The 59927-nt window shown below is 39.9% G+C and overlaps 1 protein-coding gene across 1 annotated transcript; it reads left to right on the top strand.

Moving 5' to 3' along the window:
* Positions 1-11375: 11375 nt before the first annotated feature.
* On the top strand, positions 11376-46119 carry CMPK1 (cytidine/uridine monophosphate kinase 1). Its single transcript, XM_047085040.1, has 6 exons — positions 11376-11610; positions 39049-39195; positions 43373-43525; positions 44769-44845; positions 45090-45186; positions 45922-46119. The coding sequence occupies exons 1-6, from the start codon at positions 11440-11442 to the stop codon at positions 45961-45963; spliced, it is 687 nt and encodes a 228-aa protein (XP_046940996.1). The 5' UTR covers positions 11376-11439; the 3' UTR covers positions 45964-46119.
* The last annotated feature ends 13808 nt before the right edge of the window (positions 46120-59927 follow it).

Raw genomic sequence — 59927 nt, 5'->3', positions numbered from 1 at the left:
AGCTAATTAGTGCAGAGTCAGGATTCCAAATGCCACTTAACTTTCTTCCACATTCCATTTCTGTTAGTTTCCTGAGCAATATGGGAGCGTCAAAGTCGAGATGTGTTTGTAAGCTGTATTGTTCTGAAGGAGCTCACCCTTTTGAGGGAGTGAAGACACTCTCCTGAAAAATGTATCAAACTAGCCAAGAAATATATGCTATATAGAATGTCATTCTCTGCTTTCCCGGAAAAATTCCTAGAATCTAAGGCATACATTTTAAGAGAAACGATGGTGAGTTCCTCAGTGTGAGAGTAGGAAGAGCCAGTGATGCATGTCTGACAAAGTGTTGGCAAACCCAATAGGGAACTTTGGAGCAAAGATTGTCCATTAGAGGAGCCCCACATTAGGCATAAATGGCTAGAATCCTTGCTGCGTTCAGTCATTGCCTGGGCCTTCCCAGAGAAAGCAAGCACCAAGGCAGATTCAGAAGGGCACAGCAAGAGGCTGATAGCTAAGTGTATACTCTGCATGTGATTGGCATGCTCTTTCTGGAGAGAAATTCAAGTGACACGCCTTGATGGCTGTCATGAGTTATGTTAAGTGCAAAGTCCCTGGGGTGGGATCTTCCTGGCATCTTTCAAGGAAGGCCAAGTAGGCTAGTATGTCCTTAGCAAAGTGACTGAGGAGAAGAATATTAAGGGTTGAAGGGGGAGACGGTGTTGGTAAACCACACAGGGCCTTAGAGGCCATGATAAGGATTTGGCTGCACTTTTGAGTTAGATAGGAAGCCTCTGGAGTATTTTGTTTTATTTTTTAAAGTTTATTTATTTTGAGAAAGAAAAGGGGGAGGGGCAGAGAGAGGGCAAGAGAGAATCCCAAGCAGGCTCAGCAGTGTCAGCGCAGAACCTGATGCAGGGCTCGATCCCATGAACCATGAGATCATGACCTGAGCCTAGATCAAGAGTTGGGCACTTAACTGACTGAACCACCCAGGCACCCCTACTGGAATATTTTAGAAAGGGGGCTGACATGATCTGATTTTAGGTTTTGGAAGGACTAGTGTGGTTGCTACTTTGAGAATAAACTGTAGGGAGCAAGGGGAAGCAAGGAGACCAGTTAGAAAGCTGTTGGAACGACCAAGGGGAGACAATGATGGTGGCTTGAACCAGAATGGTAGCATTGGCGGTGGTGAGAGGTTGTTGGATTCTGGATATGGTTTGAAGGTAAAATCAACAGGATTTGATTACAGATTGAATTTAGGATGTAAAAGAAAGGGACTTTGTGTGGGGCCCTCATGATCTATGGTTTTCTTTAGAACTACTTTAAGATATCTGAAAGAGAAATGTAAGATGAGCTGCTATGAATCAGACAAAAAGGAAAGGATGAGTGTAACACATAATTCCCTACTCCTTAGGTGTGTGCTTGGCATAGTGAAATCCTTCCAAAGTGTACAGTATAGAAAGGATGGAAGGAAAGAGTAACTTTACAGTGGAAAAACAACGAAAGCTACTTCAGCCAGGTGATTAACGCCAACATTAACCGTCATACGTCATGTTGATAGTATGTCCACGGGATACGCTGTGTTGAAAACAGCTCTTTACCTTTGTGGTCCTCCTTTCAGTAACCTATAGACCCAGTCGTATTCTGAGAAAAACACTGGACAAATTCTAATAGTGGGGAATCCTATAAAATACCTGACCTGTACTTTTCAAAACCATCAAGGTTGTCAAAAATAGGGAAAGTCTGAGAAACCAGCCAAGAGGAGCCTAAAGAGATATGACAACTAAATGTAATGTAGTCTCATGGATGGAATCGTGGAACAGAAAAATGACACGAAGTTAAAAACTATGAAAATCTGGATGAAATGTGGACTTTAATTCATAATAATGTACCAATATTGATTCATTAATTGTAACAAATGTACCATACTAAATATAAGATGTTAATAATAAGGGGAAACTGTGTGTGGCGTATATGAGAACTCTGTACTATATTCTTAATTTTTCTGTAAATCTAAAACTGTTCTAGGAAATAAAGTCTACTAAAAAGAAAAAAGGAAGGGACACCTGGGTGGCTCAGTTGGTTAAGCATCTGACTCTTGATCTTGGCTCAGGTCATGATCTTGCAGTTTGTGAGTTTGAGCCCCACATCGGGCTCTGCGCTGACAGTGCAGGACCTGCTTGGGATTCTCTCTCTCCCCCTCTCTCTGCCCCTCCCCTGCTCTCTCTCTCTCAAAATAAAGAAATAAACTTTAAAAAAAATTAAGAGAAAAATATAAAAGGAAGGGCAATAGGAGAGTTGAAGCATATGCTAATTTTTTGAGCAACAACAATAAAATAAAAAGTATTTTTTGCTTAATAACTCAAATGCTAATAAAACTTCAATTAAACATTTTATTACCACTGGATTTTTAAGCAGGATATACATTTAATGATATACATAAAATAGATATTTTTCAAATTAAATGATGAGAAAAGTAATTATTTATTTTAGGATTGGAATGACTCAGCCTTATATTTAGGACAGCTTAGAGGTGCCTGCCTAAAGGACCTACTGCCCCAGATATTAAAAAAAATTTGAATTTTGTTATACTGTAACAAGCACTGGCTTTGGGGATCTGGCCTCAATTCTGCCATTTAATCTCTCTAAGATTGACTTTCCTCATTTGCACATTGTACATCATCATAAAAAAGAGTTAATGAGTGTGAAAGTTAATTAAAGTTAATTAAAAGAATACCCATATATTATTATTTGTCCAGTTATATTCACCACGGACAGTGTTAATAAATGAGCAACACATTCATAGAGATTAAGGGAATTGATTTGTATTTGTAAATTAGAGAATTACAAGTTTGTAATTGTAAATTAGAGAATAAGCTTAGGGAAATAAAATCTACAAATGCCATTCCAAGGATCTACTATGCAATGGCATAGGGAATTGGAAGGATATGACAAACATAGAACAAGGAAGGCACAATTCTATTTTTGTTAATGTTTATTTATTTTTGAGAGAGAATGAGAGAGAGAGAGCAAGCAGGGGATGGGCAGAGAGAGAGGGAAACAGAGGATCCAAAGCTGGCTCTATCCTGACAATGGAGAGCCCGACATGGGGCTTGAACTCATGAATCATGAGATGATGACCCGAGCCAAAGTTGGACGCTTAACCAACTGAGCCACCAAGGCCCCCCAAGGAAGGCACAATTTTAAAGGTGGGGTAATAAGAGGTAATTATCCAAAGCAAATATAAATCATTATTAGATTTCAGGCCAGTTTGAACAGACTGAATATATACTATGCTATTCTTTAATCCCCATTTTTATATATTTATGCCATTTCAAGACTGTATGGAATTGCTCTGGTTATAGGTCCCCACAGAGAAAAGCTACAGGCCATAATTTTCAAATTTGCAAGTGCTTTAATTTGCTTCACAGAGAATCATTTCTAGTATTTCATACTTTTTAAAAAAAAAGTATGAGTTTGTTGACAATGCTAAAACAGGGAAAAAAATTGTAAAGGGCAAAGTTCATCCAAAATTCTACATCCTAACACATCAGTTGTTTTTACTTTACCTTATTCCCTTTCAGTCACTGTCCACATGACATAGTCTTTATGATTACATAAAGTGTAATCAACTGGGTACATATTCAGTGTCATAAACCCTGGCGTGCCTGCTAGAAGTCTGAGAGAATTAAAGAGCAATTGTTATCACCAGGAACAGGGAAGTTGGAATCAGTTATCAGTTCTGTTACTCAATTTCTCCAAACACCAATTTTCCCTTTCTCTTTTTACACTTCTGAGCTAAGCTAGACTACTGCTCTTTAAAAATAACTATAGCTTTGCTTTTTTTTTTTTTTTTTTAATGTGCAGCGTGGGGCCCAATGCCAGGCTTGTCTCATGATCTTAAGATCAAGACCCAAGTTGACTTATTTTACTTATTTTTTAAAAAATAGGGGCACCTGGGTGGCTCAGTCGGTTGAGTGTCTGACTTCAGCTCAGGTCATGATCACGTGGTCTGTGAGTTCAAGCCCCTCGTCAGGGCTCTGTGCTGACAGCTCAGAGCCTGGAGCCTGCTCTGGATTCTGTCTCCCCCTCTCGCTGCCCCTCCCCCGCTCATGCTCTGTTCTGTCTCTCAAAATGAATAAACGTTCATTTTTTTTTAATTTAAAAAATAAATAAAAATAATAAATAATCTTTGTGTGGGGCATCTGGGTGGCTCAGTTGATTGAGCGTCCACCTTTGGCTCAGGTTATGATCACACGGCTCATGAGTTCGAGTCCCGCGTCATGCTCTGTGCTGACAGCTGGGAGCCTGGAGTCTGCTTTGGATTCTGTGTATCCCTCTTTCTCTGCCCCTACCCAATTCATGCACTGTCTTTCTCACTCAAATATAAATAAAACATTTAAAAATTTATAAAAAATAATAATCTCTACACTCAACTTGGGGCTCAAACTAATGACCCCGAGATCAACAGTCACATGTTCTGCTGACTGAGCCAGCCAAGTGCACCTTATTTTACTTTTTTTTTTTTAACTTGGATTGCTTGGAATTAAGACAGAAATGATCAAACAACACACACAGTTAACTTCTCTAAAATTATTTGCTTAACTGAGTCAATGTAAAATCATCCTGATTTTGCAGGCAAGGAAACTATAGGTGTAATCACCCTACCTATAGTTTCAGAGTTAATCAGCAAAGACACTGTAGGACCTGCCAAGACAATCTCCCTTCACTGCTCAGCCTGCCATTTTACAGTATAGACCTGACTGAGCTCAGCTGACACACTCCTGAGAGGTTAGGCATATTGTTTGTTGTTAGGTTTGACACATCAGCTTAACTAATGTTCTCAGAATCTTTGATAAAAAGGTCCTTTGAGAAAGCATTATAGCAAGAACCATATCTGCAAAAAATGCAAATCTAAGTAACAGGAATCTTCATTTTAGAAACTCCATGAAGCATCGGGTTATGTAACACACTAAGCGTCTGCCAGGAAATAGATTACAATATAATAGGTGGCAATGAAGGCCTGAATGCAAAACATATGGCCTGTCATTCACCCTTCTATGCCTCCACACACCAGGTCTTTGTTTCATCACCCAGCCTGATCCTACAAACCAGTTCCTACATATAGGCAAGAAAGGTGTTTTTGGAATTACAGGGAAGTAGCTGCCAAAGACCATCACAAGTAGAACTTGAGTGGCAGCAACGAAATTAGTCAAAATCTTCCAAGGACCTTGGAGTAGTACCCTTAAGAGAGAGAATCATATTGTAAAAAGAGCAGGTTGTCATGCTGCACAAAGAGTAATCAGACATGGTCTCTTCCTTTCAGGAGTTTTTTTTTTTTTAATGTTTATTTTTTTTGAGAGAGAGAGAGAGAGAGAGAGCATGAGTGGGGGAGAGACAGAGAGAGGGAACACAGAATCTGAAGCAGGCTCCAAGCTGCCAGCACAGAGCCTGATGTAGGGCTCGAACTCACAGACTGTGAGATCATGACCTGAGCCAAGGTCAGACGCTTAACTGACTGAGCCACCCAGGTGCCCCTCCTTCCAGGAGTTTTAAATCTAGTGTGGAGATACACAATATACTACAACAGAAGTAAAGGAGGGAAGGAATAGGTGTGTATGGGTGCTGCTGGTGGTGGTGTGTGTAGAAGCACAAAAGGGGGGCACCCAACCCAGTCTTGGGAATTTGGAGAGCTTCCTGGAGGAAATAAAATCTGAGGGGAATCCTGAAAAATGAATGGTACGTACCAGCAAAGAGGCATGGTGAAGAATGGGAAAACAAAAGTGTGGGAATAGATGATTTCTCTCTAAAGGGCAATTATGATAAATAGGACAGATACATGGTGACAAGACTCTATTTCTTAAGATCCTATAGAATTCCCTAGAACATAGCCATACCCTGGAAATAGTAGGCATGCACTGAATATATGCCCCAAAGACCTAATGTACTTGATAAATAAACACATATGGGTTGGAGTTAGTTTTGAGGACACCTCTTATTATACATTTTTCTGAGATCAGTCTTCTCATCTGTAATGAGAACTAAGTTGGAAGGGATTTTATGAGTATGGAACTTTTTATCTTATAAAGGGGTTTCTACTGTATAGAAAGAATGCATATTTAAAGCCATCCACATGGAGTTTGTATTTAACTTTGCTATCTACTTCTTACGTGGTCTTGAACAAACTACTTCCACTTCCTGGCTGTTTCTCCAGCTGCAAAATGACAGTGCTAATGTCATAGCATTATGATGATTCTACAAGGCAAGACTGATATGTAACCAACACACAACTGGTAAGACCGTATTGGTGGTTAAAATAGTGCATTATTTTCATATGAGTTGGTATATAACTACTCCCTTGAGCACTTTGAGAGCCCTCCATCCTTCTCCTGGAACACCAAGGACCTCCCCATGATCCAGCAATTAGAGGGCTGATGCCTAGTAGAGCAATCTTGGCACAAAAATACCTACAGATATCCTGATTGTACTGATTATTAAAAGTTTGAATATCATCCAAAAAATAGGCAATGTAAGTCAAATGCCTGGTACTTAGTGGATATTCAATAGATATTCATCAAATTTATTTAATCTATGAGTTCAATCTATGTGTTTAGCTAGGAAATGACCCTCTACTGGGTGACATCCTTTTATTCAGTATATAATTACTAAGGCATATTTTCATTGAATATCTGGTTGTTTGCATGTAGGTGGAATTCATTCTTTTCTCTGCCACCTCCAAGGAGTGGGAACACTGATCTAAGGCTAAAAAAAAAAAAAAAGAAAGATTTCTTTGGGGACAAATTAGGACCAAGGTGCTAAGAGTTAGACCTTTCACAGTGAACAAGTAGAAGGGTTAAATGTTAAATTGTTAGAGTAGCAAGGTGTCTTTTATGAATCCTTGGCTTGGCTCCATGGGACTGCCTGGTGTGGTAACATCCATGTTTGGAAAAACTCCTCCATGTTTGTCCTCTTTCTACTCATAGCACTACTCACACTGAACACTCCAGGTCAACGATGTGGGGGAAAGGGGGAAAGGGAGAAGAGAGGGCGGGGTTCCCACACTAAGCATTTTACGTTGTGAGCCATTAAGTTTTGGGGTAGGTTTGTTATGTAGCAATAGATAACCAGAACAGGCCTAAAGTGCCAACAAATAAGAAATTGTTCTTCGGCCTAGGCTTGTTTTCTCTGAAAATAATTCCCTGGAAAACCCTTGGCAGAGATAGGTATATGGGTTTCACTTTTTTATTTATTTCCACACCAGTATTTTCCTTAGTTGCCTTGCATGGTTGACACAAAGAACTGGGCAAGGTACAAGACAATAAGTACTCAATCTATGGTGGTTATAGTTCTCCAGGGCGACTTAGAGAGAAAAGTCACCACATCTTGCTATATATAGGTATTCAATGACATTTTGGACCCAAACTCCTGTGTGGATTCCTTATTCTGGTGGACTCTCTCTTGGAATCAAGAAAGGCTACTTTTTTGTCTATGGCGTAATGCCTTCACTAAAAGCTTGTGAATAGCTTCCTAATCCCTTTCCCACAGACCCCATATCTTGAACATCTTTCAACTTTACTTGCCAGGAGAGATACAGAAAAGACACTTAAGAGAACACGCACCAAGGAAAAGAAGGCACATTTGCTTACAGTATGGCCCTTTTTGTACTCCTACTCTCAGTATTATGACCAAGTGTAGTTATTTTCAGCGGACTTATCTCCTAGCTCCTCTTCCCCAGGGGGTGGAGGGGCTCAAACAAACAAAAAAAGGAATATTGTGAAGGCATAGGAGTAAGCTATTAATCATAACGTTTCTTTAGCTGCGATAATCTGAGATATCCCATTCCCTCTTCCATGGTGGGAAGGAAAAGGTAGAAATGATGGCAAGGTGGGAATGCAAGCTGGTGCAGCCACTCTGGAAAACAGTATGGAGGTTCCTCAAAAAACTAAAAATAGAACTACCCTATGACCCAGCAACTGCACTACCAGGTATTTATCCAAGGGATACAGGTGTGCTGTTTCGAAGGACACATGCACCCAACGTTTATAGCAGCACTATCAACAATCGCCAAAGTATGGAAAGAGCCCAAACGTCCATCGATGGATGAATGGGTAAAGAAGATGTGGTATATATATATATATATATATATATATATATATATATACACACACACACACACACACACAATGGAGTATTACTCGGCAATCAAAAAGAATGAAATCTTGCCATTTGCAACTACGTGGATGGAACTGGAGGGTATTATGCTAAGTGAAATTAGTCAGTCAGAAAAAGGTAGTATGAGATGGGGAAGAGGCTGGAAATACTGGGTGAGGGAAGAGGAAAGGAGCAGTAGAGAGGAAAGAGGCTGGGGGGCAGCCAAACAGAGGCTATACCACCTTCTTTCCCTCCTGTTTGCTATCATTTTCCAACCCTCTGGTCATTCTGTCTTCAACAACTTAGTTCCTCTTTCATAGTTTCTCTGTTTACTCTAATGCTAATTCATGCAGACTGCTTGGATGACAAATCTAACACTTTGGCCACCCAGTTCTAACCACAGGGCATGCTTTCTGTTTCAGCCTTCCATTCTCATGGTCTCACCTTGTTTGGGCTCATCCTGGATTTCAACATCATCAAAAACTTACAATTTCCAATCCAAATATCAACTTGGCCAATTCCAAATATCCCACTCAGACCACCAGCATCTGTACTGCCAGTTCACTTGCTCAAGTACCCTGCTGCAGCCATTCTTCAACCTCAGTGCTTCTAATGCCTTGGCCCCCTCCTCACTCCCCTCCACGTCCCCACTAGCAGCCCTAATATGCCATAATTGGCTTTCTGTATGTTTTTGATTCCATATACATCATTATAAACATTCTTTTGAAAATACCATCTTGGTCCTCTCTCCCTCTGTTGACTTGGTTGGCAAAAATCCAACCCTGGATGACCTCAGGAATCCGTCTTCTCTCTGCCTGTACCTGAACAAACACCTTCAATAATTTAAAATCCATGATCTCGGGGCGCCTGGGTGGCTCAGTCAGTTGAGTGCCTGACTCTCAGTTTCTGCTCAGGTCGGGATCTCACGGTTTGTGGGTTTTGAGCCCCGTGTCAGGCTCCGCACCAACAGTGCGGAGCCTGCTTGGGATGCTCTCTCTTTCTCTCTGTCTCTTTTTCAAAATAAATAAATAAACCAGGGCCTCTGGGTGGCTCAGTCTGTTAAGCATCTGACTTCAGCTCAGGTCATGATCTCACGGCTCGTGGGTTTGAGCCCTACATCAGGCTCTGTGCTGACAGCTCAGAGCCTGGAGCCTGCTTCAGATTCTGCGTCTCCCTCTCACGCTGCCCCTCCCCACTCATGCTCTGTGTGTGTGTCTCTCTCTCAAAGATAAATAAACTTAAAAAAATAATAAAATCCATGATCTCAAATACCAAGTGAGCTTTTAATATCACTCAGAAGTCATACTGATTGGTTTTCTTTAGAAAACCATTCCATTCTCAAAAAAGTGTCTATTTCATATCTTCTCTCCTCAAACATCCTACTTCAAAATCTTTACCTTCATCTAATGTTGCCTTTTCTTTACTGAGAAAATAAAATTTTCAGACAGGAACTCTTCCTACCTTCAAACTTTCCTGAAACTGTGCCCTTCTTGCAATTCCTATTGCCAATTTATGTGTTTGTTTCTTAAGATCTTCTAAGTCATCTAAGGCCCTCCATGTGCCCCTTGGAACCCATCTGATTTTTCTTCTCAAGGGGTTACCTCTCTCCCTTTCTATCAAACCATTCCCAGGAACTTAAATACAAGGTCTAGTATAGCACTGCCCAATAGAACCTTTTTTTCTTTTAAAGTTTATTTATTTTAATTTTTTTAACATGTTTATTTATTTTTGAGAGAGCCAGAGCACGAGCAGGGGAGGGGCAGAGGAAGAGGCAGACACAGAATCTGAAGCAGGTTCCAGATTCTGAGCTGTCAACACAGAGCCCGATATGGGGCTTGAACTCATGAACCATGAGATCATGACCTGAGCCAAAGTCGGATGCTTAACCAACTGAGCCCCCAGGCGTCCCTATTATATATTTAAATGTTTTATTTAATTTTTTGAGGGGGTGGCAAAGAGAGAGAGAGGTGACAGCAGTGAGTCCGGTGTGGAGCTCGAACTCACAAAATGTAAGATCATGAACTGAGCGGAAGTCCGAAGTCGGACACTCAACCAACAGAGGCACCGACGTGCCCCTTATTTACTTTGGAGAGACAGAGGAGAGAGAGAGAGAGAGTGAGAGAGAGAGAGAACAAAGGAGGGCAGAGACAGCGAGGGAGAGAATCCCAAGCAGGCTCCACATTGTTGGCGCAGAGCCGGATGAAGCGCTCCAACTCACCAACTGTGAGATCGTGACCTGAACTGAAGTCAAGAGTCAGGCATTTGACAGACTGAGCCACCCAGGCACCCCTAGAACCTTTTGTAGTGGCTACATTCTGTATGTTCACTGTCCAATTCAATTGCCACTACCCCATGTGACCTTTGAGCACTTGAAATTTAGTGTGAACGAAAAACTGAATTTTGTTTTTAATATAATTAATTTAAATCGTCACATGTGGTTCATTCCTTGGACGCCTTTTCTTCTCCCTTAAGGTTTTTCTCTCACGCAGGCAGGCGAGAACTGGAGTTACAATTAAAGGGCTTCCCACTGCAGTTAGAATGTAACCCCAACTCCTTTCCATAACCAAAGGGCCTGAACGACCTGCCTGGGCCTGACCCCCCCCACTTTCCATCCTGTGCCTCATTCCTACAACTCAGGTCTCTCTGGCTTTTTCCAACACAAGCCATTTTAGGGTTTTTTTGCACAAGTTCTTCTTGTGGGAACTACCCCAGTCTTTACCTGCTTTCGCTCTTTCCTATGCCCTATGTCTTGGCTTAAATGTTACCTGACTACCGCCTCCAAATTGTATCCATCCTTTGTTATTCTTCCGCTTTTTTCCTTCAAAGCCTGTATCGCTATTTCTTTCTCCCTTCTTTTCTGTCATCTATCTATTCTTCCCTTGGCTTGTTCAGGTCGGCTGCCTCCCCACTGCAACTTAAACTCCTCGCAAACAGACAATAGGTTTTCTCTGTCGTGTGTCGCGTCGCACACTCCACACAGGCCTGTCAGACAAGGCGCGCGATGGGGACCTGCGCACTGGACGAACTGCCTGCGGAGGGATGAATGAGCCGGCTGAGGGGCGGGGACTAGTAGGGGCGCGGACCCGCACGGGCGGCGCCGGAGCGCAGCCGCCTAGAACGCAGCAGAGGCACCGCCCCTTCCGGCCGCGGCGCGGACGCCTCGGCAGCCACGGCGGCGGGGCCGCGGCGGGCGCCGACTCGGCCCGCCCCCTTCCCCCCGCCCCGCCCCGCGCCGCCGCCGCCGGCCCGGCCGCTGTCAGCTCCCTCAGCGACCAAGACGGCCAAGACGCGGCTGAGACGCGGTGTATGCTGAGTGGCTGCGGCCGGAGGCTGCTGCACGTCCTGGGCCTTAGCTTCCCGCTGCTGACCTGCCGGCCGCTTTTCCTCTGGCCTCACCGCCTCATGAAACCGCTGGTCGTGTTCGTCCTCGGCGGTCCCGGGGCCGGCAAGGGGACCCAGTGCGCCCGCATCGTCGAGGTGAGGCCCGGGTAGCTGGCGCGCTCCCTGGGCTTGACCGGACGCCGGGTCGGCTTGTCCCGCAGCGTCGGGCGGTCCGCGCGCCTCCCCCCCCCCCCCCCCGGCAGCCGCGGACTCAGCGGACTACTAGTCCCGGCGACCATCGCGTCGTCCGCGTGGCGGTTATCGAGGGTTCTGCGGTGCGCTGCCTGTCGGGACTCGTAGTCCACGTCCCCTCGCCGCGGGGGGTGCCCAGAAGGGAGGGGGACCGCTTGGGGTCGCTTTGTTCCTGCACCCCTCTCTCCTTAACGTTTTGGGGACCAATTTCATCCGGAGAGTGGGCTGGGAGGGGATCCGGGAGGATCAGCCTTCGGGGACCTCCGGCGCGCCGAGTTCAGTGTGTCACCGGTTATGGGGTGGGTGAAGGCGGCGGGAGCGTGGATTTAGGTTAGAGGCGGTGTGCGCTCGCAGCTGTGTGGAAGGGAGACCGGTTTGTCTACTTGGCCCCTGCCCGCAAGCCCTCTAGAAACGCCAACATCTCAACTAACCTTATCGTGGTCTTAACCCTGGAAAGGAACCTCAGGGGACAGGGTGTTGCTTGAGGTAATAATCTGTGATCTGCCCGGAGCACTTTCCCGCTCTGTCAATGGCAGTACCGGCTCTGAGGCTCAGCTCAGATTCGTGTGGTCGGAAAAGCCGAGGAGCCGAGTCTGAGTTCAAGCTTCAACGTCTGGTCTCGCTGCCAACTCAGGCTTTGTCCTTGGCCAAGTCACTTCCTCTCTCCGAGTCTCAGTTGCGCCCTAGACCATAGGAGGCTGTGCACCCAGATTTAAACTCAATGTAAAATACCTCCCAACTCTAAAATTCTGTTACTTTTTTTGTTGTTGCTTCACGGCGTGTTAAGGTTACCGGTTCAGTTCTGTTAATTTTCGAATAGATAACGTGGTTAGTGACACTGTGAGGAGTAAGGCTTATTGAAGAATCTGGGGAATGATGTTGGGAGTGAAGAAAAACAGAGGGTATCTAGAAACAAGAGACGACTGGCAGAGCTGTAAAACACCCAAACAATCCCTGTGAAACTCGGTGACCACAAAAGTTTTGACCCAGAACTTCTAAAATATTTCCCTCCTCTTTTCCAGAATATGGCTTATATTAGCTTTGGGCGTTCACTTCTCTCCTCTGTGTTCATAAAATCCACTCCTGTCCTATATTTTATTCTCTAAAGAACATCTCTAAAGAAGATCGAATGGTAACATCTACTTCATTATGTTTTACAGCTGTCTTTATAATTATTGATCATTTTTAGAAACAAAGGTGGAACTATTTCAACCAAAAACATATTTTCTCCTTTTTTTTTTAAGATTTTTTTTTTTGAGAGGGAGAGAAAACACGTGAGTGGGGGAGGGGCAGAGAGAGACTTCCAAGCAGTTTTGGTGCTGTGAGCACAGAGCCTCAGGCAGGGCCTGATCCCACAAATCATGAAATCATGACCTGAGCTGAAATCCTGTCCCATGCTTAACGGACTGAGCCACCTAAGTGCTCCCTCCCTATTTTTGTTGGTTCTTTTAACTTTTTAAGACTAGTGGCGATTGGATGATTTCAGGTTTGGGTTTTTTGTTTTTTAAATATATGAAATGATTCTTACATGTATATAGCATGATAGGGGAAGGAGAAAAGACTTCAGAACCAGACACATATGGTTTCAAACCCTTTGTCATTTACTATTTCTTCTCTTCTCTTTCAAGATTTGTAAGTAATGTCTACATCCCACGCGGAACTCGAACTCTCACAACTCAGAGATCAGGAGTTGCCTGCTCTGTCTGCTTTACCAACTGAGCCAGCAGCCAGGTGTTCCCCCCCCCCCCCCCCCGGAAGTTGTTACTTTTGGCTGGCCCTCCTCTGTGAATAGAGAGGAATAATACATATCTGGTATGGTATTTCCAGATATTAAATGAGGTAAAATATCTGGCACACATAGATGTAAATAATTTTTTTCTACATTTTGACTTCCCGTTTGTAATTTATGAGATTGGTTATTTTTACTTTGAAATAGTATTACTTTAAAAATTGGCTTACGGCTGCTATATTTGAATGCGTTTAAATATTTTGTTTCTGAATCATAACGTGGCTTTAAACATCCACATCCAAGCTAATAATAGTCAAATTACTCCACTGCTTTAAAAATAATCTACACATTCTGTAACTGGTATTTATTCTTTACTCTGTTCAGTAGTGGCTAATAATATTTTAAACCTATTAATTATCAACTATAAATTTCCATAATTAAATGTTTCATAATATATTATTTTTTAATATTTTGGCAATTATATGAGCTCAAATTGTTTTAAACTGTCATCTTCTTTCATGAAAATAGTTGCCATTGATTCCAGTTGCCGTAAACAATTAAGCTGATTTCTGCAAATTCCAAATAGTTTATAATTTAGCAATTGCTGTCTCCTAGCTGACTAAATTAAACAATGGAATGTCTAATGAGCAATTAAGGCAGAGGGCTTTTCTTTTCCTCTTTGTCTTTTGTATTTTGACCCAATATTTTATTTCATAGGCAAACATAAGCTGAATCCCTAAACAATTGTAATTTTGGGGACTAAGTTTTTTCTGTAAGGAAAGATTATACGAGTCAAGGTTAAATTCTCTATCTGTGATGCCAGTGCTAATTTAGCTCACAGGGTACCTGAAATGTGGCTGAAATACAATTTGAGGGGGTGAGTAATTATGTTGATTTCCAACTCAGGCTGCCAGAAGTACCTTTTTAGGTCTGGCTGCAGAATCAGAATATCTGGCCCTCCAGTGTCCTGGGGCATCACAATTAGTGATCAAGGCTGTAACTGGAGGGAAGCTGGTATATATGTATGTATGTATGTATAATTTATTTATTACCTATCTGTCTCTTTATTTTCTACCTCCTTTCCTCCCCCTCTTCCTTTCTTCTCTTCTTTCCTTCCTTTTTTCCAAACTTCCTTCCTTGCTTCCTTGAGGTGAATTCTATCTCTACTACTTATGCTCCCAGACCTTGAGGGAAGAAAAGGCAAATCTGATACAGTATCATCTGAAAGTGTTCTGAACTGAGAAGGAATGATCTGAGGGAGATTTAGGGGTTGACTTTGCCCATTTATTTGTACTGGTCTTCGTCAGTTTTATTTATTTGTTTGTTTTTTATTTAAGTTTATTTATTTATTTTTGAGAGAGAGAGAGAGAGAGAGAGAGAGAGCGCGCATGTGTGAGCAGGGGAGGGGCAGGGAGAGAGAGAGAATCCCAAGCAGGTTTTGTGTTGTGCTGACACTTAACTGACTGAGCCATCCAGGCACCCCTGTTTCATTTTCTAATTGTTTCTAACTCTGTGTCCTCTTGTACTCTATTTGTTTTTGAAAATTGTTTTCTAAATCATGCAATCCTTTCAGGGATACTTCTCCTTTTTTAATTTTTATTTTTTTTTAAATTTTTTTTTTTTTCAACGTTTATTTATTTTTGGGACAGAGAGAGACAGAGCATGAACGGGCGAGGGGCAGAGAGAGAGGGAGACACAGAATTGGAAACAGGCTCCAGGCTCCGAGCCACCAGCCCAGAGCCCGACGCGGGGCTCGAACTCACAGACCGCAAGATCGTGACCTGGCTGAAGTCGGACGCCCAACCGACTGCGCCACCCAGGCGCCCCAACCTTTTTTAATTTTTAAAATTAAGCTTTACTTATATTGCTTTGACCCAAGAAAAATTATGATGCCATAACCTAAATTTGTCTTTCAAAATAACCCCAATTTTGCATGTGTTAGCTGGAAAGGATATTTTAACCTCTCTTTTAAAGGTGGTGGACATTTTGCTTACATAAACAAATTATGCTAAAGCTTATCTCCATGCCAAATTGCTTTCTCTAGTACCCTAAAAGGATTCTTATCATTTTCTGTTTTATAACTTTCTCCTGACCTGTATGGGGGAACTTATACTTTGTGTGGTCCTCCTACCTACTATACTTAGAAATTTGGGGACGGTATTAAATTTAAACATGTAGAAATCAGAAAGTCGATTTTATGTATCTTTGTGTTTCCAGTGTGGAACATTGTGCTTGGCACTTAGTAAGGGCTTAATAAGTATTTGGTGGGGGGCGGGGGGAATGTTTTTTGAATCCGTTTTAGAGGACACTAATTTGTCCTAAGATGTAAAAAGTTTTAAGAATTTGGTCTTTAGGGGGCGCCCAAGTAGCAGTTAGCTCTCCCAATTTCAGGTCAGAAGTGCTTGAGTGAGACCTAACCCTGTCATATAAATATTTCTTATGTAACACTTCTGCTTACTCTCAGTGAATAAATGGTATGGTTGTGAAAATCTTCTGAGTATTCTAAAATATCCAAACTCCTAATTCCAAATCCCCAAAGATTACCTCTCATAGAAGAATGATGATAGGATGATCCACTGGACATTAAGCTTGTTTAAGAATAGGCCTTTCTCTCCTTTTGGTGGGATAGGGTAGAGTAAGAGATAGGTTTTTTTGTTTTTCTGGTTTTTTTTTAAAGAAAGTTTAAATTATCTATAAAAGACATAGTCCACAGTATTCTTGACTCTTCTGAAGTACCACCTTTTTATTAAAGGTGGTTGTAACTTAGAATTTTTTTTTTTTTTTAATAAGAACTTGGAGGAGGGGAGAATATATTGAGATATTACTGTCATTACTTTTCGAAACTTCCTTTTTTCCTCCTGCTTTGGTTTTCAGTTATAAAAACAATACTTACTTGGATGGGAAGAGTTAAGTCTCCTCTAATTCTGATGTCACTCATATTAGCTGTCTAGTATTAACTGCTTCCCCATCTCTCTCAATATTCTTAGAAATAAAAATACCAATATATGTTTTTTACCTCTAGATGGGATTTTTCTATTTTCTGCTGAATGTATCATGGATACATTTCAGGTCTTTACATACCTTTCAGGTCTTTACATATAGATTTAACCCATTCTTATTAGTAGCTGTAGAATATTCCGTAAAATACATGTTCTATAGCATAATTGTACCATTCCCCTACTGATGGACATTCAGGATAGTCTGCAGGAATTGTTTTACTATTGCAAACAGTACTTCAGAAAACTTCCTTGTAAAAACAACAGCAAAAACAAACTTCCTTGTAAATATAACATTGCATATGGATACTATTATTTTTGTAAGTTAGGTCCCTAAAAGGATTGCTGAGTCAGAGGATATATGCATTTTTAATTTTAATTGATAATTCATTATCAGAATTCTTTTCAAAAACATAGTTATTACAATTCCATTAGCAGTGTATGATTCTTTATTAGCACTGGATAGTTATCAATGTAATTTTTGCACATTTGTAAATCTCCTTTCTAAAGTTTTTCTGAGTAAATTCCTTATTTTTTTCAAGATGTCCATAAAGAAGAAAAGGCATAATTTGAAAAATTTCCCTTGTCATTCATTCCAAAAACAGTTTTGTTTTTTTGTTTTTTTTTTTTGTTTTTTTTTTTTGAGAGGTAGGTACTCTGATTGTTGCTGAAATGAATAAGGCTTAGATCCTGCTGTTGAGGGAAGTTTACAGTTTAGAGTGGAGTCAAGGAAGTTAATTGGTGACTACTACAGAATAGAGTGGTAAGTCCTATGGTAGAAATAAACTAAATATACCATTAAATAAGGGACATTTCAATTTCAGTCCAGTGACTTCCCAGTGGGTCAGGGAAGTCTTCCCAGGAGAGGTGATAGCTCTGAACTCAATTCTTTTTTTTTTTTTTTTGAAATTTATTGTCAAATTGGTTTCCATTCTGAACTCAATTCTGAAGGGCCATAGGAAAGAAGCAGCTAGGAGATGTGGGGGAGTAGAGAGTACTTAAAGCCCTTGAATAAGGTAATTTGAGGTTTCATTTTTGAGAAAAGCCTAAGGAGAGTAAACCTATATGAGACTGACCCAGAATGCATTTCCTGAATGTAGACTGTGTGTTCTGTCTATGGGGATATAGGCTTCTAGGGACTTTCAATTTAGTGGAGATAGACACACACTAACAGAATTTTATGAGAAAAGATATGAAAAACTTTTGCAGATATTAAAGTTTAACATTAAATTGTTTTAAAATTGTTTATCTTTTAGTTTTACCTTAACTGTATTGTAATGTTTTAAACAGGGGCGCCTGGGTGGCGCAGTCGGTTAAGCATCCGACTTCAGCCAGGTCACGATTTCGCGGTCTGTGAGTTCGAGCCCCGCGTCAGGCTCTGGGCTGATGGCTCAGAGCCTGGAGCCTGTTTCCGATTCTGTGTCTCCCTCTCTCTCTGACCCTCCCCCGTTCATGCTCTGTCTCTCTCTGTCCCAAAAATAAATAAACGTTGAAAAAAAAAAAAATTTAAACAGTGGGGACCTGGTCTTTTACTCCTCCTGCAAGGCGTTTGAAATGCCTGCTTATCCTTCAGATCTTAGCTTATACAGAGATTCCCAGATGTCCTCAGTTCATGGTGCCCTTAGTGTCTCAGTAATTTTTTCAAACCTAACCTGGTCCAAAAGAAATATCTAATAGTTGTATTTGTTAAGTAATTAGATCTGAACAATACTCAGGTATTTTCTAACAATTTGTGGTCCGTAGTTCCTGACTCACGGCTCCCACAAACCCTTGGAATTTCCCAAGTGTTGAGCATTACAGAAATGTTTCTTGTTGTGTTAATGAAGTGACTTTTGGACCCCACCTAAGGGCTGGAGCTGGTTGCCAGGAAAACCAACCAAGTCATCAGAGGGTTGGAACGTTCAGTCTCGCCCCTCCCTCTTCCCTCCAGGGAGAGGAGTGAGCCTGGATGTTTAATCACTTGCCAGTCACCAGTGATTTAATCAAACATGGCTATGCAAGAGGCTTCCAAAAAAACCCCAAGGTCTGGTTTTAGAGAGCTTCTGGGTTGGTGAACACGTGGAGATCCAGGGGGAGACATTCACCTGGAGAGGGCAGGGAAGCTCTATGCCCTTGTGCTGCATCTCTCTGGCTGTTCCTGAGTTGCTCCCTCTACAGTGAACTGATGATCTAGTAAGTAAAGCGTTTCTCTGAGTTTTGTGAGTTATTCTAGCAAATTAATCAAGCCCAAAGAGGGGACCGTGGGCCCTCTAATTTATAGTCAGTTGGTCAGAAGTACAGGCAATACCTTTGACTGCAGCTGGTGTCTGAAGTGGTGGTTGGGGGGCAACCCCCTCGGACTGACCCTTTAACCTGTGGAAGATGACAATATCTCTGGGTAGATAGTGCCATACTTGAGAATTGAGAACACTCTGCTGTGTTGTTTGTTGTGTAAGGGAACCTACTCCTTAAGTTAGAATTGGGTCCAGGAACCCCACAGACTCCCCCATTAGACCATCAAACTCCATAAGGGTGAGAACCCTGACTTTCTGATTTACTCTCATATCTTTAGTGCCCAGCACAACATCTGGCACAAATTGAACATGTAAGTAAATCTTGAAGCCATTCAGACCTGGGTTCCTGCCCCTTGGTGAGTTACTTAAATTTTTGGCTTTTTAAAAAGTTTCTTCCACTGAAAAATGGGATGTTAATCTACTTTTCAGGGTGATTGTGGAGATTAATCAAAAGAACCTGTGTAATGTCTGGCAGACTGCCTAATACGTATTATTACTTCATATATGTTAGCACCCCTCCCTCTTTGCCTATTCTGTATCCATAAATAGTCAATGAAGCAAATGTCTTGAGCAGTGTAAGTAGCAACATTTTGGGAGGCATTCTGAGTCATTTAGACTGAAGAAAAATTTAATTGAAAGGATATGAATAAGTGTCAAAGTGATGATCTCAAGGTTCCTGAGATCCAGCCCTGCATCGGGCTCTGTGCTGACAGCTCAGAGCCTGAAACCTGCTTCGGATTCTGTGTCTCCCTCTCTTTCTGCCTCTCCCCTGCTAGTGCTGGCACTGTCTCCGTGTGTGTGTGTGTGTGTGTGTGTGTCTGTGTCTCTGTTTCTGTCTTTCTCAAAAATAGATAAACATTAAAAATATATATATATCAAAGTGTCATACCTATGAAGTATGTAGAGCTTAGGTTCTAGAGTCAGACTGCCCGGGTTTGATTTTCACCTAACACCTACTGTGTGTGTGACCTCAGCCAAGTCATTTAATCTCTCTATGCTTAAATTTCCTCATCTGTAAAATGGGAATAATGATACATAGTGTCTACCTCATAGGGGTGTTGTGGAGGTAATGAGCTAATATATGTAAAGTTCTTAGAGCAGTGCCTGGCACATGGTAAATCATATATAAATGTTAGCTGTTTGTACTATCATCTTTTTATGTGTTAATTTTACCTGTCCGCCTCCCCCCATCTACTTTCTTGAACTTGATTGGGATCCTGCCTCCTGCCCCATTTATTCCCTCCTACTTTTGTAGCTATACAGTCTGTTTTTAGTGTTTGCCCTAGAAACTTTAAGCATACATGTTATTTAACTTAAGTCTAATATTGATTAATATTTTTACTCTCCTCCCTCTAAACAATAGAAACACCTTAGAATACATAACTCTATTTTCCATCCTCTTCTGTTTTCCAGGATTCAAATTGTATATTGATTTTTTTAATCCCTACAAATGACTTGTTAACATTTTATAGCAATGATGTAATGTTTGTGTAGAATAACTCACATGTATACCAGCTTCTCTATTCACCAATTATTTTTGTACCTCAGAACTTCCTTCAGAGATAATTTTCCTTTTTAAAGTATATCCTTTAAAAGTTTCTTTATATGAGCTTATGGTTAGGAATTTTTGCTGTTTTCTCTGCATAGTGGGTTCTCTTTTCTAGTTCAGCCACTGAGGGTGTCATCCTTTAGGACATTCTTTACATGGAGCTCTTTGATCTGATCTCCAGTCCTATTTAGGCCTCAGTCTCTGTCTCTGTTCACCAGTTTGTGGGCCTTTAAATCCCATTGTGTCTGGCAGACACAACTCCAGCACTCACTCACTCACTCACTCTGGATTTGTGCTTTCTTGATTTTTCTAAATCTGAATTACTCCTTTAATTTTCTGCCAGCTCAGTTATGCATTAAAAAAGAATTTGTGGGGCATCTGGGTGGCTTAGTCTTGGTTAAGTGTCTGACTTTGGCTCAGGTCATGGTCTTGAGGCTCATGAGTTCGAGCCCTGCGTGGGACTTTGGGCTGACAGCTCAGAGCCTGGAGCCTGCTTTGGATTCTGTGTCTCCTCTCTCTGCCCCTCTTCTGGTCATGCTCTTTCTCTCTCTCTCTCAAAAATAAATAAACATTAAAAAAAGAATATATGAATGATGCTTGGCTGGCTCAGTTGGTAGAGGATGCAACTCTTGACCTTGAGGTCGTGAGTTCGAGCCCCATGTTGGGTGTAGAGATTATTTAAGAAAATAAAGGAAAAATGTTATTAAAAAATACTCCATTTGGGATGTTTGGCTGGCTTAATTGGTGGAGCATGGGCTCTTGATCTCAGGGTTATGAATTTGAGGTGCATGTTGGGTATAGAGATTACTTAAAAATAAAATCTTAAAAATAAAAGAATATATATACATATATATACGTTTATATACCCATGTAGTTGGATATATATACATATATGGGTGTGTATATATATAAATGTATTATATGTATACCCAACTAGTTGGATATATGTATACGTGTGTGTGTATATATATGTATATATATTATATATATGTATATATAATATATATGTATATATAATATATATGTATATATAATATATAATATATATGTAATATATGTATATATAATATATAATGTATATATATAATATATATGTGTATATATATAATATATATGTGTATATATAATATATATGTGTATATATATATACACACATATACATATATCCAACTAGTTGGGTATACATATAATACATTTATATATATACACACCCATATATGTATATATATCCAACTACATGGGTATATAAACGTGTATATATGTATATATATTCTTTTATTTTTAAGATATATATATAATACATATATATACATATATATTATACATATATACATATATGTATAATATATATGTATTATATATATAATATATATAATATATATCATATATATGTATATATATAATATATATATACATATATATGTATGTATACATATATATACACACACACACACACATATACATATTTCCAACTACATGGGTTTTCTATGCAGGGGGGATTTCTCTGAATGTATGTATATAGTCCACCCCCACAAAAATTAGATTCCTCTACCTAAGTCTTAACTGAAAGCGTCTCTTCAGTATCAGTTCTTTCCCTTATCCTTACTCTTTTAAAGTCTGCTTGATGTGTATGTACCCTTTGGGTTAAAGTGTCAGTGACAATAATGGGTTAATCTAAACACCACGTTTCAGTTAAGACACCAAGGGGGAGAGGACTGTAGTCCCTGAAGACCTCTCAGTCACAATTTCAACAGTTATCCTTCTGAATTTAAATTCAGAGAGTTTCAGAGAAGTTGCTCCAGTAGTGGGAGTTTTATTTATTTATTTTTAATTTTTTAACGTTTATTTATTTGGGTGAGAGAGAGAGAGAGACAGAGTGTGAGTGGGGGAGGGGCAGAGAGAGAGGGAGACACAGAATGTGAAGCAGGCTCCAGGCTCAGCTGTCAGCACAGAGCCCCATGCGGTTCGAACTCAGGAACCATGAGATCAAGACCTGAGCCGAAGTCAGACGCTTAACTGACTGAGCCACCCACGTGCCCCTAGTAGTGGGAGTTTTAGATCAGGTAAGAGAGAAAGGGTGGAGATGGGGGATAACTGTCTCATTCTTTGTGTCATGTTGGCCTCATCACACTGACTCTTGTTCACCTTAAAGCTAATACTTTTAGCCCAGTTGCCTATGAAAATGTATTTACTCTGACATTTCTATTGCTTTAACCTGGCAAATCAAGAACATTTTTACAGACTAAACATGTGATAAGAGCACTTAGAATTTAATAGAGAACAGGTGTGATTGTACATACTGTTTGCTGACATTTTTTATGCTGCCTGGTAAATCTTAACAAAACATTACTTTGGTAAAGGAAAAAGCACCAGTTGTTACCTACCATTGTCAGAAACTTTCATTTTGAGGGACTGGGTCCCATGAATCATGTTCCATGCCTGGTTTCCATCAGTCTTCTCCAGAAGACCCATGAGTTGGTTTTATTCATCATTAGAACATATGTTATGTCAACAAACAAATATGCTTAACTTGGGGCTATACAAAATACTGCTTCCCTGCCCACTTTCTGTTTGGAACTTCCCTAGTGTGTTTGTCATGGGTGTATGCCATTAGTTTACCCTACAAGATTTACCTTTATAATTATGTATGATTTAGGTAGATAATAACATGAATTAATATTTTCTTGGTGTCTACAGGGAGTAAAGAGACAGCCCAGATGTTTGGATTATGTGATTGGGAACTGACTTATTAGCTAATTTAGGTTTTTAAATAGTGGAAAATTGTATCTGGCACTTAGTGATTATTGGGTGAGGCAAATGGAAAGTGAAAACGGTAATGGTGTCAGAGTGGTAGTGGGATCATAAAGACAAGAATGAAGCAAATGAAGGAAAGATGGTTAGAATCTGGCTGGATGGTAGGTCAGACATGCCTGGCTGTTTGGTATGGATGAAGTTCTGATCTCATCTCCGTGCTAGGATACAACAAAATTATAAAGTACATCAACTTTGAGTTTCCTTTTTAATTTCTGCCAGCAGATTCTGTTATTTAAAGGCTGTAAGTACCTTCAAGGCAAAAGACTGTCTCCGTGTCTGTCACCTAGGAATTGCCTCAGATGCCCACTGTGTGTGGATTGATAGGAGACTTGGGTTCAAGTGCCAGTTTCCTCTCCACTAACTGGCAAGTCTGTTTATCTCAGTTTTCCCTCCTGTGAAAGGAGGAGTGTAGAAGTAGGCAGTTTTGCCAGCCTTAAAACAAATCTGTATCCTGAGACTTCAGTGTTAGCATGTAATCCAGTATAGTACAATCAGAGGCAAATTATCCAGTCACTACAAATATGTATACCTTCTTTGCTATTCTGTGCTTTATGAATGTGAGCACCAAGGAATTGTATTTAATAAATTCCTGCTGGATTTCATGTTTACATAGAGCTTCAGACTGGTAACAAAGAATGTGTGAAGTTGGGAAAAAGAATAGCTTTCTGAAATAGAATTTTGTATGCATTTTTAAAATTTTAAATATGTAAGAAATGGGATATTAGGACTAACTTTCTTACACTCTAGCATACTGTTAGAAAGAATGTAGACTTTGAGGCCAGGTGTTTGAATCTCAGCCTACCACCTACAGCTACATTCGCTAACTTTTCTGATTCTGTATCTTCATTTGTAAAGCGATGATAATGCCAACTTAACTGGGTTGTTACAAAGATGAAATTATGCTTCTACAGTATTTAGCACAGTATATGACAATGTGTAAATGGTAACATTATTTTAAAAAAGATGTTTAGGAAAGAGATAGAAGAGTAATTTGGATAAAAGTAGTTTGGGGAAGCATTATATTCTCATTGTTTACTCTAACATAGGGAATGATTATACTAATCAGTTTATAGATTTTAGGAAATCTGGTATGGTATTTTAGAGTCTATTGAATATGAACTATTTTTGTACTTAGAGAAAATATTTAGAGTTAGCTTACATTGAAAAATCCTAGAAAGGGCACATAGATTTAAGGAAGTTTACAGCATAAATGCTGTTTATATTCAAAATAAGATATTAGTTGCCAAATGGAGCAGATGTCCTAATGATGGGTTAAGTATTGTAAGCTAATACTGTATATATACTTTAACTGTCTTATTAAGGATGAGCACACTTTTTATTTTGATTACCTTTTTTTTTCTGGATACTTTTTTATTATACAAGTAGTATAGACACATTACACAAAATTTAGAAAATACAGGTATATAAAAAGAAGAGTATAAAAATTATCAGTAATCTTACCATCCAGAGAAAGCTACCATCAATCAATATTTTGGGGCGTATTCTTCCAGACTTTTTTTTTTTTTTTTTTAAGTAGGCTCATGCTATCTGGAAACCGGCATTTCACTTGTCATATCACAAACATATTTCCATCTTAATAAATGTACTTTTACCATATAACCTATATAATTATATCATACTGTATAGATTAGATACATTACATAATTAATTAATTCCCTGTTTTGGAAATTTTGTGATTTTTCAGAAATTCTGTGTTTTTTAAAAAATAACTTCATTGAGATATAATTTACATACCAAACAATTCACCCATTTAAAGTGTGTAATTCAATGGTTTTGGTAATTACATTGTTAATTTTTTTTAATTGTGGTAAAATATAAACTAAAATTTCTCATTTTAGCCATTTAAAATGTATAATTGAGTGGCATTAATTGCATTTGCAATGTCGTGGAGCCGTCATCACTTTTCTAAAACTTTTTTGATACACCGAACAGATATTGTACCACTTAGTCGTAATTCCCCATTCCTCCCTTTACCTCTAATCCGCTTTCTCCTCCCTTTATGAATTTCCCTATTTTAGGTTCTTCATACAAGAGGAATCATATTATTTGTCATTTTGTGTCTGGCTTTTTCACTTATAATGTTTTCAAGGTTCGTCCATATTAGCATGTGTCAGAATTTTATTCCTTTTTATGGCTAATGTTTTCATAGTATGTATATGTCATATTTTATTTATCCATTTAGCTATTGTGGGACAAGGGCTGCTTCCGACTTTTGGTCCTTGTGAATAATGCTGCAGTGAACATTGGCATACAAACATCTATTTGAGTCTCTGTTTTTAGTTTTTTTGGGCATATAGTTAGGAGTGTAATTGCTGGGTCATATGATAATTCTGTTTAACTTGTTGAGGAACTGCCAAACTGTTTTCCCCAGTGGCTGTACCATTTTATATTCCCATTAGCGATGTATAAGGGTTCTAGTTTCTTTATACCCTTACCAACACTTAATCATTTTTTGTTTGTTTAATTATAACTATCCTACTGGTGTGAAGTGGTATCTCATTGTGGTTTTGATTTGCATTTCCCTAATGACTGACGTGGGCATCTTTCATGGACTTTTTGGTTATTTGTATATTTTTGGAGAAATGTCTATTCAAGTCCTTGACCCATTTTTAGTTAATTTTATTTTTTTTAAGTTTATTTATTTATTGAATTTTTTTTTTTTTTTTTTTTTTTTTAGAAAGAGAGAGCATGAGCAGGGGAGAGGGGCAGAGAGAGGGGGAGAGAGAGAGAGAGAATGAATCCCAAGCAGGCTCCACACCCGGAGTGGAGCCTGACTTGGGGCTCAATCCCACGACCCCGGGATCATGACCTGAGCCGAAATCACCAGTTGGAAACTAAACCGACTGAGCCATCCAGGCACCCGAAAAGTTTATTTTATTATTTTGAGAGAGAGAAAGAGAGTGTGCATTTAAGGTGCAGGTAGGAGCAGAGAGAGGGAGAGAGAATCTTAAGCTGGCTCCATGCTTATCATGGGGCTTGATACCACGGCCCTGGGATCACAACCTGTGCCCAAATCAAGAGTCGGGTGCTCAGCCAGCTGAGCCACCCAGGTGCCCCATCTTTTTATTATTGAGTTATAAAGTTGCTTATGCATTTTAGATAGAAGTCCCTTACCCAGATAAATGATTTGCAGATATTTCTCCCATCCTATGGGTTGTCTTTTAATTTTCTTGATAGTATCCTTGGAAACACAGTAGTTCTTAATTTTGATGAGGCCTTACACCCTGCACATTAGAACATACAGTCTGCTTTCTATTGCCTATGATGCAGAGATCAAAAGACTGATAAGTAAGGTAAAAACTAAAAAAGAAGATAACTGGTAAGTGTATGTCTTGTACCTGGGACTGAGAGTTGGGGATGAAGGAGAAGAAGGGATAGTGGTGGATGGAAAAGAAGAGTGGGAATAACAGATTGTTATTACTTCCTTGACTGATTCTAGGCATGATTGTGTCCAAGTTAAGTCAGACTAGTGGGGTGGGTGAGAGAAGTTGCTCATTCTATAGAATGGTTTCCAGCTTTCTTCCTGTTGTATAGTGATGGCAGGAAAGAAAATTTGCCATAAAATTTCCCATAGGCTTACTACTGTTCCCCTTCTATGAAGAAGTTAGTCTCTGATCAAGAACGGAGGGTCTTTTATATTCTGCTCTATATTATAAAATGGATACAGGTATCTGTGGCCAGCATTAAATTCCAGGCTGGGCTAAGATTTGATGGCTATGCCATAAAAAATGTGTATTCTTAGGGGTGCCTGGGTGGCTCAGTCGGTTAAGTGTCTGACTCTTGATTTCGGCTCATGTCATGATCTCAGGGTTCTTGAGTTTGAGCACTGATAGTGCGGAGCCTGCTTGGGATTCTCTCTCTCTCTCTGTCTGCCCCTCTCCCGCCTGTGCACGTGCGCCCTCTCTTTGTCTTAAAATAAATAAACTAAAAAAAGTATATTCTTAGACTGACTTTTATTGATTAATTGATTGATTGTTGGTGCACAATGATGTTACATTAGTTTCAGGTGTTCAGCATAGTGATTCAGCATCTATAGGTTATGCTATGCTCACCACAAGTATAGCCACCATCTGTCACTATTCAGTGCTATTACAATATTATTGACTATGTTCCCTATGCTTTTTTTTTTTTTTTAATTTTTTTTTTCAACATTTATTTATTTTTTGGGACAGAGAGAGACAGAGCATGAACGGGGGAGAGGCAGAGAGAGAGGGAGACACAGAATCGGAAACAGGCTCCAGGCTCTGAGCCATCAGCCCAGAGCCTGACGCGGGGCTCGAACTCACGGACCGCGAGATCGTGACCTGGCTGAAGTCGGCCGCTTAACCGACTGCGCCACCCAGGCGCCCCTGTTCCCTATGCTTTATCTTTTATCCTCATAACTTATTTGTTCCATAACTGGAAGCCTGTGTCTCCTACTTCCCTTCACCCATTTTGCCCATCCTCCTTCCCTCTGGCAGTCCTCAGTTTATTTTCTGTATCTGGAGATCAGATTCTTCTTTTGCCTTGTTTATTCATTTGTTTTGCTGACTTTAATTTATTTATTTATTTTTAAATTTTTTTTTTCAACGTTTATTTATTTTTGGGACAGAGAGAGACAGAGCATGAACGGGGGAGGGGCAGAGAGAGAGGGAGACACAGAATCGGAAACAGGCTCCAGGCTCTGAGCCATCAGCCCAGAGCCCGACGCGGGGCTCAAACTCACGGACCGTGAGATCGTGACCTGGCTGAAGTCGGACACTTAACCGACTGCGCCACCCAGGCGCCCCTTGCTGACTTTAATTTAATATTGAGCAAAATGTAATAAACTGAACTTTATACCCCCGAATTTTAAAAACATGCACTACCTTTTCAAGCCTAATAGTGGTTTTGCTTGCACTTTCTTCTATTAACACAGATTGGTATATCAAAATGAAGATGGTTCTTTGTTGTCTAAGCAAGATTAATTATGTATAAGGAATCAGTTGAGAGATATTGCTTGGCACAATAACAGTCTGAAAGTGCCCTGGAGACTAGAAGTAGTGTGAGTATGTTGTCTTTGCCATGAAGGTGTCCTTCCCAGAACAACTTGCTTACAGTTTTGAACCCTAGTGTCTAGAGTAGGGCTTCATTAAAATGTTTCCTTTTAAACCTTTGCTGATGTGCTTTTTGGATTCTTAACTGAGTGTTGTCTCTAAATTTCCATCTGTTTCTAGGCTATAAAACTGGACTGTTTTCTGTCTCCTATAACTCTTGACTTCATGCCCATGCAGTACGTTTTTGTGTTGCTATATTATACTTTTGTTTCTCCTTTGTTTAAGAAATGGGTCCCTTTCCAGGGAAATTTTTGTTCAAACATTTGAATTGATTTTTGCTATTCTCTACAATGATTTAGTTTTAAATTTTAAGTAAGTTTTTTGATTGCACAAGTCCTGTTTCTCTTTTTTCTTGAAATCAGATGTTTTTTTTTTTTAACATAGGGATTTTTATCTTTAATGTGAGGCTACTTTGAATTTCATTTTGCTGTTTTGTTAGGATTTTATATTAATAAACATTTAAGTTATGAATTTTTCTTTGTGATATTTGCCATTTAGAAATGGGTGGTTAGTGTATATGCTTTATGTAAAAGCATATGTATATATATATTAAATTAAAACTTTAAAAAGTTTATACATATATATGTACATTATGAAAGAGTCAAACATTTGAAAGTACGTAAAGTAAAAGTGAAAGTTCTCCTTAACCTCAGATTATGTAATCACATCAATTTTTTTGTGTGTGCCTTTCTTTTCCTTTTTTGATGTATCTATACACAGATACAATGCATGTGCACATACGTGCACACACATTGCCTATTGTTTTTGACTTGCATTTTTTTCCCTAACAGTGTATCTTGGATAGCTTTCCATATCAGAACTTATAGATAGCTCTACTTCATTCATAATATATACAGTGGTATATTTAGTGGTATATTCATATATTGGTGAACATTTTGATTTTCTGTTTACAGATGATGCTTATGTGAACATTCATTTATGTAATGTCTTTGTGTACATGTACAACTATTTCAGTAGCACAACTCCTAGAAATGGACCAGAGGGTATGCAGACTTAAATTTTGATAGATTCTGCTAAATTGCTCTCAAAAAAGGCTGAACTAGTTTACACTTCTGCAAAGTATGGTTCCTCCCCACCCCCACCTCCATTCTTGGAAAAGCCAGATATAACAGCCTTTTTATTTTAACCAATCTGATGGGTGGAAAATGAATCACATTGTTTTAATTTAAATTTTCGTGATTACCAGTGAGGTTGAACATCTGTTCTTTTCTTCTTTTCTGTGAATTGTTTATTCTTATCCTTTGCCCATTCCTGTATTTTTTTCTTTATTTGTTAGTGTGATTTTTTAAAGTTTATTTATTTATTTTGAGAGAGACACATGTGTGCATGTGCGCGAGTTAGGGAGGGGCAGAGAAAGAGAGGGAGAGAGAGAATCCCAAGCAGGCTCCATGCTGTCAGGACACCCTGACTTGGGGCTCAATCTCACAATCCATGAGATCATGACCTGAGCCGAAATCAAGATTCAGATGCTTAACTGACTGAGCTACCCAGGTGCCTGAGTATGATCTCTTTATGTACAGTGTATATTACCCTGTCACCTTTGTATGGTGAAAACATTTTCTTCCATGCTCTAGCCTGTTATTTGATTATATTTATGATATCTTTCTTTGTTCATTAAGTGTTTATTATTTATGTTGTCAAACATAAACCTTAACTGACTTGGTTCTTGTTTTAGAATGCCTTTTTCTATCTCAGGATTATTTTCCTCCAGTACTGTCATAGAGTTTTTTTGCTTGTGTTGTTTTAATTTTGCATATGGTATGATGTGGGTATCTAATTTAATTTTTTCCCAGGGTACCTAGTTGCACAAGTATCATTTATTAAATAGTTCCTTTCTGTGTTGAGTTTTACTCTATGCCAATATGGGGCTCAAACTCACAGCCCCAAGATCAAGAGTTGCACACTGTACCAACTGAGCCAGCCAGGCGCCCCCGCTCCTTGAATTTTAGATGCTAAGTCTGTCATTTATTGAATACCCATTTACACTTACTTGGCTCTGTTCCTGGACTGTTCACTTTCATTGTTCTGTTTGCCTATTTTTATACTAGTATACTGTTTTAATTACTGTAGTTTTATAATATTTTATGCCACGTGGTGGGACAAGTCCCACTTGTAGTTGTTAAAATTATTTTCAGTTTTGGCCATTCTCTTCTCACATTTACTCTGATAAACTTGAGAATCCGTTCATTAGGTTTCATTAAAAAATCAATTCCAGTTGAATTTTGATTGAGGTTGCAATAAATTCATAGATTAATTTGTGGAATTTTAAAATACTTACAGTATTGCATCTTTTTGTTGAGGAACACAGAAGCAAAGAATGCCTTGTTTGTTTATTTATTTATTAAAAAGATTTATTTTTTTAAGTCAGTTTTTTGCCCAACATGAGGCTCAAACTCACAACCCCAAGATCAAGGGTCACATGCTCTTTGCTTCTGGCTGAGCCAGCAAGGCAGCGCCCCATACCATCTTTTGATAATAATAGTTTCAAGGGTTTCTAATTTCTTTATATAATTTTTACACATTAGTTGTAGGCTTAATCCTAAATTTATGTTTCTATTGCTGTTTTGAATAGGATCTTTTTTAAAATGTGTATTTTCTAATTAGTCATTGCTAGTGGGTTTGAAATTGATCTGTTTGTTTATAAGAAGATAGTAAGCAAGATAAATTCTTGTTGGTTCTCATAAATTTTTAAATGTACTCAAATATATCACTGTTGCCATTTGTTGGAGACTCTGTATTTGAGGCTATTTGCATAGTGGATTGGACTGTCATTTATCATACTATACTTGTTCTATACTTAGTTGTTATTATTATTGCTTTTGTTCCTTTCCTGTGTACATTTCATATGCTGTTGAGCCAGTTTGGTAGTATTTTTCCTTTGTTGGTATGTAATTTGTTAGGGTAGCCACTGATTATTGTGGACTTTGGAATAACTGGAATGGGATCTGGGAGTTTGCGCTCTCATAGTAGGTCTTGAATCTAGCAATGTTTTTAGGAGTATGTTCTTTAGGAGACACCTCTAGTTATAATAGCTAATGATACTATGCTGCAGCTGATAGTGTAGTGTAGGTATTATTTCTGGTAATATAAATAATAATTCTGTTTTACAGATGAAGAAACTGAGCTCTAAGGTTACATAAATTTTCCAGTGTCACACAGGGTTGTGAGCGTTTAATTTTAAGACTTGATCCCTTAACTTTCAGTTCGGTGTTCTGAGTATGTGACTTCATGCAAGGTTCTTTTCTTGTGGTTGTTGCTGGATTCTGTATTTCTGTAGCTGCATTTTGCCATTAGTATGGTAATTTTGCAGATGCTCAAATGCTATGTTTGCATATATTATTGAATTCAGAGTTTGTTATCCTTTGCACATTTTACTCAAGTTGATTCGTAAATCCAGATAAATTCTAGCCCTTAAGGAGAACCTGAGCTATTAAAATGTGGTTATTTAAAAACTTTTTTAAATGTTATTTATTTATTTATTTTTAATTTAAAAAAAAATTTTTTTTTTTAATTTTTTTTTTCAACGTTTATTTATTTTTGGGACGGAGAGAGACAGAGCACGAACGGGGGAGGGGCAGAGAGAGAGGGAGACACAGAATCGGAAACAGGCTCCAGGCTCTGAGCCATCAGCCCAGAGCCCGACGCGGGGCTCGAACTCCCGGACCGCGAGATCGTGACCTGGCTGAAGTCGGACGCCCAACCGACTGCGCCACCCAGGCGCCCCTATTTTTAATTTTTTAATGTTTATTTACTTTTGAGAGAGTGAGAGACAGAGTGCAAGGTGGAGAGGAGCAGAGAGAGAGGGAGGCACAGAATCTGGAGCTGGCTCTAGGCTCTGAGCTGTCAACACAGAGCCCGATGCAGGGTTCGAACTCTCAAATTGCAAGATCATGACCTGAGCTGAAGTCAGATGCTTAACCGACTGAGCCACTCAGGTGCCCCATAATGTTTTTTATTTATTTTTGAGAGAGAGAGACACAGAGTGTCAGCCGGGGAGGGGCAGAGAGAGAGAGAGAGGGAGACACAGAATCTGAAGCAGGCTCCAGGCTCTGAGCTGTCAGCACAGAGCCCAATGTGGGGCTCAAACTCATGAGCCATGAGATCATGACCTGAGCTGAAGTTGGACGCTTAACCATCTGAGCACTCAGGCGCCCCAAAATGTTGTGGTTATTTTGAGTCTTTTTACAAATTGCATTCTCAAGTATCTCTTAGGGTGGCTTTATTACTTTTGGTATTCCCCAGGTAAATGATATTCTGATTTTAATGTTATTTATTTTTTAAAAATAAGAAATACAATTAGGCCTGCTTAATATTTTAAAAACTCTCTTTCCTAAGGTGAAATAGAGAGGCAAGGGCTTCATGTAAGTGGTTTCATTTATGTCCTCCAAGTGTTCTCACAGGAAATGAATTAACTGAACTCTAGGCTCTTAGGCCACCTGCAACAACATTTGGGTTTTAGTGATATGAGTGTGTAGCTTGTAGGCTCTACAGTGACTATAAGAATTGATCATTCAGTTAATAAGATCAGAGAGTATTTTCTTTTTTTTTTTTTTTTTTTAATTTTTCTTCTTAAGGTTTATTTTTGAGACAATGTGGGAGACAGAGTGCAAGCAGCGGTGGGGCAGACAGAGGGAGACACAGAATCCGAAGTGGGCTCCAGGCTCTAAGCTGTCAGACCAGAGCCTGATGCGGGGCTCGAACTCACGAACCGTGAGATCATGACCTGGGCCGAAGTCGGACGCTCAACCGACTGAGCCACCCAGGCACCCCCAGAGAGTGTTTTCTAAGATTAACAAGACATCTGTACCTATCCATTAATGTTGGAAGTTTTCAAATTACTGCCCCTGAGCTCCTGGAATCCCATGAGGTTTCTGGGCCTGGTCTTCATCTTTGACCATTTTCCATGCCCTTCTAATGTAGGGAAGACAGATTGATTCAGAATGAATGAGATGAATTAAAAGAAAAATACTGGAAATGACCAACTGGAATGAAATTGGAGTGTGAAAATTCCAATTCACAGTTGCTATCGGGACCATTTGGTATATAAATCAGATACCCAAATCCTCAGTTATCTGAGGATTTTTGGAAACTGTTAGAGGAATATGCAGGCTTACAGAAATGGGGAAACAGTATTGGGTGGCTTCTAACTCACCTTTGCTCTGAGTTTTGTTTATTGTTCTGTCTTCTTGCACTGCCTCTGAAGAATCAACTTCTTCCCCCAGCAGACAGTGCTGGTAAAGACTGAATTCCTTAGGAAAAGCTATGCAAGATGAAGAATTGTCTTATTAGTTAATCGTACAGCTCAAGTCACTTTAATGTTCGAGTCACTATTGCATCCTATTTACTTCCCCTGAAATCAGCACATTGCCTGGCACTTCATAGGCACTCGATAAATATTTATGGATTTAAATTAAGTTCCAAGTATTGCCTGAATTAAGGTTGTCTTCTAGGAAGAGCAAAACATTGAGGAAAATGAATAGTGTTGTAATTGTGTGCAGTTGAATGGATTATATCCCTCTGTTCAGGGTATAAGCTTTTAACCAACTGAGACACCCAGGCACCCCCTGGGTATAAGCTTTTAAAATATCACTCTTTAATTAGAAAAAGAAGTATGCTTCATGTTAATTTAAAATCTGTCTGCTAAAGCTTTTTGTTTAAGAAAAGATTTAGCTCAGTTTATAATTTCTGTAGTTTGTAGTTAATATGTAGATTTGCAATTAAATAGGCATGGTGAAGTGCAATTCATGCATTTGGAAATACAGCAAGGGCAGACTAAAAATGAGATTGGAAATCTACTAGCAATTTAAATCAACTATTACGCTCAGTGTTTCTTGCACTGAACAGTTGTTTTTTTTCCTTTCTTTTAATGCTAACCTTTCTTTAATGGTGATTATAGGAAAGACCCTTTCTCTAACCCTCTATAGGTAAAAACTGGAAGGAACCTTAAACGTTTGACCAGTTTTAAGCATCTGGGCACTGTGCAGCAGTTTTTACATTCCAAGTAAAGTAAGTTCCCCAAGACTGGCAGATTCTGTTCTTGGAAGGTCCTTATCAGACATCTCATTTAGAGTAATTGGAAAAAGTTCTATTGGAAATGCCTTTGAAATAAATGAGAGCCTTACATAAAGTGTTGCTGGGAGGCTGTAGGCTCTAAAGCTATTGTTTGCAGCAGGCACCAGACTAGTGAGTCTGGATGGCTTGGGATAGTCCTTGCAGCATTTCTGGGTGTGCTGCTGAAGGTACATTGTTGACAGTACAGAACCAAAATTTAGATTTTAAGGGTCACTAATCTTATAAGGAATGCAAAGTAAACGTAGTCTTAAATGCTTTAAAGATGCATCCACTATTTAAAGGATACCCAGTAATTTTAACTCACACAGTTGCATTAAAAATATATTTGTAGCAGGGCACCTGGGTGGCTCAGTCTGTTGAGCGTCTGACTTCGACTCAGGTCATGATCTCACAGTGCTGACCGCTTGCTTGGAGCCTGGAGCCTGCTTCAGATTCTGTGTCTCCTTCTCTCTGCCCCTCCCCTGCTCACGCTTTGTCTCACTCTGTTTCTCAAAAATAAATATTAAAAAAAATTAAAAATATTTAAAAAAATTAAAAAGATATATATGTATATGTATATATATGTATATATATATATATGTATATATATATGTATATATATACATATATGTATATATATGTATATGTATATATATACATATATGTATATATCTGTATATGTATATTTGTAGCTAATATATCTGCTCTGTTCCCTCTCTTGTGAGGCTCAGTCACAGTCTGTGCTACTTTCTAATTGCCACACTAACAGGAGGAGGTGTCTGGCATCTGGATCTCTTCTTGCTTCCAAGGACTTGCCATTTATGCATCATTTTTACCTTGAACTCTTTTTTTTGTTGTGGTTTTGTTTTTTATTGTTTTTATCGTTGTCTTTGTTCACATAACACCACATTACCTAAATTTAGAAAGAAGGAAAGATGATTGCTAAGAAGGGAGAGAAGTCCATCAAGATGATTGGAGATTTGATACCATAAATTGTCAACCTTCACCTAGTTATAATTACACAGAGTGCCATTCTGTCCTTATTGAGAACATGGTGCTTTTTTTCCCCTCCTTCCAAGTCTTAGTATATGGTTTATAAAAATTTATTGAGTTTTCAGTTTCTTAAAGGAGAAAATGAAAGTAAAAAATTTAGACCGTTACTCTAAATGAATTGAGTTTATATATTTGTCACTAGAAAACTATTTTTAGTTGAATAGTAGCTTGTAATTGTATTTATTGTAGTTTATAGTATTTATAACCTGCTGTGGTTTTGAATGTTGTTCTTAAGACTGCAGTTAGTGACCCACTAGGTTTTAATTGCTAGGAAATTCAGAGAATGTGAAAGAGTTTTGGTTAAGCCTGAGAAAAAGCCATTCTTGCTTTCCTCAGAATTGGCATCAGTGACTACTTAATGACAACAGAATGCTTTAAAAACATACTCTTTAAAGTGTAGCTGTTATTAAAATACCATAATAGCTAGTGTGTAAGTGATAGTTGCTTTTTGTTGTAGAAACTCTGTGGTAAGAGGAAAGCTTCGGCAAAATCCTTAAGAAAAATATAGTATAAAAAAGTGGTAAATAGAGGATTTTTAAAGATGGAATGTGAATGAACAGTAGGAAGACACATGTATAGATTTGACATCGTTCTAATTTAAATTCCTTGTTTCCTTAGACTTTGCAGATAAGGTTGTTTTCTCTCTTTTTGACCAACTGTGTGTGATTTTTTTTTTTTAAATATCATTTGTGTACTTCAGTTTACAACTAGTTTCTCTTTTAAAAAAGTGATATGCCAGAACCTACTTTAATGCAATATAGAGCTTGCAAATTTGAGTGCTCCAGTGTCAGGAAATAAACACTGTATATACTAATTTCTAAATTGCTAGCTGGGCTTCTAAATGTGTGTTGTTCATGCAGCAGAGGCAGTCTCTACAGAGCGATCTGTGTGGTTTGTGTTTCACTAAGCATTTGCCATTGTTTAGTACTGTTTGTCTCTGCATTTATTCAATATTACCATATGCTATAATCTCTAGACCAGATGAGAACATCCAGCAAGCATAGACTTCCAAGCAGAAAACAAAGTAAACTGTAGGAAATGGGACTGCTATAAAATTTTATGGACACTAGTTGCAAACTGCTTTTTGAAAATTGTAATAGTGAGTGGGAAAGTGGGTCACGCCTCATTTTTTTTATAAGGCCTTTTCTACAACACCCATTTTCAGAAGTTTGCTTATGCTTGGTGATCAAAGTAGGCATTTAAAAATGGTGTGTGGAAATAATTTTAAAATAACAGTTTAAATAATTAAACATTTTGTATTTCCATTTTCTGTAAACGATGGAAGGGGTTTTTTTTCTTTAAACCCTATTATAACAACTAAATACACTTTTGATTATTCTAATGGTAGGGACTGTGTGACTAAGAGACATGAGTGACACTGTGGTTTTGTTTATTCTCCTCCAACTTTATGCCCAATTTTAGTCAGCAAATAAACTATTTAGAGTTTGTTTTCCTTTGCTGACTACCTTACTGCTAGCTTAGAACTAGTTCGGCAAGAGTAAGTTTAGCCAACAATGTTTGGAAATAGAAAAGGGGTAAAGAATGTAAGGCTTCTGTAATCCAAAAAAAGAAGACTCACCATAACCTGGGTAATTGAGAGAGTTTTTATGAGTGCAATTGAAACATTGTACTTTATTTATTTTTTATTTTTTTAGCGTTTATTTATTATTGAGAGATAGAGACAGAGCATGAGCATGGGAGGGGCAGAGAGAGGAGGAAACACAGAATCTGAAGGAGGCTCCAGGCTCTGAGGTGTTAGCACAGAGCCCGACACGGGGCTCGAACTCACAAACCCAGCGAGATCATGACCTGAGCTGAAGTCAGACCTTAACCGACTGAGCCACCTAGGCGCCCCGAAACATTGTACTTTAAAAGTAGGAGGTGGGATTGTAGGCTTCCTCAAATCTTAATGTTGGAATTAAAGATAAATTTAAGATCTTAAACGTTTATTGCACACTTAAGTATGTATGAGATAAAGTCTCATTTAGGGAGTCTTAAGAATTTGGGGAGAGATGATTTTTGTAACCAAAAATTGAATATAGTTCTGAATGCCCTGATATTTGAGAGTAAAAACGTTGTAAAAATAGATTTTAGGGGTACCTGGGTGGCCCAGTAAGCGTCTGACTCTTGATTTCTGCTCAGGTTATGATCTCATGGGTTTGTGGGATGGAGCTCCGTGTTGGGCTCTGCGCTGACTGTGGAGCCTGCTTGGGATTCTCTCTCTCCTCCTCTCCCTGCCCCTCCTTCCACTCACATGGTCTCTCTCTCTCTCAAAATAAATAAATAAAAACTAAAAAAAAAGATTCTATAGTTCTTTTGACTTAATAAAAGGGAATGTATATGTTCATGTAGAGGAAGAAGCTTTTCATTATTCAGAATGGTCTCTTAGATCAGCATTGTTTTCTCATTCCAGTCATGGGGAAATGGCAGAGCAATACTGTAGCTTTTTTGTTGTTGTTTTTTTGGTTTTTTTGTTTATTTATTTTGAGAGACAGAGCAGAGGAGGGGCAGAGAGAGAATCCCAGGCAGTCTCTGTGCTGTTAGGGCAGAGCCTGAAGCCTGATGCGGGGCTTGAACTCATTAACTGTGAGGTCATGACCTGACCTGAGCGGAAACCAAGAGTCGGACACTTAACCGACTGAACCGCCCAGGTGCCCACAATACTGTAGCATTTTATATGACTTAATTCAACTACTACCTTGTACCCTGCACCTAGTGCATCATTTGTAAGTCCTACATAATAATGATCGTCACAGTCATACTACCGACTTTTCGTTGGCTATTCATAGCTATTACCTCAGTTAAGCCTCTTGATTGGTCTTTCTATAAAAACCATCAAAATGAGTACATATGCATGTGTGGGTATTTGTGTACACACATATAAAATGGTGTACATATAATAGAAAAAATGCTTCTAGCTTATTTAAGATAAGTATCTTCATAATAGCAATGAAGTAATTGGTGACTTTTATCCCCTGCTATGTGCAGGCTTTTTGGTAGGCAATGTATATACATTATCTTATTTAGCCATAACTTATAAAATAGCTATGTGTATTCCCAATTTACAGATGAGACCTCTAGTTGCAACTAGAGGAGGAAGAGGCAGTGGACTTTGAAGAAAGGTAAGGAAGGTACTGGTCTAGGTAGAGAGACAGTGATACAGTGATAGGTAGAGAAGGCTCTATTTGATTAATGTGACCACTCTCGAAGCTAATTTTGTGTAGGAGGTAGGACTTGTGCTATTTACTGAGAAAGGGAACAGACCAGAAGAATGGGGTTAGTGTAAATGCTGATGAGTTCAGTTTAGGTGTGTTGAGTTTAAAGAACGGAAGTAGAGATTTTGTAGAAGGTGGATACAGCCAACACTGGTAGGATTTTTTATTTTTATTTTTTTGCCTTGAATTGTATAGTTTTTTGTTATGCATTTTTGAACATTATTAATGACATTTAAACTTTGTGTTTTGTGAGGGATTATAATGAAATGTTAATGCCTTGAATAGTTACACAAATTCCTGGATGATTTTGTGGTGTGTGAACATTGTGGCCACCATGCCCTACCAGGTTAAGAGTATTTTTTAAGCAAATTTGATTGTATGAAATCTCTTTAAATTTTTAACAATTATTTGTTTAATGTACAAGCAAAGCTTATTTATTGTAGAAAAATTAGAATATAGAAATTAACATGAAGGAAAAAAATTGATAGTCCTATCATTGGGTTGAATATATTCTAATTTTTTTCCCTATGTGTTGTTCCTTTCAGAAATATGGCTACACACACCTTTCTGCAGGAGAACTCCTTCGTGATGAAAGGAAGAACCCAGATTCACAGTATGGTGAACTCATTGAAAAGTACATTAAAGATGGAAAGATTGTGCCAGTTGAGATAACCATCAGTTTGTTAAAGAGGGTAAGGAGTGAATGCCAACCAGTTCAAACCAGCAAGGAAATGAGAAAGTAAATCTACCTTTCCTTTGAGTAATGAAAAAAAAATGAGAGTACTAAGTTTCTTGCTTGTGGTAGGTGGTCATGGTGTTTGAGAATGGCAGAACTAGAAATTCTACTTTTTACCTGGGAAGAAATTGGACAGTAGCAAGCATTCTCTGCCTAGAACTAGGATCAGCTACAGCTGAACTTAACATCCATATGTGTGTACTTGATCCTTCCCCAACGTGCGGAAATTGTCTCACTTCCATTTCTGTCTTCTTCCTTTTTTCCTTCCCCTCCTCTTCTTCCTTCCCCACGTCCTTTCCCTTTTCTGTTTTCTTGTAAGCCTTCTTTCTTCCTTCCTTCATTCTCCCCCTTCCTTTTTTTCCTGCTTCCCATGACCCTCTCATTGTTGCCGGTCTCTCAATTTCGATGTTTCCTTTTCTGGTGAATGTGTCACCATCTTCGGTGTGAAATGCCAAGATAAATAGCTATGAAATTATAATATGTCCCATCTTAAAAACAGAGATCTTGGATTTACATGGTAACTCTCCACTATAGATTTCTAAGACTATTTATTAACAGGTTTTTTCATATATAAGAAATAGTGAAGGAGAAATGCAGGAGTGAGAACAGTAAGAAATAGTTGAAGCCCAATGGAAAAGAGATATCTGAGCACCAGGACAGAACCACAGAACCTTGAGGATGAGGAGTAGTGGCTCATTTACACACATTCTTACCTTTTGTTTCAGAGATGGGAGTAACCTGCTTCCACTCCAGAGTGTATCCTCTCCTATTCTCTGGATTTAATGTCTTTTTCTCCACTTTATCACTAAGCACTGTGAAAAAGTGGTCTGCATTTTTCACTTTTTTACTTCCTACTCTTCAACCCTTTGGAGTCAGATACTGTTTCCATCTTCACTGAAACGATTCTTGCTGTTGTTACCAATGTTCTTCCTTATCAAATCTAGGGGATATTTGTCGTCGTTTTTCTCATAGCAGTTAACTCTATTCATATCTTCTCAAACCTTCTTTGTTCTCTGTGATACCACTTTTTTTTATTCTTTCCTACTTCAGTGGCTGTTGTTTCTTATGTTTCCTTTGATAGCTCATCTTCTGCAAGTTTCTAAACCATGATGCTTCTCAGGGTTTTATCCTTGGTTCTCCTCTCCTTTTATATATTTCGTGATGGATGGTTTTAGCCATGCCCAAGGCTTTCACTGTGCTAATAAATGCTAAAACCTACAGCGCTGGCACACATCTTTTTTTTCTGAACTCCAGACCTATATTTCTGACTACTAGACATCCATCTGAATATTTGACAAGTATCTCAGCATTATCAGCATAACCTCTAGAATGTGATCACCTTTTATTTCTTGTCCTGGTCAATGGTTCTGCTATCTGTGCAGCTGCCCAAGCCAGAAACCTGGGGCCATCCTGTATTTTCCACCTCTTCTTCACTTTCCCAAATCCATTCAGTGAGCAGATCTTCCAGTGACTTTCCTTTTTTTAAGTTTATTTATTTATTTTGAGAGAGCAAGAGAGAGTGAAAGTGGTGAAGGAGCTGACATAGGGAGATACAGAATCCCAAACAGGCTCCATGCTGCACCGTCAGTGCAGGGCCTGATGCGGGGCTTGAACTCATGAACCGTAATCATGACTTGAGCTGAAACCAAGAGTCAGATGCTTAACTGACTGAGCCATCCAGGCACCCCGATTATCTTCCTCTTAACCCTCTTTGACTTAGTCTGTTTTCTCTATTACTACTGTCACCTTAGTTCAGATCCTCTTTTTCTTACCTGGACCATTATTGGAGCCTCCTCATGAGTCTTTTGCCTTTAATCCATGCTTGTCCCCTTCTAGCTCGTCCTTCATGGTACAGTCAAGGTGATTTTTTTCCAGAAGGTGATGTAAGCATATTCTTCTGCTTAAAATTCCTTAGTGGTCCTCTGTTGCTTCCAGGATAAAAACCAGTTCCTTAGTGTGACATAATAAGTTCTTCATTAATCTTGCCCCTACCTACTTTCTAGTCCTATCTCCCACTACTCTCTACATGTGTCCTAATATTCAACTGTCTCAGCTTACTTCAGATTCATCAAAGCTGTTATGCTTTCTCATTTCTGAGCCTTTATCTATCCAGTTTACACTCTTTGGAGTACCTTGATCCCTGTCTGCTTGCCACTTCATTATTTAGGACTCCATGGCCACCTCCCTGGTAAAGCTCTCTCTAGCAGTTTCCCAGGTAGTTTGTGCTTAATTTCTTTGTTTTATCATAGCATCCTTTCATACCTCATCATAGGACTTAGCACATTTACTTACACATATTTGTTACCTGCTGAACTATGAGCCCCCAGGAGCCATGACTTTGCTCTTCATGTTCCCTGGTTATAGGCCTTGAGTAAATGTATGTGATGGTGGAATATTGATGCACCTCTTCAGGTATCTTCCACTACCATAATTGGGGTAGAAATGCTATAGCAGGGGCCCAAAAACATTCTGTGATCGTTTTGTATTATTGGAGAATATTGGAAAAGCTAGATGATGGGACAAAGCCAACCCTCAGACAAAGAAAGGAATTAGGGGGCCTGACAGCCCTCACTCTTTTTGAAGAACTAGGAAACAGTTTGAGCACTGAGGGGACTAGATGTTGGTGTCTGGAATAGAGGCTGCTCTGGAGTTGGTCAAAGTCATGTGTCAGTGTGTACCCAATGGGGGCTGGCAGTGGTGAGGATTTGGAGACTAGAGATCTGCATCACCTGTCACATATTGTCACATTGTGCCCAAATTCACACTGGCACAGGATGGTGAAACGTGCTGCTCTTGCTATCTTTCTTGAGTCTGTTCTTTCCTCTGCTACCTGTGTTTTGGGTAGCTTAATTAGCTTTAGTTGAAAAAACTATTAACTTTATACTAATAATTAATGCTGGCAATCTCTTTATATTTGTCCAAGGATTTTTTGCAATTGGACTTGAATTATTGCAGAGAATCTTAATACCTGAAGAAGTAGCATTCTTCTTAGCACAGCAAAAATGACTTGGGAGAGGGGAGAGGAAGGAATAGGGTCTCTGGTGGCTAGAGCAAAGATACTGGTTAATGCCTATTTTCTTTTTGCTGTTTATAACTTTGTGAATCTATATGTGAAAGTAATATATGCTTACTGTAGAAAATTCAGAAACTGCACAAAAAAGAGACTGTATGTCTATTAATATGTATAAATGGGGAAGGGGTATATACCATAACTCCACCAACTTGAGGTGACTGTGTTATTACACTGGATCAAATTTTTTTTTTAAATTTTAATTTATAACCTAAAAATATTAAAGAAAAATTTTTTTAACACTTCATTTATTTTTTATTTATTTTTTTTTTTAATTTTTTTTTCAACGTTTTTTATTTATTTTTGGGACAGAGAGAGACAGAGCATGAACGGGGGAGGGGCCGAGAGAGAGAGAGACACAGAATCGGAAACAGGCTCCAGGCTCTGAGCCATCAGCCCAGAGCCTGACGCGGGGCTCGAACCCACGGACCGCGAGATCGTGACCTGGCTGAAATCGGACGCTTAACCGACTGCGCCACCCAGGCGCCCCATCACTTCATTTATTTTTGAGAGAGAGAGAGACAGTGTGAGCGGGGGAAGGTCAGAGAGAGAGGGAGACACAGAATGCAAAGCACACTCCAGGCTCTGAGCTGTCAGCACAGAGCCCGACGCGGGGCTCGAACCCACAAGCTGTGAGATCATGACCTGAGCTGAAGTCGGATGCTTAACTGACGGAGCCACCCAGGCGCCACCCCCCCTTCCAAAATTTTTTTAATGTTTATTTATTTTTGAGAGAAAGAATGCAAGTGGGGAAGGGGCAGAGAGTGAGGGAGACACAGAATCCGAGCTGTCAGCACAGAGCCCAATGCAGGGCTCAAACTCATGAACTGCCAGATTATGACTGGAGCCAAAGTCGGACGCTTCACCGACTGAGCCACCCAGGGGCCCTGCCTGATCATCTCCTTTAAGTCTTGTTGTTGTTTTTTTTCCCCATGCACCCTCCACTCTACTCATGATTTGAAGAATAATAATAACAAAGCAAACACTCATATATCCCCCCCCTTCCTTAAGAAGTTGTATTTTGTTAATGTTATATTGAACCTAAATCTTCCTTTTCTTTTAGGAAATGGATCAGACAATGGCTGCCAATGCTCAGAAGAATAAATTCTTGATTGATGGGTTTCCAAGAAATCAAGACAACCTTCAAGGTTGGAATAAGACCATGGATGGGAAGGCAGAAGTGTCTTTTGTTCTGTTTTTTGACTGTAATAATGAGGTAATGAAGACCTTCATCTGCCCACATGGGGTTTAACCAACTGATGGTCAACTATTAGAGAAAAACAAAGTGATTTTTTACTTATATTTTATGTCAGCAGCAGTATTGCTTTGAACTGGTAAATTGGTTGGATGGAACAGCACTGTATTGCTGTTGGACTATTAGAAACTATTTGGCATCAGCAACCTTGTGGACCTAAAATTTGCTTTATTTTCAAAATAGCAGTACTGTGTTTGTTTTAAGAATTGACTTGTACAATAATGTTAGGTAATGAAACTGCAGTGTTACCTCGTAGGTATGCACTCTTATCAGAGAGTATCTTGCCTTAGGACGTTAGGGCAACATTTTTGGGAAGTTGGGAAAACTTACTATTTTTAAAGAAACATACAAGATAGCTTGATTTGTCTTCTAAGAGTGAAATGATCTTGCAAAAAGCAGGAAAGCGTTCTTTTTCTTTCTGGCACTTCTAATAACATACCCAGACATACCTTTGAATAACCAAATTTCTCAGAGTCATTTAATTAAAAGGCCTGACTGTTTGACAGCTGCAGTAGAACTTCATTAAATTAATGCCAACAGCCTGGAAGAATAAGAATCTAAAGAACTGCCTTGAAGGAAGTTGGCTATTCTTGGGCTGAATTGCAAATGTGCCTCTGGTGGAGAGGCTTGCTGCAGCCTTTGAGTTGTTTTAAAATGTAACTCTCTTTTTCCAACCCCCAAAAATATGTTTTCACTTATTCTTCAAAGTTGACTTTAGAATGTTACCACAGCTTTATAACTAAGGAATGTTTATTCACGATTAACAAGGGATACTTTATTCAAATGCAAATATGTTGACTCTTAAATATTTGGATATTTATGGAATTATCAAAAAGTAAGCAAAATGGAACAAAGTTTGAGGCATGTAATTCATACCTAATAAGTTAATAATATATCCTGGATGGAAGCATACACATACAGATCTTCTTTTTATTGCGGTTTAAAAAAAAGCACACAGGAAAAACTGAGTCATGAATGAATTCTTATTATGCTCTGTGCTTATTTAACCTAGTTTATATAAATTGAACCACATGTTTAAATTTAAAAGGACTTTGCATGTTGATTAATGAATTAGACAAATTAGTTTTAATGTAGGGTTTTTTTGTGATCTCTTCAAACTTTGTTCTCATTCAGGTTAAAAGAATGGCAAATGTGAAATTCACATCTTTTTTTTTTTTTTTGTACTATTTATTTCTCTTTCTAGATCTGTATTGAACGGTGTCTTGAGAGGGGAAAGAGTAGTGGTAGAAGTGATGACAACAGAGAGAGCTTGGAAAAGAGGTACTTTGCAGACTTTACACATCACCACCTTGGGCTCATTTTGGAACTTGAGTCACAGATTAAATACCTGCCTCATTTTGGTCCAGAAAAAGAAACTGGCATGCTTAAATATGTAAAGTGTGTGGTCTAAGGAGATGGTAAGGGAGTTGGTTGGGTTGGGTCTGGGTTGTGCTCTGAGCTGTTCCATAACGTGGGGGAGAGCGGGTGGATACTTAGAACCTTGCAATATGTGCTGCTTTTGCAGAATTCAGACCTATCTTCAGTCAACAAAGCCAATTATTGACTTATATGAAGAAATGGGGAAAGTCAAGAAAATAGATGCCTCTAAGTCTGTTGATGAAGTGAGTATCCCTAGCTTGCCTTAAAAGAAAAGTCCAGTAAAAATGTGATTTGGGGGATAAGGGGTAGGTAGGCAGGAGAAAAAGAAGTATGACAGATTAGTTTGTTTGCTTTTCAAGACCTGGGAGACTAAGTGAAAAATGAGATTTTTTTTTCTCCTTTTTTGAATAGAGTCTAAAATAGATTTTACAACTTCAGACTTGTTCTTCATAAGAAGTGGGTGGTTTATTAATTCCAAACCTCTTTTCTCAAGCACTGGAAAATTGGCATTTTGAGAACTGTGATTTGGACCACATTCATCTTTTAAAATCTCTAATGTGAATGGCGAGTCCTCTAGAGCAAGGGCCCCAGGCAGCTTCCATCTCTTCGTCACAGAGCCCCAGGGGCGCAGGGCTTCCGCGCCCAGCCCTTCCCTCCCACTCTGTAAAAATCCTGATCTCTAAACTGCTGTGCAAGCCCTCAGTGCCCAGCAGCTCTTTTCTAGTGTCTCTCTCTCTCTCTCTCTTTATTTTTTTATTTTTTAAATGTTTTTTTATTTTTGAGAGAGAGAGACGGACAGACAAAGCACGAGCTGGGGAGAGGTCCAAAGGAAAATAGATGAAACCAAGGAATTAATGTATTTTTTTAAATGATACATCTTGAAAATTAATAAAAAAATGGACTTCTAAACAGGAACTTAGCCATATAGTATTTTAATAATACTTCCTTTTTAAATTACTGCTCTTTGTCCTTTACAGGTTTTTGATGAAGTTGTGAAGATTTTTGACAAAGAAGGCTAACTCTAAACCTGAAAGCATCCTTGAAATCATGCTTGAATATTGCTTTGATAGCTGCTATTACAACCCCTTTTTAAGGCAATTTTAATCTTTCATAATTACATCTCAATGAATGGCTGGAAAGTATGTAGTAAGACAAATTAAATTTTTTATCTTCAATTTTTCTGGTTACAGGAGTAGACAGTGAATTTGGGTCTAACTTCATCTTAGCTATGGTGCTCACAAAACAAAGAAGGATATCAGCTAGTTCTTTGTTTTTCCTCAAAAAGCATATCCCTTTTATAGTTTGTGCCTTCTGTGAGCAAAACTCTGTAGTCTGTGTGTATATCCCTTTAGTAATTACAACATGTTAAGATTAGGGATTCCCCACTTCTTTGTTTTCTTGTAGGTTTTACATTTCCAACCTGTTAAGCGAATTTGTGGACCAAATTCCAAAGGAACTTTTTGTGTAGTCAGTTCTTGCAAAATGTGTTTGGTAAACAAACTCATAAAATGAATTCCTAGAAGTGTTTTAGTATTTACCAAATAACTGACCATTTCCTACAGAAAGATAAGAAAACTTAAGGCTTTGTTTTATTACAACTTATACAAAGTTGTATGACAAGGCATCTTCTTTGCTTCCAGGGATTGGGATGGGGTCGCTGGGGGTTCAGAGCCTGGGAGAATTGTCAGCTTTATTCTGACATAAATCTGAGGGTAAGGGGCAGGATCACATCAAATGACATGTGTTCCTGTGCTCCATTATATAGTGTTATTATTATTAATGATTAAACTGATCTTAACAAAATTCCTAGCAGGGGAACCTTGAAATGCATGTACTGGGTTTATGGTAAAATGATTTGGTTAGCATTTTAATAACATTTCATTCAGAGTTTTTTGTTTTTTGTTTTTATTTGTTTTCTAGATTAAATGTAGGGTTGGTATGAAGTAAAAAAAAATCTAATGGTTAAATTTCCCATTTTTGTTTATTTTCTTGAACCCTTTTTTTTTTTCAGTTATTTAAGGACATTTAAAAATCATTGCACTTTGGTCAGAAAAATAATAAATATATCTTATAAATGTTTGATTTCCTTCCTGGCTACTTTTATTTAGTAAATTCTTTTTTGGCATCATGTTGAAGCATTGAAAGGTACAGAATTTTAAAAAGGCTATTTTATTTTCCCTTAAATCCATTCTTCCTTTAAAAAATCTCTGAGAAATTTGTGTTCCCCTTTCTTGTCTTTTTCTGCCATTACTAATGAAGAGTTATTTCCAAGGTTCTTAATGTGAGATTTATTAAAATGTTTCTCATTTTTAGCACTTACACTGTTTGGTATACAGGGTTAAATAGGGTAAGGAATTTTGTTTTTGTTTAATTAGATTTTATATTTAAAGTCATTGGGAATAGGAGCGCCTGGCTGACTCAGTGGTGTAAAGTATGTGATTTTTGATCTCATGGTTTGAGTTCAAGCCCCACATTGGGCGTAGAGTTTACTTAAAAAAGAAGAAGAATTAGAAGTATAAAGTCATTGGGAATAGTGAGGACAACTTGTGGATGTTCTTACATTATAATAGGTTCATTTATTTCTATGTGTGTTATGAAATTCACTTATTAATGATATATTTTTCAACATACTTGCCATTAGGAAACAAAATATAAGGGATGGATCATATTAGCCACCAAAATTTGTATTGAGATTATCTTGGTTTCCTGGAAGAGACTATAACAAGTTCTTGTCTGGTGATTTAGTTCAGCAGATACAGAGGGATTTTGCTGGTGGTTTAATCAAAAAGCTGCAGTATGAAGCAAGAGTAAAGACTATAAGGTTTTGAGAGCATTCCTGCTCAAATAAGTGAAGAAATTCATCAGATGGGGGAATCTAAATGTTTATACTGATTTTGGGAAGCAAACGTGAGGTTTTTAAGAAGACTGCTGAGACGAGGCACTTCGCTTCCTTTCATCACACAGCCTTTTGTGGCATTTGAGAACACAAATCAAGAAACATCGTAATTACGAAATTATGAGCCTTTGCTAGTTTGCTTTTGAGTAGAAAAACATGTTGGCAATATTGTGTTTAGGATTTGACTGAGATACATCGGACTTCATTAGTTTAGTCATTCCGTTTGTTAAAGTCACCAAGGAGGTTTTCACTGTTTTGAAAGACCTTAGTGGAAGCTTTGCTTTTTTTTTGCTTTTCTTTCTTTCTTTTTTTTTTTTAAATTAACTGACATTTCCTGATGTTGGATGTATATGAAATTACTTGGTAAATAATCCTAATAAATTTTGTGCTATGGCGTTTGCTGTTTCAGATTTCCATTCTCTCAAGCATATTGAAGACTGAGAAATATCCTGTATTTAACATGTGGGTTTACAGCAAAAGCAGAGTTCAGGATCCAGGAGAATTTTCTGCTCTGTATTATGTTTGCACATCTTGAATTAAGTAGAAAGCATGACTTTATCCCATTCCTTCAAGAAGTAATCTGGATCGAGGCACAAGTATAGCCTATTTCATTACCTACCTACAGCAGCAATTGCTTGTCTCTTTGAGGGGGAAATTGGCATCAGGCTATGTCTCAAGATGCCTCAAGGCAATGTCTCAAGATGCCTTGGGGGGCTTGTGTCTTTGTCATGTAATTAAGTAGTTGCCTGACACTCTGGAGATAATAGTGACTGAAAGTATTGGCCAGAGTAGGTCAGCTTTTTTTTTTCCCTGGAGGTTTGGTCCTTCTTCAAACTCATAATAATTGCACAAGCTGTAGGTGCTACAAACACATACTCTGCCTTCCAAGAGTTTTCTATCTGAAACTAACACCCTGATGTGGGTAGACCTTCACATGTCTTTTGATGGGTAATGATCATTATTATATAGCTTATTTCACTTCTCCCTAGCCTGCCCGCATGTTTCAACTAAATTAAGTACTCCTTAATCCTAAGCATTTTTCTTTTAATGAAGAAAGTAAGCTCATTTGTTGTGTACCAAGGAAAAAGGTAAAAATGGTCCTAATCACCTATCCCTTTATTTCCTCACCCCTGACCCCAGTTTAAGTATTCTCTTGGATCCAGGTTTGCTTTCCTTTGAATGGGTGTGGTTATTGTGACTGTGGTGTTAATTCTGGGCCTCATTTGTGCTCCGCAGGTCACCAGCTTTCCTGTCCTTGGGACAGCTAAAGGACGAAGTTGAATTTCTGGCTATCACGCTGTATACCCTTTGTCAGCCCTGCCACCTCCAGGCCATCACCAGGGCTCAGATTTTTGTGAGATCCCTGCTGTCCCTGCTCATCAGAGCAGAACCTGGTTTTCTGGAGTCCATCTTCTTCAAAAAGGCTCTTTCATGAGTTTGTCCTCCTAAGACCTAGCCATAAGAGAAGAGGGCTTAATTATTTTGGCCTATTCAGGGAGAGATGAGGGTAATAAATCAACATTTCTCTAAGTGAGGTTCTTTCAGCCACAGAAAGTTGTTTTTTATTTATGATACATTTTGAAGTAACGCACAAAGTGTTACCTTCTTAACACTGGCCTTCAATGCCCTAACCAACCAAAGGAAAAGCATCTGTAGAGGTAGGTTACCTCATCCCAGCCCTGATGTAGATAATCCAGACAAACTTTGAAAATTGTCTTCTACACTGTAGAATCGAGCAGTTGAGCAGTTAAGCAGCATTTTGCATAAATAGCAGATGCATTCTCATTTGGTTGAGTAACCACATCTAAAAAGAGAAAATAAAATTCAAAAAACATGTATGTGAGCTTTCGGAATATTTGTATTCTACCCTTTAGAAGGCTTCCTAGAAGAAGTATATTCTTGGTAACTGCTTCTCTGAAATTAAGGGGGAAAACTGATACAGTGGACTCGAGATGGACTTCCAAGAAACCCCCTGAATTGGCTGAGATTCCTTGCCAGTTTGTAAATGCTTGTGGCCCTCTGAGGACTCGGGGTAGAACTGGCCCTCTTACGACCACCTGGCTCCAAAGGCTTCCAGAACCAGAGGGAGAAGACATTGAATCGGCTTAGCAGTTAGTACTTAAAAGCACAAAGCTGTTGTGCATGGCTCACCCCAGGTTTGTTGGTCCTTAGTTTTACAGAGAAGCATTCCAAACCAGCTGCCAGAATTTGGCCAGAGTATGATTGTGACAAGGCTGCATCAAAATAGCCTTGTCAAAATGGAAACCTTTTTTTCCTTTTAATTACCAGGTAGAGCACAATAGGCACTACCATTATCCTGTCCTGGATTGGGGTGGTTTAGACCACCATAGACACGTCATTTACATTATTTGGGGGAGAAATGCTAAAGTTTAATGGTCAACTTTCATGTTGGGTCAAAAGAGTCACATCAAAATGACCAGTTTAAAACAGCTACATCAAAATCCCCCTGATGTCAAGGACTGTGTCAGAATGTCCTTGTCACATCCAGTATCAAACATGATTGAGCAGAGACCATTCCTCTGCCTAGGGCCTTTCCTGCTTAGGTCTGGCTAAGTGCTCTTTAGAGAAGGTAGGTGCACTACTGGACTTGAGGCTGCTGCTGTTGTGCTAATGGAAGAGTCAGAAATGGAGGGGATGGATGGGATGGGATGAGGGCAGGGAGAGTAAAACCGTTTGTGTAGAGAAGCAGGAGTTGGTTCATTCCAGTCCTTTGGCCATGATGGTCCTTGTAGGAGACTTACTCTACCCATAATCACTCCTACCAAACACCATTTCTTAATCTGTCCAGTCTTCATGATCATAGACCACATTCCCACTACTCTCCAGGATTATTTTGTTGATGAAAATGGGCTTCAAGAATGAGACTCCCTTGATACTATCTATCTTCATTTATCCTTAACTTATGGTTTCAGTAGTTTTATGGATATTTGTGAGTTTAGCTTGTGTATATGACTTTAAGTATTTATAGTCAGCTAAATCGTTGTTTCATATGACAATACTCAGACTGGCCAGTTGCTGAAATAACTAGATTGATACAGGAGGCATTATTACAGTCTGTAATCACATTCATGGATCTGCCATCTTAATTGAGCTAACTGGTTGTGTTAGCAAGCTACCTGGCAGAGATACTAGCTTTTAGGATTGAGATCAGAGAATTTGTTACAGGAAATCTACATCTTCCTTAATTAGGCAATGTGTCTGTCATCAGACCAGGAGATGATGAGCACTAAAATGGTGACATTACAAAGAGTTTGGTGGCAAGACGCCTGGGTGGCTCTGTCAGTAAGTGTCCAACTTTGGCTCAGGTCGTGATCTCATGGTTCATGGGTTCAAGCCCTGCATCAGACTCTGCGCTGACAGCACATAGCCTGGAGCCTACTTTGGGTTCTGTGTCTCCCTCTCTCTTTGTCCCTCCACTGTTCACACACTGTCTCTCAAAAATAAGTAAATATTTTAAAAAACGTTGGCTGACCATTCATTCAAAATATGTTTGAGACACATTTATTAAGGATACCACAAGCAGTAATACGTAGTCCCTGCCTTCAACAGGCTCACAAGTTAAGCTCAAGTCTAGCAGTTTCTTAACTGTATTGTGTTTTTGTATAGTGCTTTAATGCAAGCACACTTTTACCTCTGTTCTCATCTTGTTTTCCCAACCATTCAGGTTGGGATGATGGTTTTCCTGTTTTGTGAATGATTAAACTGAAGCTAAAGGAGCCCAAGTCAATTGCCCAACAATATTTACAGCTAGGTAGTTGTGAGTCTGGAATTGGACCCCAGACCTTTGGGTCTTACCAGATCTGCCTCCTGTCTTCCAGTAGCCCATGTTGCCTACTTGTAATAAAGCCTGATTTTGAAGTGTAACCACTAATATGCCATCATGCTTCCTCTTCACTACCCTGTTACTGTTGTTTATTTTAATGTTTAGCGGGAGCAGGGGAGGGGCAGAGAGAGAGGGAGACACAGAATCCAAAGCAGGCTCCAGGCTCTGAGCTGTTAGCACAGACTCTGATGCAGGGCTTGAACTCATGAACTGTGAGATGATCTTAGCTGAAGTCAGATGCTTAACCAACTGAGCCACCCAGGCACCCCACCCTCGTTTATTTTATATATATTTTTAAGTTTGTTTATTTTGAGAGCAGGAGAGGGGTAGAAAGGGGGAGAGAGAAAGAATCCCAAGCAGTCTCTGCACTGTCAGCCCAAAGCCACATGTGGGGCTCAAAGTCACAAACCATGGGATCTTGACCTGAGCTGAAATCAAGAGTCAGATGCTTAACTGACTGAGCCACCCAGGTGCCCCTCATTTGTTTTCACTATTACACGTATCTGCAATTTGTGAAGTTACTTTGTTTACTTATTGGCGAGTCCCCTGCTAGATTGTGTCAGGAGAGCAAAAATATGTTTTCATCTCTGTTTCCTAGTGTCTGCACATAGTAGGCACCCAGTAAATACTTCTTGAAAAAGCAAAATGAAAAAGTTATTTTTGACTCGCTATAGCTGCCAGTTGCATCACTGAACTTTGGATCCTAACTGGGTCCACCTGCAGTTTCCTTAGGATTCTATTTTCATCTCTCCCAGAGCCTGGAATCAGATAACCATGGAGTACAGGGGATAGGAGGGGAGATGAATCTTTCACCTCATCAGCCTCCCTCTACTTGTAGCTCACAGCTCAGAGAAGACCATGTGATTGGCTGTGTTGGAAGGAAAACCAGGAGAGACTAGGGCCCGAAAATAGTTTTGGCGAAAATCTCACCCACCCACTCATAATTCAATCTAGTTGATAGATTTTTGACTTATTATACCTCCATTGTCATGTTACTGTGTTATGACTTAGAAAATTTTTTGCTTTATGAAGACTTGATAGTTTCCAGTTCCTGTTCCTGATCTGAAACTCTTTAGTATAAATTTCTACTTGAAGCCTTGTAAGACTACGGTGTCTCCTCAGCGCTTTCACTGACCGTATTTACTGGATTGGGAAAGAACAGAATGAGGTTTCCACCTACTTTCTCCTCAGTGGGTAATGCATTGTAGTTCTTGATGCATGGTGTCTTTGGGAAAGAGATTTTAGAGGTCTTTAGCTGTATGTCTGTATTCTCTTAGTGACCTGGCACAGAGTCCATTCTTAATACATTTTATTTTTTTTAACGTTTATTTTGAGAGTGCAGGCATGAGTGGGGGAAGGGCAGAGAGCAAGAGAACCCCAAGCAGCATGGAACCCGACATGGGGCTTCATCTCATGAGCCCTGAAATCATGACCTGAATGAAAATGAAGAGTCAGACACTTAACCAACTGGGCCACCCAGGCATCCCCTACACTTTATTCTTAAGATATTCTTAATACATTCTCTTGAATATTGAAGCCCAGATAGTAACAGAACTAAGTCTAGAACGCAGGTCCCCTTTTTCCCAGCCCTCATTCCTTAACACCAACATGCTTTAATCCACCGTCATTCCTAACAAAAACCTGGAAAGGCAAAGTTATAACTTGTGATGCTCGAGAGTCACTTCTATTTAATAGGATTTCATTCAGTGTGCCAAACATTTGTTGAATGTCCTTTAAACCATTTTTTTTTTTTTTTTAGGGGCACCTGGGTGGCTCAGTTGGTTAAGCGTCCGACTTCAGCTTAGGTCATGATCTCGAGGTTCTGTGGGTTCGAGCCCCGCGTGGGACTCTGCTGACACCATGAATGAAGCCTGGAGCCTGCTTTGGATTCTGTGTCTCCCTCTCTCTCTGCCCCTCCCCCACTCATGCTCGCTCGTTCTCTAAAAAATAAAATTAAAAAAACATAAACCATGTTTTTAAACCAATGTCTCAGGTATCACTCCCAGAAATTCTAATTTCATTTTAAAGACGCCCCAGGTGAATCTAAACCAATGATTCTGAAACTTTCAAGTGTATCAGAATCATTTGAAGGGCTTGTTAAACCCAGTCTAGGGGGCCCACCTCAGTAGATATGGGGTGGGGTCCACAAATTTGCATTTCTTATAAAATTCCAGGTGATAGTGATATTTTGAGAACCAGTGTACTAAATAGGACCCAGAGCTGACATTGGAAACTCCTAGCCTTGCATCTTTGTGGACAAGGGACCAGCTTCTTGGTCTTTATGTCCACAGTGCCTAACATAGAGGAGGTACTTAGTGCTGGATAAATGACAAATTGATAACCCTGGTTGAGAGCTCACAAATCAAACAGTTCCCTAGTCTACCATCCCTGAAGTTCCTGGGTTGAGGAGGGGAGGGGTAGAAGGACTAGGAGAAGATCACAAATGTTCTCTCTCTAAAGAAGTTGTCAGATGGGTACTAATTTGACATAGTAGGGTGGCTTTCAGCTCACTTCACAACTGCCATTGTCATAAAAGGTGAGGAGAGCCCGGGGGCCGCTGTCACTGTCCAGACTTCTGAGGGGAGATGGGTTTGAGGGCAGAGCTAGGGCCCTGGAAGCAACTGAAGTTGCCACACGAGGGGCAGAGGGGCAGTCTTAAGCAGGCTCCATGCCCAGTGCTGAGCCCAACTAGGGGCTCGATCTTAGGAATGAGATCAAGACCTGAACCAAAATCAAGAGTCGGAAGCTTAACCGCCTGAGCCACCTGGGCGCCCCTAAAGAAGACCTTGTAAAGTTAGAGCCACCCAGCACTGAATTGGGATAATTTAGGACATGAGTTCCCCATCACTGGAAGTGTGTAACCAGCAGGATGTTTTAGAATCTTCCAGCCCTTAGGTTCCATGGTCACATCTTGTTCAAGTTGTAGCTATCTAAGTCTGAGGTCCATCTGGAACCCCAGCCACATTCTTTGGGCCCTCCTGAAACTCGGGATGCAGAACAGCTCCCTGTCCATACGGGCAGGGAGGAAAGGCTAAGGAACATCATGGGAGTCTGTGCCTTCCCATAGGAACCCAAATATTGAGAAATTTCCTTAAGCTTCTGTTTCTACTTCCTGGGTGCCCTCTGCCATGCCTGGGATAGGTATTCAGCAAAGTTTGCTGATGGTAATGCTGCTGGTGGTCAGGAGGTGCCTGCTTTGCCTCAGGGGAGAGGAACAGCATATTCTGGGAGAGAAACCGCGCTAGCAAAAGCATGACAGCCAGGATGGGTGGCTGGACAGGGTGGGGGTCCATGTGCCAAACAATAGGAGATAGGGGCATGCAAAGACAAGGCAGGGAAATGTAATGGACAAACCATAAAGGCGGGTAGAAGAATGCGGGCTTACCCTGTGTCTGTTTAGCTGAGTCCAGACGAGAATGCTGGGTAACTGCTAGGCTGGATGGGGAAGTTTGACAAAGTCCTCTCAGATTTTGGAGGCTGCTCTACTCCTCAACCCCTCCTCTTTTTCTACTCTTTCTCCTCCTTGCTGTAAGCTGTCCCTTGAGTTCTATTCTGAACACTTAATGGTTTTCCCATCTCACTAGGGACAGTTTGCAAACCCTCCCTGGCTTGGCCTGGGTTAGGGCTGGGCCCAGGGCCGGCCTGCCTGAGCCGGGGAGAGGAGGCGGCTCCTAGCAATAAGCAACCCACAGAATTGTGTCTGTTATTTAAGAAAAGTTTCTGGGTTTTCGGCTAATTGCAAAAATACATAATGGATGCTTTTCGCATCTGCTAGTTATTCTGGAACAGGCCTGCATCCAAGAGCAAACTTTAAACAAACAATAAGATTATGGAGCTTAACTATTTCAATGTGTAACAGAAAAGAAAGCCAAGGCCCCAAAAGTTACATTAACACACATCCACTCAGACACAAGCAGTCTTACCAACAGATACACATACATACAAACATACAGATGCACATCCTGGCTCCAGTGCTCACAGGGCTTGCACACTAACACGTACACACGTGCACACACAACCTGCACATACGCCCGATCACTTGCACAGATACACGTACTCAGACACATACACGAATAAGCATGCCTAAATTCATATCAGGCACACTCCTACCCAATACAGGCACACAGACGCACTGCCCCGGGTACAGATGCATTCACGCAAACCGTTTTTATTGCAGCGTGTGGTCCTCTTTTGTAGGTGAGTGGGCCCTTCTAGCCCTGAGGTAAGTCAGTCAGTTGGGCACTGGCTGTGTCTGGGTGGTATCAGGTGTAGTTATTCAGTGTGGCCACCGAGGGGCACCCGTCAGCCATCGTGCATCCACCTTCCGCTCCTGCCAACCCGTCAATTGTTTCTGTACCCACAAACCTGCACCTTCCTGTTCCGGCTCCCTGCACACAGCTGGGAGGCTCCTTGCCTCCAGCCCCAACCTTCTAGGATCCACTGTACTCATTCTCACCTTTTCCCTCTTCCAAACCACTGAAACAGCCACAACCCCTCCTCTGCATCCTCCTAGCTGAACACACACCATACTTCAGAGCCCCCTGCTCAGTCCTGAGATTGCTCCTTGGGGGCTGGATCTGTCAGGTCTTTTTTTTTTTTTTTTAATGTTTACTTATTTTTGAGAGAGACAGAGACAGAACGCGAGTGGGTTAGGGGCAGAGAGAGAGGAAGACACAGAATCCGAAGCAGGCTCCAGGCTCTGAGCTGTCAGCACAGAGCCCGATGCGGGGCTCGAAACCAAAAGCTGTGAGATCATGACCTGAGCTGAAGTCGGACGCTCAACCAACTGAGCCACCCCGGCACCCCTGGATCTGTCGGGTCTTAATCATAATGTGGCCTCTACCAAAAGCTTCTCCCCCAGAAGCAATTGTCAAAATCTCATCTCTTTTTCAAGGTGTGAGATAGCATCTCCCAGTGCAGGACTGCCAAAAGTTAACAGTGCATGGTAAAATAATTGAACGAATTAATGCCCAACTCAACTTCCCCATCTGCCCTGGCTGAAGAGGTCTTCCACTCTCAGCACCTGCCTCTCGCAACCCCCACCCCCCCCCCACCCCTTGTGGTTCTATGAAACAAATACTGGCTTCAAAACATAAGCTAGGGTAGAAAGACCCAATATGTCCTGAAGTTTATCTCTTTCAGCATCCCTGACAGGTGGCTACCCTAGTAACAGATTACTCACCCCAACCTGAACAGTTGTCCTCACTGGGTAGTTCACACTTCTCGAAAGTGTCTTTACGTTCCTTCTCCACAAACATTCCCAGAGCTCCGCCTTCATGACGGGCTGTGGCAGGTTCTGAACAGACAGGATTTCTGCCCTTCCAGAAACAAACTAATAGTCTGGGAAGGGCATTTGACCAGCACAGCATGAGACCTGCAGTAGTGCAGCAAGTACAAAGTGCAGGGGAGGGTGGGGTGAACTTTCCAGAGGAGCGAGGCGGGGAGTCAGGGAACATTTACAGAGGGGGTGAGAACCGAACAGAGACCGAGTGAATAAGAACAATGGTTACGGTTCTGTTTGTTGAATGTTTACTGTGTTTGTGACTGCTAGTCCTCAGAGAGGAAAAATTCTAAGCTAGGTCAGCCTGTCTGCAGTCTGAGAGTTTAACCACTCAACCCAAAACAGCTCTTGTAACAAAATAAGTGTTTGGGGGCAGACATCCCAGGTAGATTAGTTCTCTATGACTCCGTAACAAATCATCACAAACGTGGCAATTTGAAGCAACGCTCCCCTGTTCCCTCACAGTTGCTCAGAAGTCTGGGTTCTCTGCTCACAGTATCACAAAGCTGAGATCAAGAAACCACCTGGGCAGGCCTCTCATCTGGAGGCTCAGGAAAGAATCTACATCCAAGCTTATACTCACTGTTGGCAGAATCCAGTTCCTTGCGGTTGTAAGACTGAGGTGCCTGTTTCCTTGCTGACTATTGGTCATGGGGCGCTCCTGGCACTAGAGGCAAGCCTCAGGTCCCTTCCACTCGCCCCTTCCATTTTCCAGACAACAAAGGCAGATGGAATCTTTGTCATGCTTCACTTCTCTGATTTCCTCTTCTGTCGCCAGCTGGGCAATCAAGGCTTTCATGCTTTGTTTATAGATGCATCCCAAACTGCGAAGCTAAGACACTGTCTTTCATGTAGCTGTGTTAGTATCACATTCACTGCAGACCCGGTGGTTACCAGGTTGCATTTTATTTCTTACACCACTTTTTCTTTTCCTCTTTTCCTAATGCCCTTTATCTTTCCCTCATGTTTCCCCAGTCTCTTTTTCTCCCCGGAGACCTTTCAGGGCCCCCTATTCTCACACTCCAGTCTGGTCTGCGAGTGTCCAAACCTGTTGGACATCCATCAGTCTCACTTCCTTTCCTAGCTTTCTGCACGAGGCCAGTCTTTTCTGGAGCTCAGTCTTCTTTCATGGCTTATTTCCATGTTTGGAGAAAACCCTCCAAGTAATCACCTAAGGGTACATAGGACATAAATGTTCTGACTCCATATATGTCTCTATATGTATTTATTACAGCCCAATAATGGACGGTTCAGCCTAGCTAGAGCTCTAGATTGAAAACTCTGTTCTCCCAGCATTTGGAAGCATTTCTCCATTGACTGCTAGCATCCCATGTTGCCGCTGAGAATTCTGAGGTCATTCTGATTATCGTTCCTTTGTGACCTTTTTTTTCTTTATTTTCATTTTGCTCCCCTCTGAAAGCTCTTAGATCTCTCTCATCCCTGTTGTTACAAAATGTCAGGATAACGGACTTGAGTGTGGGTCACTTTGTCCTTCATTTTGGGGGCACATATTGAGCTCTTTTAATGTGGAGACTTTATGACTTTTGTTTATGGGACATTTTCTTATGTAACTTTTATGTATTTTTGTTTTTTAATATGAAATTTGTTGTCAAATTGGTTTCCATACAACACCCAGTGCTCATCCCAACAGGTGCCCTCCTCAATGCCCATCACCCACTTTTCTCTCTCCCCAACCCCATCAACCCTCAGTTTATTCTCAGTTTTTAAGAGTCTCTTATGGTTTGCCTCCCTCCCTCTCTAACTCTTTTTCCCTTCCCCTCCCCCATGGTCTTCTGTTAAGTTTCTTAGGATCCACATAAGAGTGAAAACATATGGTATCTGTCTTTCTCTGTATGACTTATCTCACTTAGCATAACACTCCCCATGTTGCTACAAAAGGCCATATTTCATTCTTTCTCATTGCCAAGTAGTATTCCATTGTGTATATAAACCACAATTTTTTTCAATATATGAAATTTATTGTCAAATTGGTTTCCATACAACACCCAGTGCTCATCCCAAAAGGTGCCCTCCTCAATACCCATATCACGATTTCTTTATCCATTCATCAGTTGATGGACATTTAGGCTCTTTCCATAATTTGGCGATTGTTGAAAGTGTTGCTATAAACATTGGGGTACAAGCGCCCCTATGTATCAGCACTCCTGTATCCCTTGGGTAAATTCCCAGCAGTGCTATTGCTGGGTCATAGGGTAGATCTATTTTTAATTTTTTGAGGAACCTCCACACTGTTTTCCAGAGTGGCTGCACCAGTTTGCATTCCCACCAACAGTGCAAGAGGGTTCCCATTTCTCCACATCCTCTCCAGCACCTATAGTCTCCTGATTTTTCATTTTGGCCACTCTGACTAGCATGAGATGGTATCTCAGTGTGGTTTTGATTTGTATTTCCCTGCTGGGGAGTGACGTTGAGCATCTTTTCATGTGCCTGTTGGCCATCTGAGTATCTTCTTTGAAAAAGTATCCATTCGTGACTTTTGCCTGTTTCTTCACTGGATTATTTATTTTTCGGGTGTGGAGTTTGGTGAGTTCTTTATAGATTTTGGATACCAGCCCTTTGTCTGATATGTCATTTGCAAATATCTTTTTCCATCTTATGTAACTTTTAAATGATTCCTCTTCTCCATTTGTATCTGTGCTAGAATTCCCCATTTGTTGGATTTTTAACTTCTTGGATTGATCCTTTATGTTGCTTATATTTTCTCTCATATTTTCTTCTTTTTTTTAAGGTTCATTTATTTTTCTTAGTAATCTCTATATCCAGTGTGGGGCTTGAACTCACAACCCCAAGATCGAGAGTCCCATGCTCCTCTGACTGAGCCAGCCAGGCTCCCCATTCTCTCATATTTTCTACCTCCTCATCTTTTTGTTTCACTCTCTGAAAAATGTCCTTTGTCTATTCCCATTATATATATTTATATTATATAAAAATTACATATATA

This window comes from Lynx rufus, unplaced genomic scaffold (genome assembly GCF_022079265.1).
Source record: "Lynx rufus isolate CCGP_SWC_20201006 ecotype Redwood Valley unplaced genomic scaffold, mLynRuf1.p SCAF_2, whole genome shotgun sequence".
Taxonomy (NCBI): Eukaryota; Metazoa; Chordata; class Mammalia; order Carnivora; family Felidae; genus Lynx; species Lynx rufus.
This window is presented reverse-complemented; position numbering and strand designations above follow the sequence as displayed.

What these genes read in the sequence shown, in the direction of transcription:
- CMPK1 (XM_047085040.1), top strand. Translation starts at nt 11,440, where the DNA reads ATGCTGAGTGGCTGCGGCCGGAGGCTGCTGCACGTCCTGGGCCTTAGC. An exon ending in AGTGCGCCCGCATCGTCGAG is followed by an intron (nt 11,611 to 39,048) that starts GTGAGGCCCGGG and finishes TGTTCCTTTCAG; the next exon opens with AAATATGGCTACACACACCT. An exon ending in CCATCAGTTTGTTAAAGAGG is followed by an intron (nt 39,196 to 43,372) that starts GTAAGGAGTGAA and finishes CTTTTCTTTTAG; the next exon opens with GAAATGGATCAGACAATGGC.